At 39.9% G+C, this 72,089-nt stretch overlaps 1 protein-coding gene across 1 annotated transcript; it reads left to right on the plus strand.

The window, feature by feature from the left end:
* The first annotated feature begins 18,725 nt into the window (after positions 1-18,725).
* Positions 18,726-54,803, plus strand: C2H6orf132 (chromosome 2 C6orf132 homolog). Its single transcript, XM_075196235.1, has 5 exons — positions 18,726-19,037; positions 32,133-32,236; positions 38,513-38,585; positions 41,622-44,961; positions 53,761-54,803. The coding sequence occupies exons 1-5, from the start codon at positions 18,902-18,904 to the stop codon at positions 53,852-53,854; spliced, it is 3,747 nt and encodes a 1,248-aa protein (XP_075052336.1). The 5' UTR covers positions 18,726-18,901; the 3' UTR covers positions 53,855-54,803.
* Positions 54,804-72,089: the final 17,286 nt, after the last annotated feature.

Consider the following 72,089-nt stretch of genomic DNA (forward strand, 5'->3'; position numbering starts at 1 on the left):
TTCTGTTTCTATAGGCAATGTCACAGGAGCACAGGTATTAATTACATTGGGGAGTGGCCTATATATGTTTAGGGGGAGTGGCAACATATTTGGGAGTGCAAACAGTGGAGCCTGTTTATATGAAAAGTGTAAGGAATATATGCAAGGACATAATTCTGTCTTACCTCCATAGGCAGTGCACTAGTAATGACACTCAAACCCATGCCCCTGGTGCTGGAAAAGGACACTGCAGACAAAGAAAGTTTATTGCGGTGCACCATACCTAGGGATTAAATGGAATACTGCTATAATACAGTTAATAACATTAAGAATTCATACTCATTGGCTACAGTGGTAGGACTGTTCTGCTTTTCAGAGCAGAGCAGAGTGTGGGGCTACAGGCAGAATCGCACCATGTACACAGCAGCGGAAATACCTGGTGGAACTGTTCTGCTTTTCCATGCAGAGCAGAGTGTTGGGCTAAAGGCAGAACTGCAACATGCACACAGTGGCAGATCTACCGTGGGTGCAGAGGGTGCATCCACTATGGAGCCCAGAGATGAGGGAGGCCTGCCAATGCTGGCTCCTCCCTCTTTTGAGGCCCCCACAGTGAAGTAGTTCCACCACTGTGTACATGGTAAAATTCTGCCCATGGCCCCACACTCTGCCCTGAAAAGCAGAAGAGGGGGTACAGATGGCTGCAATGGCACAGCCCAATCCATACCCAATTGCATTAATTGCTGTAAATGCTTTCCTATATGTACCATTTTGAGAATGTATCAAGCATCAATTATTGATTCCATTCTATATGTCCATGAATATGTTGGATAACGAATCTATCCTTTTGGAATGTTGGTCTTTTATAAATAAAGAAATTGTCAAATGAAATATATGTAGTTTGTTAATATAGTAGTTTTTCCAGCTGTTGAAAAGCACACACTGTATAACCTGTAGTGCCAGCCTTGTATGTTCCATTGCAAGAATCCCTCATTCCATTCTTATGTGTCACCGATCATCTCCTCCCCATGACAGTCACTTGCATAGTAACTAAATCTCTGCAATCACAATCCACCAGCACATTGCAATGTATAATATGTGACATGCTAAGATGAATGGAAGCTGTGTGTCTTTATTTAACCTTATTATAAATGTGTTCATCTCCTATTATTTGTGCCCAACAATAGGATGTCTGTCTTATGAGCACACACAACAATGTGAGGTGTGCATAATACTCTCTGGGGCAATTGCACAATGACTGTGTGTAAACTCACAGCTATAGTCAGCATAATAAAAAGGCTTCTTGAAAATTGACAAACAACCACTGAAAAATAATACACACCTTATACGCAACATGAGGTCTGCAGTGCTGTACCGAGGGAAGACAACAAGACAGTACATGGTATAACAGTACAGTACAATACAGTAAAGAAATAACACTACAACTCTCAACACAGCTACTGGGGTGCAAGGGGTATATTCTGCGCAGGCTGAAACCTGTGCCCATTAACGTGGGTGCACCTAACAGGTTTAGAGCCACTGAAAGAGGTGCAAAGACAATGGAGGAGTGGATACAATGGGCAGAGAGCCCAAGGACGAGGAGCACAGTGTAGTTGGTGAGCAAAAATTTTAAGTAATGAGAACAGGAGAAAAGAAGGTCCTGCTCACTAGAGCTTACAATCTAATGGGAAAGGGGCAGACAAACAGTTGACACATGGGGGTGAGCCAATGCAAGGGGATCTGAGGGCAAGAAGCAAGGGTGAGAGAGATAGAGGATGAAAGAGCATGAGGTGTACTACATGGTGAAATGGTTAAGTGGAGGACTGGTAAGCTTTGCTAAATAGGTGGGTTTTCAATGACCATTTGAAGCTATATAGGCTAGGGAATAGTTTGATAGAATGAGGGAGATTGTTTCATTGGTGCGGGGAAGCATGGGTGACATTTTGGATAATGGAGTGAAATGTGTTTACCAGTGGGGAGGAAAGGCGGTGGTCATTGGCCAACTGGATAGGGCAGGAGCGTGCATGTATGGAGATGGGGTTGGCGATATAGGGTGCATTGGAGTTGGAAAGGGCCTTGTACGTGAGGTTTCAGCCTGCACTGAATATACCCCTTGCACCCCAGTAGCTGTGTTGAGAGTTGTAGTGTTATTTGTTTACTGTATTGTACTGAAGAGGATTCTGCAGGGGAAAAGGAGCAAGTATATGGTTTGTCAGAGAAGGAGGCATATGTGGAGTACCTAGAGAGGAAGATAAGTCTATTTGCAGCATTAAGTATAGATCAAAGTGGAGCAAGATGGCAGCAGGGGAGGCCAGTAAGGAGAAGGTTGCAGTAGTTGAAATGAGAAATGATCAATGAGTGGATAAAGGTTTTGGTGGCATCCTGGTAGAGGGAAGGTCTGATACGGGTGATGTTGCAGAGCTAAAAGCCACAGGATTGGGCAAGAAAATGAATGTGAGAGGTGAAGGAGAGTGAGAAGTCAAGACTTACACCCAGGTAGTGGACTTGGGAAACAGAAGAGAAAGTGGTGATGATAGAGAGGTTGGGAGGGAAGGAGACTCTTGATGGAGAGTAGACAATGAGTTCAGTTTTTCTGAAAGTGTAAGGACATGCAGGAGGAAATGGTGGAGAGGCAACTGGACACCCGAGAGAAGAGGTAAGGGGAGCGATCAGGAGATGAAAGGTAGAGTTGAGTGTCGTCTGCATAGAGGGGAACTGATGAGTTCACCCAGGGAGGAGGTGTACAGAGAAAAAAAAAAAGAGGGGAAAGCACAATACTCTGTGGGACTCCTATGGGAAGAGAAGGAACAAGTGTGCACCTTTACTGCTTTTATACATACATCTGATTTGGAATAAGGGAGATATCTCCAAAATAACACAAAGCACTATTTACTATCACATTAGAGTTATAATTTTTCTCCTAAACTACAGTGTGTGTGACCTCCATTGTACTTTCAGGTGTCACAGGTATATTTCAATTTCTTTATTATATTGATTGATCTGTGCATATTTGTGCTTCCATTATAAATTGTGTGTAGAATAATAAGTGTCACACTGGTAGTTTTAGCTAAGTACCAATTACAGCCTCCACCGATGTGGTGGTAACTTTCTAATTATTTAGATTAGTATTTCTTAAACCTGGTCCTCTGGACACTTAACAGTGCATGTTTTCCATATATCCGTGCTTTAGCACAGGTGTATTCATTACTGACTGACACATGGTAACAGACCCACAGGTGGTATAATTATTTCTATTGTCACCTGGAAAACATGCAGTGTTAAGGGTCCTGCTTTTAGAAGCCTCAATATCCTTTCCCTCAAAACAATGTCTCATTCTGCACATAGACCATGTGACTATTTTGCATTTCATAATAATATAATAGTAATTTCTATCTTGCCTGCCTACTAAGTAGTTCTATAACAAGATTCCACTGTTGTGTTAATAAAAAAGTTAATTTTATTATTGGATGTAGTTCTGTCTATAATTGACTGTAGTTTTAAAAATAAGGATCATCCTCCTTGTCTAGTATATCTTTCTATCTTGTGCAAACAACCAAAAAGTGAGTATATAATGATACTGGCATCCTATAATCATGCACATCCCTAAAAGCATGAACCTACTATTTAATACTACCAGCAAACAAGGCTTTAAGATTTTATGAGCACGTGATGTGTGTGGCAACTGTAAGCTTGGATACATTAAGAGGGTTAAACAAAGACAAATACAGAGAAGCATACACTTATAAACCTCGCCTGTCTCTTTAAATGACCACTAACTCTAACATGCAAGTTCCTATATGAGAAGAGTCACTTATAATTTTCACAAATATAAACTTTAACAGTAACTGTAAGATTAAAGATCTTTTAGATATGGCTTCGATATTTAGGGAAGAATTTGTCTATGCATATCAGACTTCATGTATGTAATTATATTTAAATACACACAATGGAATCTATTTTTTAATGACAAATAGCATAACAACATCTCCTTATTGCATTTGAATGCTATGTCTGAACTGTAACTCTTTATAGAAACATTCATGGCCTTTGAGCTATTTCACCTGTGCAGTTACCATATGGTCTTGGGGCATAATTGCAAAGCTATTAAAATACCCAAGCTTATCAAGGTCATCCTCTCCTCAATTATCCCATTAATAGATCCATGGGTAAGGAAATGAAACCTAATTAATGGTATGCAGTGAACCTCATGCTTTTCTTTGCCTTCACTGAGACTCTGACAGTTGTGCATTCTACCATGTAACACTTTTAAAATGGGTTATGTGACACAAGTGAATGTTGCCCTGTCACTGGATGGACCGCCTATGGCACTCTGGCTGTTGTTGCTGGGAACCGGTTGGGCTTACTTTGCCACTGTTCCCTTTCGTTATCCCAAATGCACCTTCTAACTGCAGTAGGAGGGACTTACAAATGCTGCCACCACTGGAGTCCTTACCGACATCCAGTACCGGGTTTCTTCTGGGTAACTGACACTGCTAATGTACCCCGTTACTGGTGTACCTGGGCTGGTACTCCTGGCCTCTTCCTATGGATCAGGGTTGCTGTGGATGGATCCCCCCATGCCTATCACACTGGCCAGAACTGCAGGGTAGCGGGCAGAGCGGTGGTACCAGAAAACTGGATCCAAATCTCAGAAGAGCTAGGAACGGATTAGAGTAATACCTCTGATGATATCACCAATCGGTGATGAAACGTGTCAGGTCACGTGACCAGCTGATTTGGATTATTTTGAATTAGACATAGAGCAGTGTGCTGGCATTGTATCACACAGAGTGTGTATGCTCTCGGACATCGTCATTTGTATTGCAGTGTTTGCGGGATCTAGCAGACATCTCTCCGGAACTTCAATTCCCCTGTCTACCTATTTCTGGGGCTGTTTGCCATCTGGACTTTTTTTTTGGGTTCCCGAAGTGTGGCCACAACTGTCGGGTGGAGCGGGATTGACATCGTGGATTCGTCTGGATACGGTAAAACACTCTGCATATTTGCTCAAAACCGGACGAAGTGTAATAAGTTCCACATATAAAGATTTACCTGCTACCAACATCAGGTGGAGCGGGACTGACATTGTGGATTCGTCTGGATACGGTAAAATACTCTGCATATTTGCTTAAAACCGGACGAAGTGTAACAAGTTCCACATACAAAGATTCATCTGCTAATATTATCGGGACCCCTGATACCTTTAGCTCGAGCAATACTGCCGGGTGTACCTAGAGTCCCGTTGGATTCAACACACATACCAACAGCACTGATTGTCACTCACCGGACTGTGAGTGCCATTTCTCCTGTGTTCAGGAACCGTGGCTGTCCGCCATCCTGAGGGTCTGCGCATGTGCAGCCCTTATGAAACCTTCAGTACCTGTTGCTTTTAATTAATTGGATGATCAGGCAACCCACCCTATTTAAACCACCTGTGATCATTACCTAGTTGCCTGATCTTGGCGTCTCATTCCCCATGAGCCTCTGAAGGTGTTCCGGTGTTTCCTCGTGTATTCAGCTCCAGCTGATTCCTGTCTACTACGATTGTGGTTTCCAGACCACTTCAACTCTCCTGTGTTCATCGTGTATGCACTTAGCTGATTCCTATCTGCTACTGCTGTCGGATCTCAGACCGTCTCAACTCTCCTGTGTTCATCGTGTCTGCACTCAGCTGATTCCTATCTGCTACTGCTGCCGGATTCCAGACCGCCTCAACTCTCCTGTGTTCAGCATGTCTGCTCTCCGCTGCCTCCGTTACTACTGCCGGGTTCCAGACTGTCTCAACTCTCCTGTGTTCATCGTGTCAGCTCTCCACTGATTCCTATCTGCTACTGCTGCCGGATTCCAGACCGTCTCTACTCTCCTGTGTTCAGCGTGTCTCCCCTCCGCTGCCTTCACTACTACTGCTGGATTCCAGACCGCCTCTACTCTCCTGTGTTCAGCGTGTCTCCCCTCCGCTGCCTCCACTACTACTGCCGGATACCAGACAGCCTCAACTCTCCCGTGTTCACCATGTTTCCAGTTTTACTTACTACTGCTTCCTGAGTATTGCTCCTTTGATTACCGGTTACCTTTCGTGCGCTGCACCAACCTGATTACCGCTTCCATCCTCCAGTGGTCTCTCCTCCTGCCGGCGTTCAGCCGTTCAGGTATCCCTGCACTTCTCCTTGACAGCCTGCTCTCCTGAACCGCGGTATGCATACTTTCCATTGACTTTGCTATTGTATTGCATATCCGACTGGACTGTGTTGTGTTCATCTCCGGAGTCTTCCATCTACTGAAGCTATTGTTACTATTGACTTTGTTTCCTATTACCTGGATTTCTATAGTGACTTTGTATACTTCAAGCAGCGCTTGTCAGTTATTATTGTATTGTGGTTATCATCGTGGGATCAAGTTCAGTGTGCCCCCCGTGTATCCTCTGTATTCCATTCATCTCCTCGTGCCCCTCCTCACATATATATAGCAGTGGTACAACTTGCTGAACGCAGACCACTGACTCCTGTTTCCCATTGGCACCAGTTTCAAGTATCCTCTCAAATAAGCAGTGGTACAACTTGCTGTACGCAGACCACTGACTTTCACTACCTCCTCTCTACTCCTGGACATTCCTCCTCACTATAGCAGTGGTACAACTTGCTGTACGCAGACCACTGACTCTCCTCAGGTTTACTTGTCCATCTGGTTCCCCGTGTTCATACATCTAAGTCATTACCAGTTGCTGCTAGTCATAGACTTTCCTTGAGCATTCTCTCACCATCTGCTGATTCTCCTGTTCCGTTGTCACCCTGCTACCAGATGACCATAGTACCAGCTATATTACTCTGGTAAGAACATCATCTGGTGATATCCTGGGCAAAGACTCCTAGTGCCCGTGACACTGATCTTGTTATGTCTCTCATATTTTTGATCACCTTCTATAGACACTAACCATTTTTAATTATTTTATTCTTTTTTTACGGAGCTCCGTGTTTTATTATTATCAGCTCATGTATTGAGCATTTTTCAGATATTTGAGACACATTAGTCTCCCAAGGAGATGTTTATTGGCCATATTCATTCATTAAACTCCATGTGAGATGATCATCAAGCTCCTACTCCATTAATTGATATGTGTATTAGTTGATAATCACTGTGATCAGCTGGTCATTCATTCATCCAGTATGTTTTATATTTGCTGTGTTAATGTCTAATAAATTGTTTCTTTATATTTATATACATGATTCTACGTTATCATTAGAGGTAACTCTGATCCTCACTCAGCACTGTTAATTGTTTTTTGTACTTTAGGAACGGATTAGAGTTGGGTCTCATCTGTAGGTCACAGGAATAGAGAAGTTTTCAAACAGATCTTTGAAACAAGTGATGTTTATTTGCTCACACTGGTCGAAGGTACCAGTGAGCAGGTCAGATGAAACAAGAAGAACAATTTCCAATACAAAACCTTGCTTTCTTATACAGTTTTGGACACAGCCTCACAGGGTACGCCAGCCCCCTGAGGTCTGAGCTATTTTAAGTAGAAGGATGCAATATGTTTACCCAAACATGGATTTACATGCAATGCAAAGCTAATAATATTTACACTTCTCTGTGATATCCTAAAACTTGCTGTGATTTCCTGCATCTTGTTTTAACAGCAAGTCTAATTAAACCTTTCTGTGTCTTAAGGTGTTGGGCCCTCACACATCAAAAGGTCTAATTAACATGAGATTAACATGGGTCTTTTCTTCAGATAGTTGCAGAATACTCATTTCCTGTCACACGCCGGCCCCGTGGACGGGCACCGGCGTTGTTACCTCTCTCCTATAAGCGGTGATCACGGTATCCTGATTACATCCCTGGATCATATGATAAGGAGCTTTGATGACATATTGATTTATCACATGACATCAGAGCTGCACATCAGCAATTCTCTCAGAGGGATTCATAGCATGGACTTGCTGCTACTCAGAGATCATTCCATTTATCATAATATCTGCCAGGTGTAGTCAACAACACATGTAATATGTGCACCACTTTACTAGCTAAAGGCACACAGCACAGTTATGAAAATGTTTATTTCTTGCATGGGGTAATGAAAAATGATTGGTTGCCATCCATGCAAGCAGTGACATCATGATTAGCCCATACTTTCTGTAAGTGAAGCACATTAAACATATGTGGAAAACACACAACATCAGGCATAGTATCTATGCACAAATACTAACAATTGCAATTGAATAGAGAATTAATTAAGTATATACAGAAAATGCTACATAGCTCGAGACTGTATGGACTCCAAAAATGATGAGATAATTTCACCCTAGTTATATCTTATTTTCTATAACTGAAAAAATGAATACGTATTATAATATCTCCATATAATAATATGTCAGTTTTATAAAGTATGCACATCCCAGACATGCCCTCTTTACATTCGTAGAAACAGAACAGGGGAAAGAATGGGCGGATTACTGTAAGCCATGTACAAGACCACAGATACGACTGTCAGGAGTTGTAAATGTTGCGGTTGCTTTACCCCAAAACCCAAGGTCAATGCTAATGCTGATGTAAATTGTATATTTTTAGTTTTATATTTTAATATATTGTCATGGCACATGAGAATGTATAATGGTAAAACTAAATAATACACAACCACAATACTGTGCTCGGAAGTTGTGCAATTACAAGGATATATGAGTGGACTTTAGATATATCAGAAGTCACCTGGAAACATGACTTCATAAGACAATTATGACATATGCCCTTTATGTAATGTGTGAAGTCCATAAGAGATTATATTGCACTTGCTCACATTATTACAAAGGCAAGTAGTAGCGGTTGATTCATCTAGGAAATATTTTACTGATCAATCATTTATGACTAATTGCTCCATAGCACTTGGCATAAGAAATAATTAGGTTTCGGTATAGAATGAACATGTCATATTTATAGATCTTCTTGCTTATATTGACATAAAATGGAGTATGGCAATGACACATTATAATTATGAATTTTCTGTATGCCCAGACAAGATTTAATTTGTTTTGCTTAAGCATGAATTTTTGGAATATATACATTTTCTCATGTATATTTGGCATTGACATACAATTCAAAATCAATTGAGTGTAAGGTCACAATCACAAAAAATGCATTATTTTAAAACCCTTGACAAACAAGACTGCATCAGCAACTAATGCTGAATAACTTGTGGTGGCTATAAATGTAAATAAACAAAGCAATGCACTTAGTAAAAGTTGTAGAACAAGTACAAATCAATAAACTAAAGACATAAGGGGTTAAATGTATCAAGGTTCAAATTTTCAAGGGGTTTGAAAAGTTGAGATGTTGCCTATAGCAACCAATCAGATTCTAGATATCATTTTGTAGAATAATCATTAGAATGTGATTGGTTGCTATAAGCAACATCTCCACTTTTCAAACCCGCCGGAAACTCGTAGCTTGATACATTTACCTCCAGAATGTGTAGAACCCCTTTAAGTGCTTTTTCATTGTGCAATAATATCTTTGCATTAAAGGCATCACAGGGCTGAGTCTCTTACCATTGCACTAGTATGTGAATGGAAACCTATTAGAGGAGTGAAATCTGTAGAAATTGAGGTGCCATATATGTTTCCATTCTGACAGTTATTGGATGGAGCCTGTGGTGTGAGGCAGTCTTGGAGGGGAGATGGAGCCTCAGACTGCTGATTTTGTCACTCTAACTCTTAGGGGTGTATTTACTAAACTGCGGGTTTGAAAAAGTGGAGATGTTGCCTATAGCAACCAATCAGATTCTAGTTATCATTTATTTAGTGCATACTACAAAATGACAGCTAGAATCTGATTGGTTGCTATAGGCAACATCTCCACTTTTTCAAGCCCGCAGTTTAGTAAATATACCCCTTAGACTGTAAGCTCCAATGGGGCAGGGACTAATGCAAATGAGTTCTCTGCACAAAGCTGCGGAATTAGTGGCGCTATATAAGTAACTGATGATGATGATAATCCTTCAGAACATAAAGTGAATATTATTGACTACTGCCACACATGATAGAGACTGTTGTTTACTGCTAAAGTAGTTCTTGTCATATGATAAGGAGCTTTGATGACATATTGAGTTATCACATGACATCAGACCTGCACATCAGCAATTCTACCAGAAGGATTCATAGCACGGACTTGCTGCTACTCAGAGATCATTCCATTTATCATAATATCTGCCAGGTGTAGTCAACAACGCATGTTATAGGAGCACAACTATTACTAGCTAAAGACACACAGCACAGTTATGCAAATGTTTATTTCTTGTATAGGGTAATGAAAAATGATTGGTTGCCATCCATGCAAGCAGTGACATCATGATTAGCCCATACTTTCTGTAAGTGAAGCACATTAAGCATATGTGGAAAACTCACAACATCAGGCATAGTATCTATGCACAAATACTAACAATTGCAATTGAATAGAGAATTAATTAAGTATATACAGAAAATGCTACATAGCTCGATACTGCATGGACTACAAAGATGATGAGATAATTTCTCCCTAGTTATATCTTATTTTTTATAACTGAGCTTTATATATTTTACGAAAAAAGAAATAACAAAAGAGAGAGAGAAAGAAATACAATGATACCTGAGGGCTATGTCAAAGATCATCGGTATCACCTTATGGCCCTGCTGAATCTGAAAGTTAAAAAAATTACGTAACACCGCGAGAATGATTTGCAATCAGAAATGTGGTAACATTACTCAGTGGGTTTTGATAGGTATATGTAAACACTACCATGAACATAAAGTTTAGCAACATGTCAATGGGAACCTTGCACAGGTGGTGAAACTGGAAAAGCTGGTTGCTTTAGGTTTTCTGAATCTTGCAGGGTTAGGACTTAATCGTCTTCATCAGTGCATTCACAGAAGATGTATGATGGGGATAAAAGACATTTAGATTAAGCCTGTGTGACACAAGAGTAGTTATGGATGGTATGTGAACAAAAAGAATGCTATTACATCAGTCACTGTGTATATGTCCTTTTACCTGAAATATGCCATTGTATGTACTAGGTTGATACAGTCATTTCTGGCACAAATAGGGCAAGACTTGAGAAACTTCAGAATGACATAAGAGTTAAAAAAAATAACTCAACACGAATGGTAAAATTTAATTTAGGGTGGAATTCAATATATAATGAATTATACACTTTTCCTTAAGCTGGGTACATACCTATGCAATCATACTTCAGATATAACGTCTCTAGCGACTTCACCAACGATTAAAATTGAGCATGGCAATTCATGCATACACACTTACACAATGTTAGGAACTCCCAAGTCAGCACAGTGAAACTCTGGAACTACTCTGAAGGCCAGGTGTACGCTGGAGCCCCTAGTGGTGGGGACAGACTGGGCTGCGGGCTGACGAGGGTCGAGTAACGTATACTGACTTAAGGAGTTCCCAGAAGTGGAGTGATTGGTGGACAGTAGTATAAGAAGAATCCTAGGTCAAAAGGTCACAGGCACAGATGCAATATCCAAGGGCAAGCAAAGGGTCAAACTCACAGGCAGAGAAGCAAAATCCGAATTCCAGGCAAAAGGTCAAGGTCAGAAGAGAAGGGTCACAGGTCCAATAACAAGCAGGGGTCAAAACACGGGTAGTCAAATCCAAGGTAGCAGGAACCAAAACGGATAGCACAAGCAGGCAGCAGGACTGAGGACAGAACGCTATAACCGGCAGTGAGGCTGCAGACCTCACTGCCTTAAATACCAGTAGTGGCCAATCAGAGCCTAGCTCTGAAATCACATGGGCAGGCTCAATCCTGCCATATTAATCAGCCCACAGGCTTGTGGGCGCATCTGCGCATGCGCCCGGCTGTCCCCAGCTGCCGGGACGCAGCGCTACTACTGCTGGTGTCCGACCGTTGCCTTGGCAACGGTCGGGTGGTTTCCGGAAGTGACGTCCCGGTCGCCATAGCGACGGCCGGGACGCCTGCAAGAGAAAGGTAAGAGTTGTGGCGGTGCCCGCGGCCGCCGCGACTGCTGACACACAATTTACCTTCAGATCTGTGATCTTCATCTCTCATAACCATATGCAGAAAAGACATTGTTCCATGGTTGACCATGATTTTTAGTAAGTTTAAAAAACCAAATAAACAGACGTGATGTGCTTTGGTATGATAAAATATGATCGTGGGAGCATACACACTCTTGCAATATCTTACCAAATGGAAGTGAATTGTGTGATTTGCCTGATAATTGCATCAGCGTATACTCAGCTTTACCTTTGATGCTGCAGTCTTCCTATCTGGGGACCCCACAACTGAGGCCTGCACTCTTCTCTCCTACTAAGGTATGTCTATTTCAGATAGGCTGAGCAAGTGTCTATGCTCCTCCCATCACATGAATTTCTACCTACACTCCTACCTGCCCCCTCCGCTCTGCCTGTGACCGCCGCCTCACTACTTCTCTGATCAACTCCTCTCACTCTCGTCTTCAGGACTTTGCCTGGGCTACTCCCCTGCTGTGGAACGATCTTCCACGTTCCATCAGGTTAGCATATACTCTCAAAGGCTTCAAGCGTGCCTTTAAAACTAATTTCTTTATTCAAGTCTATCCAGTGTCGGACTGGGACATGAAGGGCCCACCGGGGGAAATGCAGCGGTAGGGGCCCACTACAATGGGGTGTGGCCAACTGTAAGAGGGGTTGTGGTCAGTCATTAAAGGGGATGGGGTCAGGCCATGGAGGACAACGTATAGCACCTTAGTATGGTCCATAAAGAAAAAGAGGACATTTGCAGTGAGGAGCCGCGAAGGAAAAGACAGAAGAGAAGAAAGAAGTCAATAGGAAAGTAAGTGAAGGGGAGCAAATGCAGCATGGAGGGCACTGTGTGAAACAGGGGAGACAGGGAAAGGGGAGGGATGAATTGAATACAATCAATCATCATCAGCTATTTGTGTGCTGTCCATTCTTTGTGGTTAGTGTTCTCTCCCCTCATAGTGTACACAGAAAACAAATGCTATACTACAGTACTAGAGATCAACCATTCATCATATGAAAACCACAATATAAGGGTATAGACTAAAAATTAATATATCCATGAAGCACTATGGAGACCACAAAATTATTAGCATAAAAATATATGCACATTTAAAATATTACATAAATCTAATTACACTCTAGACACTGGCAAATAAAAACAGGACTCTAAAAAATGATCTACCCACAAAATGTACACTCAATAATAATCCAATGCCACTACAAAGGACAAAAGCAAAACATTAATATTAAAGCATATAGCAGATGCAATCCTATAAGGACCTAACTGTCTGAATGTGTTTTATTCTGATTAAGATATGCTTCTATAGGGAATAGAGTCCCACAATTGATTGAAAACAAACATGGAACATGATATAAACAGTGAATTTGGTTACTAGTTTATTAGGAATCCATTCATTGGTCAGCTGCAATAGGATCCTTTTATAGAGGCACTGAAGACGTATATTGCAATGAAGCCATTCTAATTTATCTCCCTCCCTCCGAGGTCACACAGTGGAGAGCTCTAGAGAAGTTTGCACGATTTATTACTTACTGATTACACGGACTCACACTGCAGTTAGGATGGCAACTTTATGACTACAGGACGCCTGCAACTACAGCAGAAGGAGTAATCTGAGATCTGTGTCACTGTGAAGCATTTCTGCCTCTCTCTGTCTCAGGAGCAGGAAGTGTTCTCACGTGCTGGCTGTAGGCAGGGATTAGTTTGACAGTCTCCGTTTCATATGTAGACTGACCGCAACTCGGTAATTCTCTGCTCTGCCTCACCAACAAAGAGGGCGGGGTTATCAGGCAACAGGGCCTCCCGGGGGATACCCCGGCTCCCCGGCAGGCCAGTCCGACACTGAGTCTATCAGTCCTCCTTGGGCAGCTTCATTGCAATTGTTTGGAACTGACCCATTTACAAATCAGTGTGTACATTTCAAATCTCTTTCTCCAACGCAGTGGAGAGCAACATGGTTTTGTCAAGGTGTAAAATTGTGCCCTTTAGTTGGCATTACTACTAACTAGAAATGAGGCCCTAAGAGGGCAATTACTCAAATATTTCAATCCCAAACATGTCAATGAGACTGCCCTTACAAAAGTGAACAATGATCTACTTATAACAAAGTCTAAGGGCTAGATTTACTAAATGGCGGGTTTGAAAAAGTGGAGATGTTGCCTATAGCAACCAATCAGATTCTAGCTGTCATTTATTTAGTGCATTCTACAAAATGACAGCTAGAATCTGATTGGTTGCCATAGGCAACATCTCCACTTTTTCAAACCCGCAGTTTAGTAAATATACCCCTAAGGGTCACTTCTCCATACTTATCCTCTCTGCTGCTTTTAACATTGTGGATCACCATCTCCCCCTGCATAATATTCACCCATGGCCTTTGTAAACAGTTCTTTCCTGGTTCACTTCCTATCTTATCCCTCCAGTTCCACTATCTGTTGGGGTAACTCAAGGCTCTGTTCTCAGCCCTCTGCTGTTTTCATTATATACCTTTTCTCTTTGGGAGCTCATTTGTCTCAAGTTCTACCTCTGCTCTGACTACCCCCAAACCTATCCTTCCTCATCTGACCTCAACCTTTCTTTACATCTTTATTACCAACTATCTCCCTGTTATCTTCCCATGGAAGTCACATTGTAACCAAAAGTTCTATGTCCAAAATAGAGATTATCATCTTCCCTCTCCCCAGAGTCACTAACTTCTGTCAAATCTCCCTCCCTGTCAACAACATCACAATTTCCTTAGTCTCCTAAGCCCACTGCCTCAGTGTCACACTTCTTTATTCCTCAAACCCATCTCTGAAATACTGCTAGAATATGCCCTTTTCTTAGCCAATTTGCAGCCAAAATTCTTATCCATTATCTCATAATTTCCTGACTTGACCATTATTGCGACCTCCTCCTATCTGGCATTGCCTTCACCCACCTAGTCCTGCTTCAATCTATCCTAAATGCTGTGGAAAGACTGATCTTCCTCTTTCGCCACTACACAGATCCACTACACAGATTACTTATTCTCAAATACAAAACTCTCAACACCACCTCTTAATATATCTCAAAATACTGTCCCTCACACCCTTTTAGATCTACCTCTGGCCTGCTCCTTGTATAGTCTTTGATAGCCTCCTCTCATTCCGGCTTACACTACTTCTCTTATGCCACTACCTCTTATGGAATTCTTTATCCTGCTCAATCCAATTCTCCCCCAGCTTTCCAATTTTAAAAGCTCCCTGAAATCCCACCTCTTTGGTTGAGCATGCCCTATTCCCACCTATACTACTCACACTTGTACACTCTCACAACTGTACCAATCTCCACGGTTTCCTTCCACACTCCAAAAACATACTTGTAGGTTAATTGGCTGCTATTAAATTGCCCTTAGTCTTTCTCAGTCTGTGTGTGTATGTTAGGGAATTTAGACTGTAAGCTCCAATGGGGCAGGGACCAATGTGAGTTCTCTGTACAGCGCTGTGGAAGTAGTGGAGCTATATAAACAAATAGATGATGATGATGAATTATACCTTTATTCACCTGCTTGTGGGGTGACCTTTGCCCAAACTGACCCATATACCCTAGGATAGAAGAGACTGAGCTACAGATGCCCATGTAAGTGTCAGGGAGTATCACACATCCATGCAAACAGAGGTTACAAGGACAAATACTGCCAATTTAATCCAACACTCACGGGAAGAGAATATGTACTCAGCAGCTGTTCAGTGCTGAAAACATGTTCCTCCTTACACGTCCAGGGCCAGGTCTTCAGTATAGAAAAATCCTGTGTTTTATGCAGATGAAGTGTCTTTGTGCCAGTTTAGGATACAGTACAAGTGGCCCATTGTGTGCAGTGCTGCATGAATCTGTGCGGTTTCCTCTATCAAGCAAATTCATCTTGGTGACATTAAACTAACCCTCAAGTCCCGGGAGTCATGAATGTTAGTTAACATGAATGTGGTCACACACCTACAAAAAAAGTCCACAAATTGTTATTAAAATGCCCAAAATAACTGCACCCCCTTAATGTAACACACAGTGCAGGTATTGAGCAGGGGGGTGGAGTCACATCGGGATTGATCCCCTTGCTCAACCTCCCCCCCTCTCACCTACTTTATGGCAGTGCTTGTGATATAAATGATGAAGCCCCAGGGTGTGTATGAGGAAGAGGGCATGTTGGTAAAATATTTTCCTAGGTGGTAGTGCAGCTTTAAGACCTATTTAATAATATAATTATATCATTTTCCAGCACAAGAGCCCCCAGAATGTGAAATATTTTTCAGTGATTAGCTCTATGCAAGCCCATCATGCTAGAGAATACATGCAGACAACAATATATAGCCCTGTGTTACCATCGTATTACATCTGTTGTTATGAAGTGCTTCATGAATAGGACATAAATTATTTTAATTTTCAGCAAATTTAAAGTAATTATTTTGTTGTTCAGCACTGAGGAATATGTTAGCATTTTATAAATAAATTATACAAATAATATTTTATGACAGGTGTGACCAAATGGGCTTACTCTGACACCCGGTCTTTCTCTTTCTTCAGTTTATTTGTGGTTTTACCACTTGTCTTACGCTGCTTTACATTATTAACCTCCCATCGCTGACTACTCCTATGGGTGGTACTTGCCCACCGGACACTCACCGACTGTGTGTGCCAACTGCATACTAGCGGTGAGAGAGTAGTCGCTGCCAGGACCTGGCTGTTCCACTGGCACCTGGACCTGCTTATCTTTGGGTGGTGTTTATAGCTTCTGCAGAACCTCTTTGTTTGTGACTGGCTGGTTCCTCAGACTGCTGGGTAGCATTTGCTACTGATTAATCCATAAGTACAATGTGGTACACCCTTACAATGGGTTCTATTGCTCCTTTTTATACAGTTTTCTACACAGATGCCAGCAGAGACTACTGTTGGTTTAGCACTGGAAATCCATTAATACCTTTTACTCTGCAACACTGAAAATGAGCTCTTCCTGTGCTTTGGCAGCCAATGTCAAAATGTGGGGGACCCAGCAACACCAGGCATTATAACACATTCATGTTATTGATAAATGTTATTGAATAAATCTGTTTATCCCAATACAAGGCAGGGGAAAGGGATCCCTGTCTTCAGCTGATCCCTGTCTTCAGCTTGCAATATATGCGGATGGCATAGAGCTTATTGCAGTGATTTCTGCTCACATTGTGCAAGATCACAAATTTGACAAGACCAATTTGGTACTAGATCTGAATGGCCGTGTCTTTTCCATTGTCACTGGGGCCTGTTTGTTAGTTTGTTTAGCAGTCAGTTTCTGATGGCATTTGTAAAGAGTGAATGGCAACCTGATGCACCTCGTGGGCTTCATGGGATGTCTCGAACATTATCCTTAATTTCAGTAACAAGTAAAAACAATACATTTAATCAAAGAAAAAGACACCTATCTACAATAACATATCAGCAGACATTTTAAACAAGCTATAACAAGCAGATCTGACAATAAAGCAGGAATAAGCTGGGGGCACAGGTTAAGACTCGGAGGGCCCCATGTAGCTCTAGGGCTTCTGTTGCCCATCTCAGATGTAGAGAGATCCAAAATATTAATCATACTAAGTTATCAATTCTAACCAGTTTTTTTAAGCAGAGAGCAATATTATTATAAATACCTGTTACCATAGTTATGACATTGGGCTGCCAGCTGGACATCACTGCCTTTAATAAAATAGAATTAATGAGGCTAGCATAATAAAAGGAATATTATAAGTGGCTGAACTACCATCACTGCTAGACACGCACAAGAGAAAAGAAGTGGCATCTTCTGAGCATTCGTGGGTTCAGCACTTGTGCAGTGAAGACCCAATCAGTGGAGTGGGGAGCAGAGCGGGGGGGGAAGAAGCAGTGGTATTGCTGGGCACTCTCCTAAATTTTGTTATGGTGCCTGGGTATGCCTAGTAACTGTAAAACTGGGTGCTGCAAATAAAGAACACACTTGGATATTTACTAACAAACTATATGTGTGCAGTAGCCATTAGCAACCAATACATTTGCTTATATTGTCAGGGGATAACTAGAACAAAATTTTGTAAGGGCCCATGTACCTGTGAAAAACTCACATATACACGTAGGGTTTTGACAGGGAAGGTGGGTCCCTCTCAGCTTTGAGACCCATAGCAAATGCAACCCCTGCACCTATGGTAGCTACACCCTTGACTACAGTAATTGTTGAAGGGTTACCAGGGATACTGTATATTGAATGGTTGCCAGGGATACTGTATATTTGCACTGTCAGTAAATGATCTTTACTACCTTCATCTATGTGTGTTACAACACCTTGATGTGTAGGGGACACACACATACATACATACATGTTTCTTACAAAGTTGCAAACTGAATTCTTAAAGATTATTGTAAGCACAACAAATTCAAACACTTTATATTTCATTCAAGAAATACCTTTGGTTCATTCACCTATCTTTCTAATTTAAGTAGGTTTATAAAAATCATGTGCACACACATATACAATGACATCACATAGTAAAGAGAAATATAGAACTTATCAGTGGCAGTCGTATTTGTCACTGTGAGATATGAATTAATGTTTAACTTCAGTAGTACCAGAGTGGTTAAATTTGGGTTGTCCTACAGCATTAGAAGGTGGTGCTAGGTGAGAGCAGGAATGTGACTAGTGCTGTTTTTGAAGAGAGGGTGGGGTCAGGTGTAGGCAAATGCAATGAGCCAACTGGAACAAGCTATTTACCTGCTGCAAAGGTTGTTCTGAGGTTTCAGTTCTTACTGCGTGCGATCCACAGGGACTGATTTCTCTTGTTTCCGCAAGATGTGTGGATTGATTTGAAAACATGCCTTGCTAGAGACTATTATTATTTTATTACATCAAGGATTTTTTTAGGCTATCTGTGCAGAATGAAGAAAAACGGCTCCAAACAGGGGACTCTTAATAAGCTTTTTGGAAGGAAAAACAATAACAATTCACTGTTTGCTGATAATCCACCATGGATACTGCCTAAGGGAACCAAGAAACCTTCTGTTGACTACCATGGTTAGTGACTGGGTCTCTGGTGGGGGGGATACGTTAGGTGATTCAGTTGTATATAGTTTTATAAAAGGACATGTCCGTGTTTGGAAATATATAACAAATATTTTTCATTTAAAGCTACTTTGTTTCTATTTAACCCGTTGCTGCACCGTGCAGGTGATACCGTGAGACACAACTGGTGAATTACATTTCTAATCACTCACGTCACACCTAATCTTCAATTAATCTGTTGCCGCTGTCAATGCTCACTATGGAGCAGTGTAAATCTGGTCATTAGCACGGATTTCAACTGCTAGTGAAATAAGTCAAATCCTTTAATAGGTGTTGTAGAAGAACATTATGACGCTCTGTTACACTATTGTATATTATAAGGGAACTTCAGGAGAAAAAAAAAATGTATCTTTATAGGGTCAATATTGGGTTTAAATACATTCCTTCTACACGGGACACCTATACAAAAGGAAGGGCTAATAAAATTAAAATGTATTTATTGTTAGGATTATTCTGTTTTTATTTCCTTATCTAATATACTGGTTTGCTTTTCAGTGTGTATTTGTAATATATAGTGTGTGTGTGTGTATGTATGTGTGTGTGTATATATATATATATATATATATATATATATATATATATATATATATATATATATATATATTGCATGCCATTCTTACCTGCTGTAAATCTGTTTTGATTTTAAAAGATGGATTAAGTCTAAAATCTGAGCAAACAATATTTTTTTTTTCCCATGGGGTGGATATGATATTAGAATAAATACTCAACTGTGGCCTATTGTGAAATGCTCAAAAATAAAAGAGCTCTCTCCATATGCAGCTGATATCTGACTGGGTTGATTGTTATAAGTACAACTGACAGGAAATTGTCAAACAAATGCTTTTGCATTAATGGTGCATATGTTTCTAGATGATGTGATCTTGAATAAAAATTTGAGGGTCGAACAGCACGCTGATGTGGGGATTATAGGTACCTTGAATGTGCCCTTTCTTACAATAATGTGCAAAATATGGAAAAAAATGTGTTCAATACACTCCTAGCTATGGTTAAATTATTAGTCCTGGTTCCATTTTGCAGGACAGTATAAACAGAGACTATACAACTGTGTGTGTGTATATGTATGATATATATATATGCATGCTATCCACTGACAGGTGTTTGGGTTCCACTGCTTATTTTTTCCTGCAGTTCCTGAAACTATACAAAGCAAAAAAGTATGTGTACATTGCATTTACATATAAAAAAAACCAAAATATATATATAATATATATGATTCTTGTACAATATTGAACATAAGATAAAGTATTGTTATCTCCTATTAGGTGAAATTAGAAAGGCTTTACTTTAAAGAGCATATGCTATGAAATGTGATGTAAACCATGTTCTGGTTTCCATGGGTAACGTACAATATTTTGACGGTATTCTTATGTATGTTTGTTTTTGCGATCATAGAATGTAAGGATAATGCAATATTCTGTTTCATTCTCATCTCTCCACTTCCCACTATATCGTTTTCCTGTGCACTCTGGAACTCTAGATCTGTCTGCAACAAAGGCACATTTGTCCATGACCTGTCTCCAATAGCTCAGCCTCTCTGCCATTTCTGAAATTTGGTTCTCAAACCTTATTGACACTACCTAATCTAAACTCCTCTAGCCTATTTCTTCCTTTGGTCTCTTCCAGTGGATGGCATCACCCACCACGTTCCAACTCAATCTTCTCCAATTTGGCCTTCCTGTGCTCTGACCACAAACTATTTGTCTCCTCCAGCCAAATCTCTGCTCATACAGTGACCCCTAAATGTTCTTGGCACAATCATCATCTCAAATTCTCTTGTACCACTCTTCCCTTCTCTGCTGTTGCTACCCTTCCCGCCCTGATGCCGCAGTCATTTTCTCACCGCTCACTGCGGTTATGGATGAGGCAGCTCTGGCAACTTCAAATCATCTCCTGCTTTCCAAACCCTAACACTGACTCTCCAAATATACTCGCTACCTGCAACACAAGTTTATTCTGTATTCCTACCACACTACCTTCTGTCTCACCAAATAAAACTACTTTAAGTCCCTAATATTTACACTGCCAACCCCCATTGTCTTAGCCACCTTCAACTTGCTTCTCTCACCATATCCAGTACCCCACACCTATCTTCTCCTCCAGTCCCCTGCCTACCAAGAGTTCTTTCTTTCCTGTTACTGAGGATGAAGTGTTCGCACTCTTATCTTCATTGTTCCCTCAAGTTGTCCTTTTGACCCCATTCCCTCCCAGCTTTTCACCCCCTTCCCCATTGCTTGCCTGCACCTAATCCTGAAACCTGTCTTCAAACATACTCCTCTCTACTACCATCTTTTGAACCTACCCTCCTCAGCATTGCCCTGTCCTTCTAGATTGTAAACTCTCCTGAGCAGGGCCCTTTCTACACTCTGTCTCCTGTTGGCACATTCTTCGTCAACCTTGTATATTCTTGCACTATTTAGATGTACTTATTTTTTGTATTTGTTATACCAACTGTCCACTGCAGAGTTTTGGGCACCTTCCACTTCCAAATAAATGATGATACCCATGACTCGCCTACCTTTATAATGCTGAATATGTATGAAATACACAGCCATGTATTCCTGCAGCAAAATAATATTAAATGTGTGATTGCACAGTACGGACTGCAGGAATGTAGCATATATCTGATTTGTGCAGTACATGAATTTCATATTTGTTTGAATTGAACAACCTGGCGTCCTATCTGTGACGCATATACTTCACCTTTGACGTCTAGGACATGTTCAGACAGTCACAAGTTTGTAGATTATTTTTCCATATGGTGTCCTGAGAAAGCAATCTTAGCGAAAGTATAAAAATTGAACATTGCTAATGTTCACATGTAAAAACATGAGTTAATCATTCACTTTGTTTATATATGTTTTGATCTAAGGAAGTCTGGTGTTTACATGATCTCCTCCCAGTTTTGACGTCACTCTTTTCTGGTGTTGCTAACACTATAGATCAGTGTTGGCTAACCTGTGACACTCCAGGTGTTGTGAAACTACAAGTCCCAGCATACCCTTCCACCAATAAGCTGCTATATATTGACAAAGCATACTGGGACTTGTAGTTTCACAACACCTGAAGTGTCACAGGTTAGCCAACACTGCTATAGATTAATGGATGCTTGCTGGGTCTGTTTGTGTTTCATTGACTATGAGTTCCTAATAGACGCAGTGCTTCCTTTGGCACAAGCTAAAATAAACCCTGACTGTCTATGGTTCCTCTATTTTGTCCTTGGATGCACAACCATAAAATCTTCTGATTTTAAAGGGATAAAGAATGTGGTTTCCATCTAATAAACGCTCCATGACTCTCAATAGGTTCCGTATAACCAATTATTAGAATATTGTAACTTTTGATGTATTACATTTGTAACTGTAACACTTTTTAAATAATACTATATTATTTGGTTGATTTTAATTTTCAGAATGACATACCTAGTTTGGTAAATATTCTGAAATACTAAAGAATGTGTTATAATTTGTTATTGCTAGATTAGCTAGGTCAAGCAAAATGGATATATTTTTTTAAACATGCATCCATTACTGCAGGTTACAAGAGAAACACATTCATTTTAATCCATCTATATACATCCAATATATTTATAAGGTTTTGAGTTATCAAAATGAACAAAATTTAGTTACATGTGGTAATCATGTTTTATGAATTCTACCAACCTCTATGTATCCTCAGTTGGCAAATATTGTTTGTCATACAAAGCGGCTCCCTCTATTGTGTGGCAATAATTCAAATCTAATGGGTGTATTTACTAGTAAATATACCTCGAAGGGTTAATTGTCAAGAATGTGAGAGTGGTCGAGCAGCTCTGCTAGTGGCTTGCTAAGGACTCTTGTAGTGAATAAGTCATAGCTAGGAAAGAAAAAGGCCCTCTAAGGGGTGTTGTTATGACCTATTACATACTATTCACGCATATGGTATATTTTTAACATTGGTGGGCGGCAGTCGGATTCATTCTGTATCGCTGCAGTATGCAGCAATACAAAATGTCCTGCGTCTTGAATTTATCAAGCCCCATAGGATAGAACGGCTGATACCATCAAGTTCAGAATTTTGGAGCTTGATAAATAGGACCTAATCGCAGTCCCCAAAGACTCCTATGGGGATTGGATTTCTGTTTGATGAGGCTGGGACAGCAGCAGACATCCTCTAATAGCTTCATTAACAGACAATCCCTCGAACTGTTCAGGGATTTTAAACTTCTTCCCCTAAGTTTGGCTAAATGTTGAATTATTTAGGCAGCAAAAGTTTGTTTGTTTTTTCACTTCTATTTTGTTTTTTGTTTTTTAGTAATTTTTAAAGGAAACTATGCCTATATAGGGGCCCCTTCTTCCTCCATGTTTGCCTCAGAATAGTCCTATTGTATGGTGGGGTTGTTTGGCCAGAGGAGTTCTCAAGGGGGAGCATGGATGCGTTGCATACGGTAATGCAATTCATTAAGGGGCATGTTGTGCTGCACACACCTTTCCTCCCTGTACCAAAATCATCTCCTTGTTTTGAGGTAGTGGGGGGTCAGTTCTGCTCCAAAAATGGAATACTGGGGCTTGATGTGCATTAGAGTACAGCCCATAGTTCCATACTTTCCAATATCTGAAAATAATTTGTAGGGCACTTTCCAGTTCAGCAGCAACTACTAAGAAACACTCTATGCAACGTTTTTTGTTTTTTTTTATGAAATGGGATTAATACGTTGTCTTTAAATTTGATTATATATATATATATATGTATGAGACAAATCTTTACAGCCTGTACAATTAGAGACAGTAAGCAATGTAAACCCAGCAACTGTTATAGTAAGAAGGGTGGAATTGAGGGCAGTTTAAATAATATAACAATATTTACTGAAATATGTATAATACACTCAGGATACACTTGACAAGTTTCCGCAATTCTATGAGCAGCTCAATGCCCTTTATAGTGATCTACTCCAGATGGTAGCCCTTTGTTTTCCTGCTATATAAAATGTATTTATAACAGGTAAGAAGTGTTGCTGCATGATCCAGTTTCATTTTGCTTTCATTAGCTGTCTTAATTCCCTTTCGTGTTTGTTGTGGCTTGGCATCCCAGTGACTCACTCGCACAGCCACATTTACATGTGCAGCTAGATGGAAAACATTCTGTACAATATCATCCCAGGCTTAGCTACAACATGGCTTGTCTTCCAGCTTCTGTGACAGGCACATGCTTTAGCATTTAAAGAGACTGTTCATCTCTTTACTTCCGTGTTAATGAAAAACGGGTTTATGTTCTTCTATCCCATCTCCATTTGTTTTACTAGAAACAAATAACATATATTTTTAGAAGTGCATGGGAATAAGAACTTGTCAAAGAATTTTTTTTGGGGAAGAAAATCCCCTGGAATTAGGGTGTACTTCCAAAACCCACCAGATACAGTTGACCCTAAATAGCAGACCCAATCATTTCCAGGGGTAAAAATTCATGAGGCGACTGCCATACTCTTGTGAGCAGGGCCATCTTAACAACATTATGGGCCCCCGGGCAAAGCAGTGCACCGGGGCCCCTAGATATAGATATATTGATGTATACAGATACAGATATAGATATATAGAGATAGATGTACTTTCTCAGTGACCCTTGCAGGTTTTTTTCTTTTGCAGGATTATTTATTCTTATTAAGAGCCGTGTCTATGGGGCCCCCTTGCCCGTGGGGCCCCCGGGCAGCTGCCCATCGTGCCCAATGGAAAAGATGGCCCTGCTTGTGAGGTGTGTGGCTCCTTGAAGAGTGTGTTAAGAGAGTTTGTGGAACCAGAGTGTTCTATGTCTGCTTTTGAAAGATATATGTTCGAGTCTATTCCTTCAACTCTCACAATTTCTAGTGATGCTGAGTCAACCTCACTGTCATTGTCATTAGTTTGGTTTATTGTGATTGATGCCCAAGTAAATGCTGCTGATACTTCCTTCCACAACACAGAGAGATCAGAGATCTGGGAGTTTTAAGACTGAGTGCATGGTCAACCTGTACCGCATGAGTAAGGAGTGTGGGTATTCACTCAGAAAAGCACCTGGAGAGTTTGAGACTGCACTTGCACGAGTGTGCTCAAGAACACAGTGAAGTGTGCAGGTATCTGCAGGCATGTGATGTGTGTTGATATGACCATGGCAATCTACAGGCAGAGGACTGGGCATAATAGTGACATTCCCACTGTGTGAGAATTTCAGCTCTTGTGCCAAGTGAAACTGTCTATATAATTAAGTGAATTGTGCTGGAGAGTAACGTTGGAAGATGTAAATAAAGATCTAATTATTTTATGTCTATCAAAAGAGATGACTTGCACCCATTTATTTAAATATGACTAACAGTATAACACTTATTACACCTGCATGAGGTGAGAGCGACTGGGATACAGCTGGTTTATTAACCAGAAGGTACTTCGGCAAACCGGGAATACATAAACCATGCTTATAACTAGAGATGCTCAGGCCCGATTCCCCGAGAACGAACACACCCGAACTTAGCAGATCCGAGTACCGAGCCGGCTCAGTACTTTTTCGCGCCCCCTTGGAATTGAAAACGAGGCAAAACATCATTGTTACGTCATCGGATCTCGCAAGTTTTAGATTCTATAAGTACCGCCCTCCACGGCGATCCAGCGCCATTTCACAGAGGGACACAGAAGGGGTAGCACAGTTCTTGGCAGGCTCTAGTGCAGTTGGGCAGCGTCATAGGTAGAAAAGAAAGAGGAGGGGTAGCAGTGTTCATCAAAGTCTCCAGTGACATTCAGGAGAGATGCATTGCTGAAATAGAATAATAGTTCTGGCAGGCATGGTCTTCTAAATCTGCAGTCTATGTTTGAAAGTTTATGAAAATAATATTGTGACCTGCGTGGTGGTCAAAATTGACTGCAAATTACTTGAAATTAGTGTTCTTGAGGTTAATAATAATGGGGGGGGGGGGGGGGAGAAAAAAAAATGTGATTTTTAGCAACAAAAAAAAAAAGGGATTTTAGAGAAAAATCAGGAACCAAAACGCCCAAGGATGCTTTTGCCAAAACACGAAGTTAATCCAGATCCAAAACCAGATCACGGGGGTCAGTGAACATCTCTACTTATAACTTGTAGACCTTGCTAAGTGTTTACTATTAGATGTAATCTGTTTTGTGTGTAATTATTATACAGAATAAACCAAAAAAGAGAGAAACCTTTGATATGGAATTTGCTTTGATTTGTTATGCAATATATTTGGCATTATTGTATTCCATGATTAGCCTTTGGAGTTTCTAGCGCTGGAATTCATTTTTGTGTGTGGTGTAACTATTATACAGAAACAAAAGCAATCTCATGACGCTAGATGGAAAAAAAGTGTTTAATGCACATTTTATTTTTTATGTACAATGTAGCATTGGGTGTGAAAGTGCCAATTTAATGGCTTATATCCACACTGTCTAGTGCACCCGTGCATCCTAATTTTCTTAATTGATGATATCTAAATTTTGAATGTATAATGTTGTTTGTTTTCTAGAAGTCACCTTTGAACTAGTGACAATGGAATAGTTTTGTTTTCTTTTGTCACCTGGCTAAAAGGAAACAATGTAGTGGGCAAATTGAGAGATATTAGCCTGTGAGTTTTCAAATCGGTACTGAAAAGTTACATCCAATGGACAGTGCGTTCGGACAACAATCTGACACATTGGTAGACCACTTTCATGGTCTGAATGTATTTTCAACTAGTCTTGATCCACATCTTCATGATTCCAGAATAGCAGTTGTTTTGGGACCATAGACACAACAATTAGGTCCAGTTTGGTCTAAAATGGATTGAATTACAGTAAAAACTGTAAGTTGTACATGGCTTATTCAGATGACCATTTTTGTCAGAATTGGCTCAATCTATTTTCCAAATAGACCACGACATTCGCAAACGGATATAAAAATTAGAGGCAATGGGATAATCTAGACTTTAATAAAGTACATATGACTAAACTGGCAAGCAGATATCATGTACATAATCAATCTTTTTTTTGTTTTGTTTTTTTAATTGGTTCTCCTAATACAAGAATTAAAAAGCTGCCAGTGGATCCTAATTTTTAGGATCTTGCATTGTTCGATAGTGCATAGCCGCACTAACACCATAACATCCTGTTTAGCAGTTGGCTTTGACTGTCTAATTTGCAGCGGACAGATGAAACTAATTAATAATTGGTTGCTATGGCTCTAAAGCACATTTGTACATTTTGTCAATTAATATCCTTCAGTGTTAGGTTTTGATGACTTCTCTATGTTTTTAATGCTGATAAACTACACAATACACTACCTCAGTTCTTGTGTTTTTATTTTGTTTTGTTTTAGTTTGTCTTGCTTTTTCCAGATGTATGCATTTAATTCTAACCGCTAAGTCTCACTGGTTACTATATTCAAATGTTGAAAACCCTGGTCTGCACAGTATGGCAAAACTTGTAGGTATACATTGTAGGTGTATCTATCTACACCCATTATGAGGCATTTTCTCTGAGGCGTGGACCTAAAGAGGTTTTATATGAAACCTCAAAACTAGTGAATCTCTTGGTAGCAGCCACACCTTTATTCATAAACGTCTGTGCGGCCTGTGTTTTCCTGCACGTTACACTTAGCTGTCTAAATGAGGTGTGTGTGCTTTGCATTAAATATGTCTTGTAATAGGAAGCATAAAGCACAACTAGGTGAATGTATGTGAGGTTTGTTTTTTCTGTTCCTCTTCAAGTCATGTGCTTTAGGAGAAATAATGGTTTATTGGATTGTATCTATCATAACACATGTATCCCTTGCTTTTCTGTCATTTAACCATTCTGTGGTATGACACTTCTGGGTTTGGAATGTGCTCACACCACATTCCTTCAAGTAAACCATCCCCTCCAGTGTGACCAGTCACCATTGTGTTTTGCAAAGCCAGCCAGTATGTGTCTCAGAAATGTATGGGTAGTATGTAGAAATCTGGGAGGACTAGTCTATTAAAGGGGAATGTGTGTGTATGTACGTGTATGTACGTGTGTGTGTGTGTGTGTGTACGTACGTGTGTGTGTGTGTGTGCGGATAGATATCACGTTGTTGTTTTCATTATGAGGGATTTTAAGAACAATAGAGGCATATAATTCACCATAACAGAGTCCTTATTAGAATTACTAATCATACACTCTAGAATACAGGAGAAGCTGATTCCCAAGGGTACCCTCCTCCTTCAGGCAAGGGGCCAGAACAGGTGTTTGATCCAGGTGATTCTAACTTTCCCCCTAACATTGCTGTGCAAGAGAGCACTGGTCAATACTTAGACTGTTCAGCCACACACCTGAACTCCCTCTAATTATTGGTGTATGATTCATCTGATAACACTGACTCCTCCTTATTACTGAGGGGCTGTCTAGAACAGTGGGAGGCTTCTTGCTGGGATACCCTTGGGGCTGCATGTATTATAAAATATCATGGATCAAATTTGCAATAAAAAAAAAAAAAAGTATTGGCTGCCCTAAGCTCAAATTGTCAATCTATTACAAGGCCTCAGCTAACAATATCTGTTCAAGTATTCGCTCAGGTACCTCGCCACATTCTATTTCGGTTATAGATATAGACACACTGCAGACTGGTGATTTTGCATCATGGTGAAAAGTAATTGGCGTCATGCAAGTACCTTTTTGGTCGACTATAACTGAGTGATGTAGGATGACTGGAACCACCTGTGGGGTGGTAGTGTAGTGGTGGGATAACAGCATTTAAGTGTCCACTCCAGTGCCTGGTAAGAATACCACTATCTCAGAATAAAACTTCTACCTCACCTTAGTGTCTAAAACCTTACCTTGTGGGCTTAAACACTTTGATATGTGTTCCATCATTTTAGGCTAGTGACAGCCACAGAGTGACTAGCACAAGCCAGCTTGAGGACTGAAAAACTGTCTCTAAGACTAAGTTGTAGTAAGAGATTCATTCAAGTGAGTCTGAGTTCTGAGCCAAATTGCAGTCTATCACGTTGTGAGTAATGGAGAGTTCCATGGGGCTATCACGCAAGGTGCTGTTGGCCTTGTGTTGGATGTGCTCTAAAAGGTACCCTCTGAGAACTGCATGTGTAAGAAATATCCACCCATGAGCATTGAATGAGAGGGAAAATGCAGAATGACTAAGGGAGTAGAGATGCCCTGTAGTGAGGAGAGATCAGGAAAGTAGAGAAACCCTGATAGCACTGAGACTAAAGAGAGAGACGACAACAATCTCCGTCATAGTGTTTGCTCTGGGGACAAGTTCAAGATGTAATACTTCTGTGATATATGCAGAAAGAAAATATATAATAAAAGTAATTATTTCATCAGAGAGTGTGGCACCCATTCGTCAACTATAGTTCTTCTGAGCTAAGATACCAGTGTCCGCTTCACACCTATATTTCTTCTTTATCATCTATTTATATAGCGCCACTGATTCCGCAGCGCTGTACAGAGATCTCATTCACATCAGTCCCTGCCCCATTGGAGCTTATAGTCTAAATTCCCTAACATACACACACTCACCCAGACACAGACAGACAAATATGGAGATAGACATACAGACTAGGGTCAATTTTTGATAGCAGCCAATTAACCTATTGGTATGTTTTTGGAGTGTGAGAGGAAACCGGAGCACCCGGAGGAAACCCACGCAGACACGGAGAGAACATACAAACTCCACACAGATAAGGCCATGGTCGGGAATCAAACTCATGACACCAGTGCTGTGAGGCAGAAGTGCTAATCACTAGGCCACTGTGCTGTGTTTGTTATCAAACCTGCATGTGCTGGGACACGTATCATAGTAAATACCCACTAGTTTCTGGGAAGATGAGGACAAAGTTAGCCTAGGTCAGGGTTTCCCAAATCCAGTCCTCAGGGATCCCCAACAGTGTTTTCCATATCTCCTTGTTGGATCACAGGTGTATTTTTGTTTTTCTTTACTGACTGACACATTGTAAAAGATCCACAGGAGTTAGTAATTATGTGACTTGTGACCTGGAAAACCTGTACTGTTGGGACTCCCTGAGGTCTAGATTTGGGAATCTGCCAAAGGTAGATGCTTGAGAATGTGCACCTACACCACTGCACAGATGGTTAAAATGTATAAAACTATGAAGTATGTTTGTAAGGACAATTTCATTCCTTTTAGTGATAAATGGCAATAGAACACCATCTGAATTCAATAACTGAACAGTTCAACATACTTTAGTTTACTAATCTGCGCAGAGCATTATTCACATGGAGAATGCAAATCATTTGTTCAGATGTATGCAGCTCTTGGCCTCTGTTTATTATTGCACCTCCTCTCCTTCCAGAGTGTATACATGTTTCATTCATAGCATTTGTATAATTTTGATCACTAATAGACTTTGGTATATATGGTTGTTTTCCAGCATATGGTTTTGTTATTTACAGGCTATACAAAGCATACAAATAATTCCATCTACTGTGTGTCTGTTAGTGCGACAGTTTACAAGCATACTCTGTATGCAGTTATCAATCTGTTCCTATTATGCCAGTACTTCATATTAGACAGCAGTCACAGGGGGCAAGGGAACGGCTATTGCTGTGATTGACATGCTTGTTGGGCTGACCTTTTGTACACATGACAGGAGAATTTTAGCTTTCTAGCAATATATAGCAAAAAAAAAAAAAAAAAAAGGTATTAATGTTTTAATGGAGGTGAATACAGTGTAATTCTACTTTTGATATTTTAACACAATGCTCTGTGGATATTTATGAAAACTCTTCTACAGATAACTGTAGAAAGTAAGGTTTTGACCACAGCAATCAGTCAGATTCTACCATTTTTCTAGTACAAGGTTAAAAAATTAAAGCAAGCATCTGAGTGGTTGCTATGTGGCAATACCATATTTTCATAGTTACCTTCACAAATGGCTTTTAATAAATACTAAGGGGTAAATTTATCAAACTGCGGGTTTGAAAAAGTGCAGCTGTTGCCTATAGCAACCAATCAGATTCTAGTTATTTTAGTACATTCTACAAAATGACAGCTAGAATCTTATTGGTTGCTATAGGCAACATCTCCTCTTTGTCAAACCCACAGCTTAATAAATTTACCCCAAATGTTGAACTTTTATTTTAAATTTTCTTTCATACACAAATATTTTTCCAAGGTTGTCTGGTATGGTTTATATCTTTATGTACCTTTTTTTTTTTTTTTTTTTTTTTTTTTTTCAATTCATGTAAGAATTCATAGATTATAAAGAGCCATATATTATTCAAATACTTTTGTGTGAGATGTAAATCTTTCCTACTGTAAAACCATTGACAGTAATGTCACAATAGCTTGTGTGGAGTAGGATGGTTTGTAATGTTAGATAATCTTCTACGAATAAACTGTGACCATACATTAGGGTAGTGGCATTAATGGAGAAATAGTGTTCTATCCTTGTGAATGGGTATTCCAAAAGGTATAATGATCGTGAGTTGTTCCATTTTACAGAGACCATATCACTCAATTTTGGCACTAGACCATTAGCAGTGTGTGTTTTATGCCTCTGTAGGTTGAAGATGTTGCCCACAAGCCTGTACAAGGAAATGGGGTTAAGAAAAGAGCAGAGTTAAATATCAATAAACTATGAGCGCAAGTAGAGTATGATTATGGAGAGCGAACACCTGATGGATGTGTCTGTAGAATTCCCTAATGCAGTACATATAATTAGTGCCTAAGTCCAAAAAGGGTCATATGTTGGTCATCCCTGTCCTGGAGCATAAACATTCTTACACACTCAAAAATGTCACCTCTAAAGGCACATTGTTACGGATGTTCCGGTTTATTTTTAGCTACTGCTTTTATTTGCATACCTCTTTTGCTTTTTTATTTTTTTATTTTTTTTATTTTTGCTATTTATTTATATATATTTCTCAATATATGCCAAGTCCTCCATCAAAAGCTCCCTGCTTTTGATGGAGGACTTGGCATATAATGAGGAACAGAGGAGTATGTCTGTCTATTTAGTGTGTCATATGCATTTAGATGTTGGTTTCTATGTTTTTTTTTATATTGTTAATATATCATTTTACTTTCTGTTTCTAGATGATGTGCTGGGTTCATATTCATTCCTTGATGACTCTGGAACTGCAACTCTGAAAGCTCGCCCTGGTCCTCGTGTTAGACCTGTGCTTCAGTTTTCCACTAGTGTAAGTATGCCGCAGCGGCACAACGTTTCTTTCATGCTGTATCAAATTACTGGGGGGAGATAACCACACTGTCAGGCGTGGCATACACACTGCTTTTATTTCAATGCTAATAATGATCACACTGGAGACTTTGGCACTTCTATTTTGCTACATGTTTCAGTTAATGTAGTGCAGCTGGAGTAACAAAGGTAGCAAATGTTTGGTATTCAATTCTACGTGCTTTGATGAAGGCAAATTAATCTATCTTCACTGTCGGACACTGTAACGGGGAGACCACAAATGTCTTGTTCCTTGCTTTAATAAAAATCGGTCCCTGTCTGGTAGGCACAGTTCTCGTATGGAGGTTGCAATAAATGTCCCACTCCCAGAGGCTACCAGTCTCGCGCTGAAAACAGCTGGAGTTCCTCTAAATCTCCTGTGCTATGGAGGCCGTCAAACTTGCCAAGAGTTAGTGCTAAAGAAAAACCTACACATTTTTCAAGTGTAGCCCTTTATACACAAGGGTGGCGTGGTATAGCTGATTCTGCATGTACCACTGATCCTGTGGTTTTTTTCATTTTTTTTTTTTTTTTCATTAGCGCAGGCTATTTTGGGTTGAAGTGTAAAAACCCTCGTAAGTTTAATAAAAAGGTTTGATAATTGAGGTGACTTGATCTGTAGTACAGCAATAAAGATACTGCTGTACAATGAATCCTCACATTGAATTCACACTTCTTAATACACAACTCCAACATTTTACCTGGCTGCTGGTTGTGGGTATCTTTCAGAACTGGCTCTCTCTCATTTTTTTGAATCTTCCCTGTCCAGTAAGGCAGCACTCTTTACAGGTACCTGGGCTCTTGACTTGGTTTCATTGCAGAGACCACACAAACAGTATATCCAACAGTGTTGCATACTGGGCACACCAAATACATGTTGTTATGGCCTCTCCACAGCTTCATACTGTGCTTACTGAATGCCAGAGACTCCCTATGAGATTAGCTTGTCTCCCAAATACAGCTCACTCACCTACAGAATCACTGTAGGTTGGTGCTCGAATGGGATGGTGTCGTTTTTGTGAATAGAACTCCTGGTAGCTAACTTGAGTGGTCAGTAAACCTCTCCTAAAGGGAGGACTTCTTTTCCCCAGCTATCTAAATCCTCCTCCAATCCTGCCATGGATCACATGACACATCCCAGGAATGGCACTGTCTATTAGACTAATCACTGGGATCCATGTCATCGAGTATCGCTAAACCAAGAATCTGCCAAATCCCTCATTGACCATTTTATTAAATCCAAACTGAATTTTCTTTTCTTGATCTGTCCTTGTGCGAGTGGGAACACGCCACAAAATATGCTCATAAAAGATGCAAACAGACGCAAAATGACTAGAACAGCAAGGAATCAGGGCTCTTCATCACCAATCACAAGCAACCAGCATGGGAAAACAGTTGTGTTAAGATAGTGGTAAACGGCAGTCCTGCAGAATCTCAAATTTGCTAGCAAAGTCAGTTTGTAGTGTGTCCCATCACCCATTTGGACTATGAAGAAATATTTTTATTTCATAAAGTGGTGAACAAGGGTATTGGAGAGTCAATTAAAACTGATTTTGAAATTTTTTTTTTTTTTTTCTTACGTTTAAGAACCACTACCATTTTTACTGGGACAACTAGGGCCCAATTTTAATTCTTATCTCTGACACCACAGTCCAATGGGGCTATAGAAACATCTTCCAAGGGGAGGTAGTATGGTAGAGGGAATCTTGCATACAAAACTTAAGAGCTGAAGTTCCACCAGCAGGATGACTAATATTTTACAGAACCGTTTAGATAACACTCTTCTCTGTGTCTGTGCATATAGATTGACTAGCACAACATCCGTGTCCATGGTAACTGTCATGTATGAGACTATACAGCCAACATTTATAAACGGAGTATAATGTTTCATGTGGCGTATACCATTTGTTTTCTAGCTTATTGCAGTTACATGGTTATCTACCAGTTAGGCTGTTACTGAATATAAAACTTTTACTTCAATAGGCTTAGACAGGAAGTCTTGCATGCCAAGGAAAATAAATTATGAATCACAACCTTATGCTGAGTCTTTCGTTCTGATAACTTCCTGAACTTTTATCATTTATCTTTTTAGCAATTTAAGTAAGTAACCAGTAAGTGGCAACATATTATTGTTAACCTGATATGCATGAGCCTTACCCAAGACATTTGTATTGCTACTAACCGCTGCTGTGGATGTTCTTCATGTACTCCTGACAATTTTTTAAGGGGAAGTAATTCGAAAATATGATACCAAAATACACAACTTGATTCTCCTAAAGCTTACAATAACGCAGTTCAATGAAAGTTTCAGGAGTTGGTCAGAATGGAAGATATTTTTCAGCAAAAGTTGTGGTACTGTTTGAGCATATCTCTCAGTATTCAACATTTGGAAATCAGGACATGCAAGACCAGTGTTGGCTAACCTGTGACACTCCAGATGTTGTGAAACTTCAAGTCCCAGCATGCTTTGCCAACATATAGCACCTTATTGCTGGAAGGGCATGCCGGGACTTGTAGTTTCACAACACCTGGAGTGTCACAGGTTAGCCCGGCGGTTCCCAAACTGTGCGCCGCGACTCCCAGGGGTGCAGCGGCGCTGTCATTGGGGTGCCGCGGGCCAGCCATATAAGAAAAAAAAAAAGAACACAGTAACTTACCAATCTGCCGGGCGCCGGGACCCAGTAGACTCCTCTCTCCTGCAGCAGCTGTTACTGACGTCGATATTCAGTGACAGCTGCTGCGGGAGAGAGGAGGCTGCTAGGTCCCGGCGCCCGGCGGATTGGTAAGTTACTGTGTTCTTTCTTTCTTTTGGTTTTTTTTTATATGGCTGGCCCGCGGCAAAGGAGGCAGAGGAGGGTGACAGCGGGGCAGAGGAGGGTGACAGCGGGGCAGAGGAGGGTGACAGCAGGGGCAGTGGAGGGGGACACAGCGTGAGAGGGGCAGAGGAGGGGGACACAGCGAGAGAGAGGGCAGAGGAGGGGGACACAGCGAGAGAGAGGGCAGAGGAGGGGGACACAGCGAGAGAGAGGGCAGAGGAGGAGGACAGCGAGAGAGAGGGCAGAGGAGGGGGACAGCGTGACAGAGGGCAGTGTGTCTGGATGCAGAGGGGGCATTTTTGCATACAACTAAGTATTTCTGTCCTGACCTAAATACTTATTACAATTTTTTGACCCAACTACTTCTAAAACAGGACTGCTCAATAATTATATTGGAGGGGTGCCTTGAAAAAATTTGGAGACTCTAAGGGTGCCGCGAACTGCAAAAGTTTGGGAACCATTGGGTTAGCCAACACTGTGCTAGACCATTCTCCTATAAACCAGAACCTCACCTAAATCTGGGTTGATAGTGAGTATTTATGAATTAGAGATCCTCCTATGTACAGTAGCCTTCCTGGCATTAATCCAATGAAAGACAAAGCATCTATTAGCCACATTTTGCAGAAACTGTCTAGAACGGTGAACGTTAGTTTGCACTCTGCCACACAGCAAATATACGTAGGATGTGAAACCTTTGCAGTTTTCTCAAGGTATGGGGACTTTTCAGTTATATATTTGTACCTCCTTTTTAAATAGCGCAATTTAGGGTATAGTCATTAGCGTAGTAATGAAAATTTTCATTGGGGGGGGTCAAAAGGTCAAGGACTACTATAGGACTTGGAGCCCCTTTATCTCACGATTGGTATCCTGTTTTATGACAGTTGTAACAGTGACTGTAGATATACAAAGACTCCCAATCCTATGTTCTTTTTTGTCTGTTCTTCAGGAGTTGACCAAAAATGTAATTATACATTAATAAATATTATTAATGACCAATTAGTACAATGGCTGGTAGAAAAATAAATAAATTCAATTGTTCATTTTAATTTTTTTTTTACATTTTTCATCGTCATTAACCTAGTTTTTATTCAGATTTAGTTGATGGCCTAATCTCATTTGTTTGGGAGCATTTTTAAATCTATAGTCACTGCCTCACTGGTTTTGGTATTTGCTATAAATTTAAATTGCTATTTCTCATGTCTGTTACTGGAACCACCGCATGAAATTCAGGGTAAAAGTAAAGTGAATAGTCATTTTATAAATACAGGTTAGATGTTCATGAACGCAACACTTAGATTTTTTTTAAATAAACAACGAGAACTTTGAAGGCCGAAGGGGAGAAGAGTTCCATGAGAACAGCAGTTGAACATGGGTCAGTCGGTCCTAAGATCTGTATTAAATCTATACTAAGTCAATCTATATTAAAGAACATTTGATAGTTATACTAAGACAATATATAATACCATGACTTCAGAAAGTAGCATGAAGGCTTTTGTGTAGAAGTTCATGGGGGGGGGGCAAAATAGTCTTTGCCCACCCAACAGAAATCATGGGGGGGCGCGCAACTGCCAACTAGCAGTTGCCCCCTGGTTCTTACACCCCTGTATATAATGGTCTTTTAATGTGTTCTATATTGAGTCTTGAGGGGAGAGTTGAGAAAAGGAGTAGTGAGTATTGACAAACCAAGTTGCATTACAGCACAGAATACAAAGGTTGGGTTAACACATTTTCCGGTGTAAATATTTGCAGATGCTTGTGTAGTACAGAGGAATTTAAAGACACTGTTTATTTAACCCCTTCCCTGACTTAAAAAAGTTCAGGTTTGTTATAACTTGTGCATATGGACGTCTAGGGCATAAGAGGTGAGTGTTAAATCTACATCATGTTGAGAAATAATAAATATTACACACCTTGGTGCTTGACATAACTTTGTGGCTAAATCATGTATTGCTGACTCTTTGATCCGTACATGATAACATGGGTTTACTAATCTAAGATTATACAAGACACACACAACTGTTGGGAACATGGTTTAAAACTACCACAAGGGTTATTGTATACATTTATTTCATACTTGCCAACTTTATAATGTTGGTATCCGGGAGCCTGAGGGGGAGGTGGGTGTGATGGGTGGCGGGCCTCCAAAATGGGGCCAAATGCCGCGATTCACCGGGAATCGCGGCGTTTGGGACCTAATTCTGCCCACTTCACTAGAAAGTGACCACTTCCTAGGGAAGTGGGCAGATTCGGGAGATTGCCACACTCTCTCGGGATTCCGTGAGACTCTCGCAAAATGCGGGAGTCTCCTGGACATTCCGGGAGAGTTGGCAAGTATGATTTATTTAATGAATTCTTTTCTTTTCACATGGTAGTAATAATATAGGCATGTTCATGACTGGCTACAAAACACTTAAAATAGCCAAAGATTGACAAACAAGCATTCTGTTTTCATGTGCCTAGACAGTTGCTTGCAACTCTGCAGGCTTTGGGTACAAATGATCACAACTTGTTATATATAGGCTATAAAAAAAACTACCAAACTCTACATTAGCACAGTATAAATTAATCATTAACTGAATGGCAAACAGTACTTTCTTGATATACCTGTTTTTGTCATTATTAGTCATAAATGGCTCTGCATTCTTTTAGTGGGAAGGAAGCAGCTTTTCTGAAGAAATCCTGAGTCTATATGTGGACACTATTTGCATAAATACATGATCTGTATGCTTGCCTCGCAAAATGGTCATTGTGCAACATAAATATGTAAAACATATCAACATGCCTGGGATATTGAAAATGATATATTTTAGGATGTTTAGCCCACTACACATTATACATGCTGAGCATAATGTGATATGCAGTTGAACTGGAGAAACTGCATGTTTCCCATCGCTGATACTTGCAAACAATTTACCAGGGTATAAATAAGGAGTTACCATACCTCCCAAGATAACGCATCAGCAAGGGAACTTCTGCAGACTTCATTATGTAGGGTGTGTGCCTTGAAGTTGCACCTGCACACATAGTCTGTCCATTGCACGTTAAGGTGCTCGCTTACGGAGTGTTCTCATTTGAAAATAAATGTGTGTTTTTCTCATAAAATGCGTGTTTTGTTTTTTTTTCCGTTTTTTTATACAAGGTTATTGAGTGGAAATAACATCTGTTTTTCTGTAAAGACCTCATCTTGCTCCATAAGCTTAATAAACACTTTGATCAAAAACTAGACACTTGCACAACACTACCAAAAAGGATTTGCCCTTTTCCTCTTCCATTTTCATTCCTTAAATAACCAGCTGTATGTACAGTAGCATTAAACCTGTATATAGTGTGAGGTGGGTGGTAGTCCAATGTCAACTGTGAAATAATGAATCTGTTATCCTTTTCCCTTTTGATTATAAAAAAAGTTTCATTCTTATTTGCAGAACACCGACACACAGGGACTAGCAGTACCAACCCCTTCTGTTCCATCAGGTTTTATGGACAATGCCTCAATAGGTAAGTTCAGTTTTACTTGTTTGTTGTAGAAAGATTGTGCTTGCTGCAGAACAGTTACCTATAGGCAGGAGAGTTTAGTCATTTAAAAGGACTCTTCATGCATTATTCATAAATGCTTATATAGAAGTTGGCACACAGTCATATGTTTAATGTTTTTTATTTATTAATAATAATAATAATAATAATAATAATAATAATATTATTCAACAAAATCTGCAGTATATTTAAAGGAAACCTATAGGAACACCACATATTGACAAAAAAGAGACCGAAACCTTTTGTATTGATGACCTGCCCTCTACAGACCTTACAATGTAATAATAATCATCTTTATCTAGTGCCACAAAATTATTGCAGTACAGATTAGACAATAAGGCAGTACAAGGTATAACAGTACAAAGCAATAAGCGGGTAACACTAAAACAGCTACAGAAAGGCGGGAAGGGGAAGCAGGGTATATTCAGCACAAACTGAGAACCTGACCACAAAAGTGGGCTGAGCAGACATGTTTTGAGCCACTGAAAGAGGAGCAAAGATATGCAGGAGTGGAGTCGAGAGGCTGAAAGCCCATGGAGGTGGTGGGCAATATAGCTGGAACAGAAGTGCTAGGTAGTGAGACAGAAGGTAGGAAAGCCCTTCTCGTAAGGGCTTGCAACCTAAAGGGACGGCAAACAGACAGTAGACACAAAAGGTACTAGGGGAACTTGGACAAGTGGAAAGAGCGTGAGAGATGGAGGATGAGGTTGAGTAGATGGCTGATGGGCTTTTAAGAATACATTGGTTTTCAGTGCCCTTTTGAAGTTTCACAGACTAGGGGTAGACTGATAGAACGAGGAAGATCATTTCAGTGGAGGGGGCAGCTCGGCAGAAATCTTGGATTCAGGAGTGAGATGTGATGATCAGAGGGAAGGAAAGGTGACAGTAATTGGCTGGTTGCAGAGGACAGGAGACTATTTCATATGCTATATAAAGAGGGTTGGTAAGCAAGGACTCCATTGACGTATTGCGGTTTTGAGAAATATCTCTAAAATGTAGATTCTGCAAGTCAGTTGACTAGTTTGTGCTACAAAAATATTTTCATTTACAGAAAGATTGTGGCATTGGTAGAGTCTTGTAAACATAAATTGTAAGAGGTTATTAGAGGCCAGAAAAGACAAACCTCACTGGAGAATATGAGGACAGTATGGAAAATAACTAGAGTTGAGGGAGACAAGTAAGGTCTGTCTCTGCTAGAGCCTAGTGGTTCAGAATTTTGATTTAGCATTCATTTCCAAGGAAATTAGCGCCATAGTAGTGATTTGTAGGTAAAGCCCACAGAATGGCAATATAAGCACCATGAGGTTGCAAAAGTGGTGGGGGATGGTTGGGGAATTATTATGGGTGTCCAAGATATGGAGTGCTCTTTAGATTTTGACAATATGGGCCTGATTCCTCAAGGGAAGTAAAGCAAGAAAATTAGTAACTTCGAACCTTGACAAAACCATGTTGTAGTTCAAGGGGTGCAAATGAGTTTATTATTTTGCACATAAGGAAAATACTGGCTGTTCATGTAGGATGCAAATACTTGATAACTTTATTTTTACACTGACATTAAAAGTTGATCTAGGACATGGTCTACCCCAATTATAAATCTGTCCTCACATTGTAAAATTACCTCCCTCTCCAATACATCATGATTTTGCTAAGGTCCAAAGTTACTTTTTTTTTTTTCCCCACTTTTCTTAATGAATCAGGCCTTATGTGATTCATATACATTGGGCCTGAGTCATTAAGGAAAGCAAAGCACAAAAAAAGTAGTAACTTTGCACCTTAGCAAAACCATGTTGCATTGGAGGGGGAGATTAATTTATAGTTGGGGTAGGGCATGTCCTAGATTGCTTTTTTACATTGATATTTAAAGTTAATTAATTATTTGTGTGCTACATGAAAAAGCAGCTAGTATTTAACTCATGCAAAATAATAAACTATTTGTAACATGGTTTGTCCAGGATCAAATGTACTCCTATTTTTTTGCCTTACTTTCCTTAATGACTTGGGCCTATTGGGTTCATGGAAAACCACATGATATATTATTTAACCTGGTTAAGCACCTAAATGTCAGCTACTGCTGTCTCGTACACGAGTACTTGTCAGGAAGTCTGAGAAACACAGAACAAATGCTACCTTATCCTTTTTATGAAAACCTTCTTCCAAATAATCATGATGTTTCTCACTTACAATTACATATAGTTAAATACATCTAAATAGATGAAAATGTTGCTTAAAAAGTACAAACGTAAAATGGCTTCATAATTGACAAATCCAGGCAGTTATATGATTTGGGGAAAATAAGGATAATCAGACTATCATGTCAGATTGGTTTTAATGTGATTTGTGGTTGGTATTGAATACTAACTGGAGATGGAGCAGATATTGTGTCGAGTGACTTTATGATGATACATAGAGGGACCTATTATTTTGCTATGGGATCCTGTTATTTCTAGTTACATCTCTGATATCTATCCTTTAATTTCATTATGTTCTCAATTACTTACTTCTGTCAATAACTCTTACACACAATGTTGCCTACTGTAGCATACCAAAGCAATGGCTATGTTGTAGCTCCTAAAAACATAACCAAGGTCCTAAACTGTGTTTTAACAAAATTGCATAGTAATGGTAGAGTTAAACAAAAGCTTTAAGTTCTGTGAAGCACTATAAACTGTTTCTTGATCCATAAGAACACATTACTTAAATTCTAAAATCATTAAAATCTCAAATAAAATAAGATGTCAATTGTAAGTTAAATAATATCTTTTATTGCTCATGTATATCTAACTATATTTGACATTTGATAAACAATTTATTATTCTCACTTTGCTACAGCAGGCAATCATTTATCAAATTCTTCGAACAAGGGAATAGTTTTTTGAGGAGAAGTGAAACAAATCTAAAATAATACACCACCTAGTAGTAAATTGCCTTGATGTTCCAACTATTGAACGTCTGGATAGTTTCTTGAAAAGTATTTCATTTTAAGTGTTTATTTGGTTGCAGGTAATGGACCAAAGTTGAATGGAAACTATAGAATGTATAGTTCTGTTGGAGATTTGCGATTTCATGATGGCTATGAAGATGATGATGAGATCCCTGCACCGCCATCTATGCCGCCACCACCTCCTCCTACCATGAATCCTCCTGCTCCACCCCAAGAAAGTCCTCCATCATCAGCAATTTCATCTCCAGCATCTCCAAGTCCACCAGACTTTATACCACCCACACCAAATATTTCGGCATCCGTAGCACCTAATTTTGTCACTCTAGCAAATCCGTCTACTTTACCAACAGCTGGTGAACAGCATCGTACAAATGTTTCCAAATGGAAATCTGAAACCGTTCTTAATGCAGTGTCAAAAGACATGCCCATGACTTTACCGAACAGATTTTCCTTAAATCCTGCTGCATCCCATAATTATGGGCAGACCAACTTTGATGTGGATCACCAATCCACTTTACCAAAGTCCTTCAAGATTCCGCCTCCGGCTCCAACCAGAACATCATCAATGCTACTGCAGGAAAATCAGAACATCGGCTATGTCAAAGAGCCTCCAAAGTCACCACTGCCATCTAGCTTTAATCCAAGTTTGCAAGCCAAACTTCTCTCTGCATCCGGTCAGAGCCAAACATCTATTAATGACACCTTGAACAAAAGAAAGTCAATGCTTATAATGGAAGATCTCCAAGATTTGTTACAAAACTCTGATCAGAAAGTAGAAAAAAATTCTAACATGACAGATTCAGTTGGTTTCAGGCCTTCTGCTTTGAAGGCAACCACTGATATACAGAATAAAGAGCGTTCATTAAGTGGTAATGGGGTGAAATCAGAACCTGGGTTTAGTGATAATTACCAAACACAGCCCAACAAAATTAATCAAATGAAAAGTGAGTTTGCATCAATGGTTTTTGGAAAAAATAGGGATGAACCAAAGCATCCCCAGAGTAGTGCTGATTTGAATAAAATAACACTTGAAAAAGATAGTTACACACCTGAAGGGTATAAGAGCTCAAAACCTACTGTAAAAGTCATCTCCCTTAAACCAATATTGGGGGATATTTCATTATCGAATACAAATGTACAGTCCAAACATTACTCCCTAACAAGAAAGGAAATGGATACACTCCCTAAAGAGTTGGCAAAAATGGAGAATGAAGTAAAATTAGGACGGAAAGGGAATTCAGGAGACTTTTTTCATGAATCTCCTCCTACACCACCCCCTATGGCCCCTCCACCACCACCACCAATGATGGTTACACCAACTAAACCATCAATGTTACCTGTCACAACTACATCACCTATGGTTCCAAATATTACACCACCAAGGACTTCACCTACCATGAATCCTGTAGTCCCACCACCTGCTCCTCTTGTGACTTCTATACCAACAGTACCTCAGGCTTCACCACTGCTTCCTCCAAAAGCAAAGACTTTTCCTGTTGCTCCTGCACCTCCATTACTTGCCCCCCCTCCACCACCAATGGCACCACCAGCACCTCCACCTTTACCAATCCCAGTCAGTTCATCTAGACAAGAATCACAGTTGCCTTTGCTCAAGGCTTTGCAAGAAAAACAGCAGACCCTAAAACAGGTCCCAAAAAAGTCTATAGAAGTTAGACCTGCTCAGACAGCTTCCAGCTATAGTGATAAGAAACTCAGAGTTGGCAAAATAAAGGGTGAGTTAGAAGCTCTGTTCTCACCAAAGAAAGATAACAGAGTAGAGGTTACACATATTCGCCCAGGTTTGGAAGTAAATAAAAAGAATATTAATGGAAATGTTGCTCAGTCTAGAGGTGGAGAAAACACTTTGGTGAACTCTTTGATGCTGAAAGTACCTCTCCTGCCTGCTAAATTTGAGAAAGATGTTGATGCAGACTCTTCTGAATGGCTTCCAAAAAGTAACAAAACTGATATTCGGATTCCTGAACCAGACTATCTGCCAATAAGCCCCACTCATAAAATTGAGAAGCCAACCTATTCAAATGTGCATAATGAAATTGCTAAGCCAACTGTTCAGCCTTCTGTACCATTACCAGTACCGGCTTCCCCTCCAAAAGTAACAGATGCAGCAGATATGTTGATCAACACCATTCCAACTTACAAACCACATCATGAAAGGAAGGCATCAGCTGGAAGCTGGACCTTGGATACATTAGTTGAGCCAAACACAGATGCAGATAGCAGAATAAAACTGGGTGTTTCAAAGACTGAAGAAATCACATCTCCAATACCCTCAGTGAAGTCACAATCTTCCATATCGCAAAGCGAACGTGCAATTAAAAACATTGACAAAGGGGAAAGCAATTCTCCAATGGCTTTGCTCATGGCTGCAAAGAAACGAGCAGAGAAGGGAAGTCACTCTGTGGCTTTAGAATCTGGTAGTCTGCCAAAAGTTTCTGTTACAAGTGGGCTTGTAGCAAGTTCATTGAACTCTCAGTATTATGAGGGGAAATCTAACACTTTTGTTGTTGTGCCCAAGAAAGACAATGGAGGTCAACTTAATCAAATTGAAGCCAACAGTTTTAGTTCTAATCAAAGCAGTGATTCAGATGGCAAATCAAGATGGAAAGAAGGAGAGCTCCAGTCACCTAGATTAAGTGTTTTGGATTTTAATTCTAAAATGTTGGATTATGAGAACTCTAGTGTCAATAACACAACTGGTCTACAGGTTTCTACTGCAGATAGAATAGGAGAATATTGGAAGCCGAAATCTCCTATCATTGATGCACCTACCTTTAATATTTCCTGTATCCCATCACCTATGCCAACTTCAGTGACAAATCAGAACTTTGAATATGGAATAATACCACCGCCAATAGAATTCACGAACAGTCCAGCAGCACCAGATTCCAACTTTTCCAACATGCAACAGCAGGAAAAATCATATATTCATGATAACCGTACAAGTCTTAAGTCTGAATTAGTATCAAATTATGACTGGAATAATACATCTAATCAGCCTTTGGTTTTACACACAGCCACTAGCAACAGTGACTTTAGCAGATACCCAAGTGATAATTACAGCACAGGATTCAACAGAGAGTCACAAAAAGGTTCTCTAATTAAGAAAAGACTGTACATGCCTGAACCTGAACCAGAGACTTCAAGGAACTATGGAAAACATATAGGCTCTCTAAGGTCTTCAGCTTTGCCAAAGTCTTACCTGCATAATCAGTCTGGCTCCGGTATGTATCCAGATGCACGGCATTTCAGCCTTACGTCAAGATACCCGTCACAAGGGAGAAGAGTGTCTGCTGAGAACCTTAACAGAATGGCACCCTCTATGACTGAGATGAAATATAAACCTCCAAATCCTGATCTGGTTGGGAAACCACCGAACAAGTGAGTTTGTGTTTTTTATTAAATAATACCGGTCTACATATGTTTTTCTATTATAAAATAGGTGGAACAGGCGCATGAACTACTTTGTATATTCCAGCTCCTTTCACTTATTTCAAGCTTTCTAGAAGATAGATATAGTATGTATATGTGTGTATGTATATATGTATATGTATATGTATATGTGTGTGTATATATATATATATATATATATATATATATATATGTGTATATGTGTGTGTGTGTGTGTGTGTGTGTGTATAGATATAGATATAGAGAGAGATTATGTATGGAGTTAGGAGTCAGCATCTTTTGTAATACACAGGGCCACCCATTGGTGGGAACCCATGTTGAGACCTGTGATCTCAGGGGTTAGAAAACTTTTGATAAAAGGGGCTGTTTATTGTTTACCTTACCCTCCCCAATAATAAATACAATTATTGCATACTGATATTTGTAATAGTTGTGCCTTCCTAACTTTAAATTGTTACCCTTTTTATTTGTTGCCAGAACAGACCTGTGTCTAGTCACTCCATAGTTCACCTGGCTGCTGCCACAAAAAGGTTATCCTTGTTAATAGAAATGCTAGAATCGGCAGCTTATGATTTCTTGTACTGGTTGATCAAGTTCACAGAAATTTCTCGAATTTTACTTATATGTTAAAATCTATCTAGATTGGAAAAAGTCAAACCGGTTCAATTTTGATTAAGTCAGTTCACACATGGCCGATTTAGCTCCGACACATGCAAGCTTAAATTGATACATAGTATTGTTTTTAAATTGTGAAATTCAAACGCTGAGATTGCAGTTTGGAAGAATAATTGAAAATATTATTTAAAAAAAAAAAGAAATTAAAGTGTTTTTAAATAATTTTAAAAAAGTTTTTTTTGTTTTTTTTTTTTAACATGAATGGCAAACCATGAATATGATCAAATGTGAGCCTCAAACTTTGAACAATTTTTTTTTAGGGTATATTGGTGGTTGGTATTGACCATGTTCCTGGTACATCGAACCTGTAAAATTTGATAAAATTTCAAACCAGCTAGAGATTTTTGATTATTTTGTTAATTTTAAAATGTTACATGAGTTTAACAGCAAGTCAGTTAAACCTACAGCAAGTAAACTGTAGAATACATAATTGGGGTTTAACCAGGGCCAGCCCTACCAACATTGCATGTTCTCTGTGACTATTAGTGGCTCAGACTAGTGTACTAGCTCTGTAAACAGTACCGTAGCATTGCCTGTCTGGTGTTATGTTTTCCCTTTTATTTATATAACATATTTTATAACACACTGACCGCTACAATGCACATTTTGGTTTCTGTCCTAATTAGTGCCATTAGCTATTTATGTGTAGAAATGCACCGTCCGATTGCATTGTGATTTCACTTGGTGTAGCTTTCAACCATACACTGACTAGCGCACAGCTTTTTCAGTGCTTGTCAACACTGGCACAAAATTTGAACATTTGCTGTACTGATAATTAGTAAATCTATCCACACTCTAAAAAGTAATTTTCCGTTGTGAAGCCACAATATGCAAAATGTTTTTTTATAGACTCGGCAAATGTATTCATAGTGATGACTTGTAAGAAGAGAAGTGACAAACTTCCTTTTAAGCCAGAGTGGTAGTTTTGGAAAGGTGTGTCCAACATGTTAAGTTATGAACTGGCTACCACATGTTGGCAGTTTATATGATGATGAACCTTGTGAATCTCTCTGCTCCCATTTATCAAATCATGACAGTAAACTTGTTTTAGTCACATCTTTGTGAGCTTTGAGGACAATATGTCAGGTCTTTGCATAGTCGAAAACATGCATCTGAAGTTGCAATGCATACCTACCTCCCAACATATGATTTGGGACAAAGTGCACATGCCACCGAGAAAAGCATGTAAGCCATGTCACGTCACGTGCCATGGGGGTGTGTCCAGTGCTTTAGAAGCACTGAGCAGCCATTCCACCCCTTTAAAAACACCCCTACAATGCCATATGCAGCTGCCACTGGTACGCCGGAATTGAAGTTTAATCAGTCAGTGGGACATATCTCCCAACTGTCCCCGAATCAGGACAAAGTCCTGATACTTGGGACAGTGGTACAGTCTCCTCAAATTGTGGCTGTCCCACCTAAATTGGGACAGTTGAGAGGTATGCACATAGGGATTATGAGGATGAATATTTACTTAAATGTGCTCATCGGTTGGCAGATGAGGATGAAAATATACCACCAAGCGATAACCCAAAATATGATAAGGGCAAAGAAGACTAAATTTTTCAGAAAACTCAACATCGCAAAATACAAAAAAATAAGCAATACCAGTGTCAGTGGAAATCAAGCAAATAAATATTGTGCTGTTGCATCCTCATTTAATCTATAAGGAGTAGCAAACATCTGTCATTTGTACACAACACAAAATAAGTGTACTAATGACCATCTCAGAAAATGAAACTACATAGGACAGTACATTTTCAGAATGTGCCTACAAAGTTGTCATCCTATGATGATGAAGGAACAGGCATGCAACTTGTTGCCTAGATTCAGCAAGCACATATGCCCCCCCATCTGTTATCTGGGTATTTACCCAATATTTGGTTTGAATTTTGTTAACTTGTTATGTTTACCGTTTTATGGATTAGGCAAATAACTAATAATGTTATAATGGAAGAGGCTGTGATTTTGCTCTTTGCATGGTGGATTGTTATGAGTGTAAATGCTGCTTCTAAGAGTAGGAGAGTATTATAGTACAACTGGTTTAGCCTGGGACGACCTCTTTGGTGTCTGATGGGTGAACTGATGTTTGCTATGTGTAGCAGGTTAAACTTGCGGATTTGATGCTGCGTTTGTAGTTGATGATCTAGCATAGCGGTTGACACTGCCAGTTAGTATCTGCATATCACCCTGGCCACGAGTAGCCTGTGAATAGCGATCCAAGGGTGAGTGAGCCCCTGGACACCATTGCTCTTTCAGGACCTCCTCAGTTGGTGGAGATAACTGTGTAGGAGTGAAGGGGAGGGCATCTTGTTCCACAGTTGTCCAATGAGTCACTGAATGACTCAATTTCAGATCCAGGTCAATTCATAAGATGCGCTGCGGCCGACGGCAAATAGGTTAATCGTGTCCACGGCTGACGCTAGCATTAAGAGGCATTGTTGACTACTATTTCTGGCTTGAGTGGTGCCCCCCAGAGCACGACGCCCTAGGCAGCTGCCTAAGATTACCTAATAGAAGCGCCAGCCCTGGTAGGCACAGATGTGATATGCAGCCATCTGCAACTGCTGTGAACTGTTGAGGATATTACATGGTGGTAGAAATGTAAGTGTGCATGCTGGTGCTTTCAGCATCTATTTTCGGAAAATGTTTTTCAGTATTTGGCTCCATTAAGTAGTGGATAGGTCTCTCTAATGCTCGGCTGGTACTGCAGTTGCCCACCTGTATAGATTGTGGTGGAGGGGACAAAGGATGGTTGTTGTCAAGGTTATGGGTTTTTTACGCAGATGTTTTTGGTTTAGATCTGTGGACAATACATTGACATAAACATGGAATTAAAACCAAAATGGAGAAATATGTCAAAGTTTTACTTATTAAAACTGCTGTGGCTATACCATCGAGATCTAACTGTGATCATTTTTATATTGAAAAATGTATTGGACATCAGCCCAAAAAATCTTTGACTGGGGTGAAGCGAGATTTGTGAAGGAAAGAAAAAAATCATGGCTGTGATTGTGTACTTGTTCAAGTCTGTGTACTGGATGCACATCAATCTGCCTTCTGTGGTAACTGCTATGCAGCGTTGTTTTTTTTGTTTGTTTATTTCTTCAGCGTTGTCTCCTGATAGTAACATAGTTGACATAGTTGATGAGGTTAAAAAAGACACCAGTCCATCAAGTTCAACCTATTTTGGATCTCCTGCGATCCTGCACTTATATTTGAAATAGATCCAGAGTAAGCAACCGCCAATCTGTTTCAATTGTGAAAATCCCCCCAGACCCAATATTGCAGTCCTATTTTTACCCTATATCCACTACTATCCTACATTTTAATTAACGGTTGTATCCCTGGAAATACTCTTTAAAAATGTATCTAACCCTTTCTTAAACATATCTATTGAATCTGCCATCACAGCCTACCCTGGCAATGAATTCCATATCTTGACTGCCCTTACTGTAAAGAGCCCCTTCCTTTGCTTGGTGCGAAATTTCCTCTCCTCTAAACTTAGGCTGTGACCGCGTTTCCTGTGTATGGTCCTTGGGCATCCCCACCATCATCATGGGTGACTTCAACATCCCCATTAATAACCCACCTTCCAAAGCTGCTTCCAAACTACTCTCTCTAACATCCTCACTTGACCTCTCCCAGTGGATTGAATCATCTACTCATAAGGATGGCCACTGCCTTGATCTTGTTTTCTCTAGACTATGCTCAGTTTCTAACTTTATTAATACACCCTTCCCCCTCTCGGATCATCACCTTATCAGCTACACTCTCACCCCCACTGCTCTAACCTCTCTACTGTCTAACTCAACCAAGCCTCCTCATACTCGTAGAAATCTGAATTCTATTAATCTTCAACAGTTTTCCACCTCTCTCCAACACCTTCTCTCCCCTATCTCTACATTCTCATCCCCTGAGATGGCAGTACCTCATTTTCACCTAACCTTAGCAACGGCCCTTGATCAAGTGGCTCCAGCGACACTTCATACTACACGTCGACTTCGATGTCAACCGTGGCACACCAAAGCAACACGAAATCTTCAAAAACTGTCCCGTAAAGCAGAACGTCACTGGCGTAAATCTCGAAGCTCTAATGACTTCTTCACATATACTTCTGTCTACCACTCCTATCGAAATGCTCTGGACACTGCAAAACAAACATACTTTCAATCTCTTATCTATGCTCAGGCTTCTAACCCCAAACGCCTTTTCAATACATTTAATCATCTTCTCAATCCTCCCACCCCGAACCCTCCATCTACTATCAGTGCTCAGTGGATCTTGCTACCTACTTCAAGGACAAGATTGATAAGATCAGACTAGAAATGGTATCCTCTTCCTCAACAAGCCATCAGCTCATTTCCTTCCCACTACCCTCTGACACCCTCTCTTCATTTGACCCCACAAATGAAGAGGAAATTTCTACGCTCTTCTTATCTTCCTACTCTACCTCCTGTCCTCTTGATCCTATTCCCTCGCAAATTGGTAGATCCCTGTCTTCTGTGCTCATTTCACCTCTAACTCAAATCTGTAATCTCTCACTCTCTACTGGCATCTTTCCATCACTATACAAGCATGCAGTGATTACTCCTATTCTAAAAAAACAAAACTCCGACCCAAACTCTCTCTCAAATTACCATCCCATCTCTCAGCTCCCTTGCCCCTCCAAGCTTCTAGAGAGACTTGCCTACACTCGCCTCACACGCTTTCTTTCCGCAAACAACCTGTTGGATCCTCTTCAGTCAGGCTTTCGTTCTCAACACTCCACAGAGACTGCGCTGACCAAGGTTGTTAATGATCTGATCACTGCTAAGACTGAACGCCATTACTCTCTCCTAATTCTCCTTGATCTCTCGGCTGCATTTGACACAGTTGACCACTCTCTTCTCATACAAACGCTGCAATCCCTAGGTCTTCAAGACACAGTTCTATCCTGGTTCTCATCTTACCTCTCTAATCGCTCTTTCACTGTTAATTTCTCTGGAGCCACATCTGCTCCGCTTCCCCTATCAGTTGGAGTACCACAAGGCTCGGTGCTAGGTCCTCTGCTGTTCTCTATCTATACCGCTTCTCTTGGAAATCTAATAAGTTCCTTTGGCTTTCAGTATCATCTCTATGCGGATGATACCCAAATCTATCTATCCTCTCCTGATATCTCGACATCTGTGTTGTCCCGTGTAACTGACTGTCTTTCTGCCATTTCATCTTGGATGTCCTCTCGTCAACTCAAACTTAATCTTTCTAAAACAGAGTTAATAATATTCCCACCCGCCAACAAGAGCATACCTGACATTTCTATCTCTGTTGATAACATGACCATAAATCCCACCCCACAAGCTCGCTGCCTAGGTGTAATCCTTGATTCACGCCTATCCTTTGTTCCCCACATTGACTCTATATCTAAATCATGTTACATACATCTAAAGAACATTTCCAGAATCCGCACATATCTCACACAAGACACTGCTAAAACCTTAATTCATGCACTAATCATCTCCCGCATTGACTATTGCAATTCCCTCCTTACTGGTCTTCCCAAAAACAGACTCAAACCCCTAAAATCTATTTTACATGCTTCGGCAAGACTGATTTTTCTTGCAAATAGCTATTCCTCTGTTGAATCACTCTGTATGTCTCTACACTGGCTGCCTGTCTTCTACCGAATCCAATATAAAATACTTTTACTAACCTACAAGGCCATCAACAAGGCTGCACCAACATACATCTCCTCTCTTGTCTCAAAATATCTCCCAACTCGGCAACTCCGTTCTGCAAAAGATCTGCGTCTCTCATCCACCCTCATTACATCCTCCCATTCCCGGTTACAGGACTTTTTTCGGGCTGCACCCACTCTATGGAACTCTCTCCCTCGCACAATAAGACTCTCCTCTGGTCTACAAACTTTCAAGCGTTCTCTGAAAACCTACCTATTCAGACAAGCGTATAATATTCCTCAACCACCATCTTAACCTCACTACCTTTAGCCTGTTACACAATTTCACACAAGACAACTACCCCCGGACCAACATTATTGTGTGACAGGATCATTTAGCTTATGAGTCACCCTACCTTTGCAGTCTGGCTGGGCCAAGATGCAAAATGTATACTTAACCTCATGTGTCAATCTCCCATTGTCCCATAGATTGTAAGCTTGCGAGCAGGGCCTTCTCACCTCTTTGTCTGTTTTACCCAGTTTGTTTATTAGTTTATTACGTTTGTCCCCAATTGTAAAGCGCTACGGAATATGTTGGCGCTATATAAATAACTGATGATGATGATGGGGTAAAAAGTTCCCAGAAAAGTTCTCTGTATTGACCCCTAATGTATTTGTACATAGTAATCATATCTCCTCTTAGACGCCTCTTTTCTAAAGTAAACATGCTTAAACTGGCTAACTTTTCCTCATAACTTAATGACTCCATACCCTTTTATCAATTTTGTCGCCCTTCTCTGAACCCTTTCTAGTTCCAAATTATATTTTTTATAGAGAGGTGCCCAGAACTGTACTGCATATTCAAGATGAGGTCTTACCAACGATTTATACAGTGGCAAAATTACACTGTCTTCCCTTGCATCTATGCCCCTTTTTTTGCATGCCAATACTTTATTTTCCCTTGCAGCTGCTGCTTGACATTGAGCACTATTGTTAAGTTTGTCTACGAGCACTCCCAAATTCTTTCCATTATAGATTCTCCTAAATTCCATTTAATTTATAGATTGCGTTCTTGTTTTTGATCCCTAAATGCATAACCTTACATTTATCTCTGTTAAACCTCATATTCCATTTGGCCGCCCAATCCTCCAGTTTATTTAAGTCCCTCTGTAGAGAAGCTACAACTTGCTCTGATTTTATTACCTTACAGAGTTTAGTGTCATCTGCAAAAATAGAAACTTTACTCTCTAAACCAGAGGTGGGCAAACCACCCCTCAAGGGCCATCAACAGTTCATGTTTTTAGGATTTCTTTAATCATGCACAGCTGAGTTAATCTATGTGGCTGGGTCAGTAACTATCCCATCTGTTTCTACAGACAGAAATCCTAAAAACATGTAGAAACAGCTGGGATAATTACTGACCCAGCCAAATAGATTAACTCAGCTGTGCATGATTAAAGAAATCCTAAAAACATGGAACTGTTGATGGCCCTTGAGGACTGGTTTGCCTACCTCTACTCTAAACCATCACCAAGGTCATAAATAAATATATTAAAAAGGTGTGGCCTCGGCACAGAACATTGAGGTACTCCACTTAAGACTTTTGACCAATTAGAAAATGTTCCATTTATCACAACTCTGTTCCCTATTCTCTAACCAGTTTTCAACCCAAGTACCAATGTTGTTTCCTAGACCTAGTTCCCTTATTTTGTAAACCAACTTCTTGTGTGGCACTGTATCAAAGGCCTTTGCAAAATCTAAGTAGACCACATCTACTGTGACACCTGGTCTAAATTCCCACTAACTTCCTCATAGAAACTAATTTGATTAGTTTGACATGACCTATCCCTCACAAATCCATGTTGATTTCCGCTAATAATCTTCTTGCGCACCAAGTAATCCTGAATACTATCCCTTAATATACCTTCCAGGTCTAGAATTCCCTGGTTGTGATCTCGTCCCCTCTTTAAACCACAGCACCACATCTGCTATTCGCCAATCCCTTGGTACTGAGCCTGATGAGATTGAATCTATGAAAATTAAGAATAGTGGTCTAGCTATTTCTGAGTTTAGCTCCATAAGGACCCTTGGGTGTATGCCATCTGGACCTGGAGCTTTATTTATCTTAATATTCTTCTGTCGCCTTTGGACTTCTTCCTCTGACAACCAAATATTAATTAATGGTATGGTTTCATTTCAATTTTTATGAATTATTCCTACCATTTGTTCCTCTCTAGTAAATACTGAAGAAAAGAAAGTGTTTAATACCTCTGCTCTTTCCTTAGTATCATTAGTATCATTTATCAAAACAGAGCTGGCTCCAGCTCTCTTGTTTGCATTCACCAAGAAATGTGTTAGTCTAATTTTTTTTATATTTCTTAAATAGTGATCTAGATCTTGCTTTCCTAACTGGTCCTTTTTTGCTTAATTTTTCACAGACCTCAAAGTACCTACCAGCAAGGCATGACGTTCACTGTCAGACCGGGATCAAGGCAGCCAATTTCTCACACGTATCAAGGAGGCTATCTCTGAGAGTTCTATATTCGAAATTCCCAAGTTCTGCTATCTTGTCTACAAAATAACCAAAGGTCTCTTGGGGAAAAAAAAGTTTTTAATTTGACACGGTGACTCAAACTTGGTTTGACAATAATAAGGTTGTTCCTTAATAGATCAGTTTACCAGAATCCTTTGTACAATGATTATTGTTATTTGCAATATCTGCTGATGTGTTCCACAGTAAAAAATGTATCTGAGTGACATGAAATTGGCTTGTAAAAAAAAAAAATATATATATATATTTTAAAAAAGCTTTATTGTTGCTAGTTTTACACTACACACCCATGCAAAATTTCTACATGCAATGCTTCAATGTAATATTCTAATTTTTAGCCAATCGATTATTTCTACCATTTACTTTGATATGGACATTGTATCATATTAAAGTAGAACAAATTTTGGGGAGAATAACAGAGCAACTCTAACAATACACAGTTGGGCGCTAGTTTCAGTTTAATATATTCTGTTTTATAAAGATCTAGGCAAATCTAAAATGTTTAATGTTTTACAGTAGTTTGTGTTTTTTTCATCTGTTCCATATATATCATCATTTATCTTTTGTTTTACCTGCTGTTGTTGTCATGTACTTATTGCTTGTTTTAAATATTTTTAGCTTGAAGTATATAAGCGATTTTTGTTTTATAAATATCTATTAAAATAAAATGGCGGCTCTGTAAAGATGATGTACATAATATTTTAAGGGCGATCCCTTTGAGGGTTTCCTAAACAAAGCACTTTTGTTTGTATATTCAATGTATATATGTGCATCAGGTGTCCTTTATATGTGTCTTTATTTTTAATATATATAGATTAAGAGACAATGTAACTATATGTCTGGTTCTGCCTTTTAAAGAGGATGTACAAAGCTTTTGCATGTTCTTCCTCAATTTTATTTTACAGCAATTAAAATATTTTATGCAAAATATTCCATAGTGGTTTTTTTTTGTTTTTTTTTTTTACAAAGAAAGAGATGAGTGTTTTATGTATGGTTTCTGTGTTAGCTTTTCTTTTAACCATTTTTTTTAAATGGATCAACACTGCACAGTTTACTCTGAAAAAGTGCACAGCTGACATGCATGGCGTGGCTAAAAATAAATAAATAATTTCAGCATAGCCAGGAGGAATACTTCCTTTGCACAGTGTGTGTGTGTATATGTATGTCTGCGTGTGTTGGATGCACATTGTGTTCATCTAATGCTACTGCAAAATCCATAGATAGAGAGAGATCTATATCTTTTGCAATAGCATTATATGAACACAATGTGCATCCAACACTCTCTTCAAATTCCTCCATATAGTCTAACACTCCAATGTAACTAATATGCCAATATAGTGCACCTCACACAGCAATACATGATGGTGTGTGTGTGTGTAATAAATATATATATATATATTAGTAAGATATAGATGGTAAAGGGCGGCGCCTTCAGGTGTATACAATGTATATAAACATATAAGCACAAATGTACACAAAATAGTCCAGAGGAGTTAGAACAGGACGGTGTCTGTATATGCACCGCAGGTAGCTAAAAATCACTGTAGTACAGGATAAAGATATTCTAAAGTTGATCGTGCAGAATAAATAGAAGTGGTGTGCGTACCAGATATATAAACTATATATATATATATATATATATATATATATATATATATATATATATATATATATATATATATATATATATATATATATATATATTTTCTCTCTGTGTGTGTCCCATCACTGCCTCTGGTAATTGTAAAACTGAGCTTTTCGAATCATGGATGCGGACCTAGGAAACAAGACGGCAGTGCAGTAGTCATGGCAGCTGGTATAAGAACAAGAACGACCCTTTCTAGTGAAATACATGTATTTCTTTAAACCAGATAGGAATTTTTGAGGTATAAGCAGTTGACCTCTATTGTGCTACTATTTTAGCACAAAAGAAAATATAATGGTGCTTGCTGAAGTATCATACTATGTTTCACACCAGGTAACGTTTCTGGTTCTTTTATGTTGTAATCCTATTTAATGATTACTGAGTCTTGGTTTGATACATTTAGTGTATCTATGTATTTAGTATGAAGGGTGTTTTTATACTGGCCTATTTATTGTAAGATATTTTGTATAGAATTGCAAGTTGTCTCAACCCACTCATAACATGTCTATTGTTTCAGGAAATCCTCCTAAATGCATCATCATATCCTCATTCATAGAATATATGAAAATAAATGACATCTCTATCTCGCAATATACATCTGTTCACAGCTGATGACTACTTTGGGTGTGATTCCTTATTTGAAACACATAATCCAAAAACTACATGTACTAACATGACTCTTTGCTATAGCTAATACATTGCACAGATCTTCTACAACAATGGAGACTTCGTGCTTCCAGCGAATCTCATTTTTTGATTACTTTTGAGAGATTACTTTAGCTGTAAAATATGGCGAGCCACCTCAAATTCCATTGTATTTCATAGGTGAAAAGGAATTTCTCAATAGATTTTAATTATAGTGGAACTGCCATCATAAGCCCATTTGGGAAACTACACTAGAGATGAATAAAGTTGCAAATTGTACAAGAATTGAATTTCATGGTAGATAAAGTGGTTTCACAGTGTTGTAAAATCTTCTAGATACACACTTCAATTGAGTTTTTGCTTCTGAATTCAGTGGAATGGCCATTTTGCACTGTGCCTATGAACAGAATTGGATGGCGACAATAATGGTCAGTGGATTCTGCTGTGTGGTTCACTTTGTGCCTGTGATGTCGTTTACATGTAAATTCAGATGACAAATATTAGTTTAGCACACAAAAAAGCTGCCTCAACTGTGTTGGTGATGGGTTCCCTTTTTTAATTTCATATTTTTTTTGTTAAATGTAAGAATATTTTCTTGTTGCCAATAAATATCAAATCTATCTCTTTTTTTTTTTTTATTTATTTAACTTTTTTTTTTTTTCTTCAAACTGTATTAAAAGCACATTACAGAAAGAGAATAAAGGAGACCCAATGGTAAAGTACAAAATCTGAAACGGAACACATATCAAAGTAACAATCTTTCAACCTATAGATTGGGGAGTGTTACAGGATATACAAGCAGAGGTGTAGGTGAGGAGGAGGAATCTATGAGTAGATATGGGGTTTTAAGTTGTGTGTGTGTATGAAAGGATCATGGGTTAAAGAGGTGGGGGGGGTACAATAGTGCCTTGATCAAGCATTACCAGGAACCAGTATGGAAGCACTGTGTCCATATCGCTTGGTATTTGGGTAGAGTATTGTTTAGGGCAGCAGTAATGTACTCCGTGGAGGACATGTACCTTAAACGATTGAGCAGCTCAGCCCTGGGGGAGGGGGACGACAGCTGTTTACAGGATTGAGCGATAAGCAGTTGAGGCCTGACATATGTGTGCAAGTAAGCGATTGGTGGGCTTGCTGAGACTAGGGATTGTTTGAGTAGGATCATTAGGGGTTCCCTGGGGACCTGCACTTCACTGGCCTTCTGTATGACATCTAGGGTAAGGTCCCAGATGTCACAGCTCATAAATGTTGTAGCAATTCTCTTGAATACCAGTGTTAATGGAGACCTTGGCCATTCGGGTGCGGATGACGGACCAATTCTCGCTGTCTAGGGTGATCTCTAGATCACGTACCCACACCTGCTTGTGAGGAGCAAGAGGTTGGTCAGAAGGGGTTTTAATGAGTGAGTAATCCGTCTATAACAAAGTTTTTTTGTTCCCTTTTTTTTTTTTTTTTTTTAAATGCCTCTTCCTAAAATGTCACCATGTCTTTCAGTTCCTTGCCCTCCACTCAGAAGCCCTGCTGGAGGAACGTACTTGCAGCCAGGGCCGCCGAGGGGGGAAGGGGGGGTGGGTACTAATTGCACGGACCCGGGCATGTCAGGGGCCCCCGGCCCGGGCCCTTGCACCAACGTTTTTTGTTTTTGTTTTTTTCAAAACTACATTTTTTTTTTTTATTTTTTTTTTGCGCCGGGGGGGGCCTCGGTCGTTGGTGGGGGGAGCAGGGTAGTTAAAAAAAACAAAAACCATACTCACGTGATTGCGGCGCCGGCGTCCCTTCTCTCTGCTGCTCTGTGCTCCATTCAGACTGAATGCCGGGTGTGACGTCATCATGTCACGCCCAGCATTCAGTCAGTCTGGAGCAATGGAGCACAGAGGAGCAGAGAAGACCAAGAAAGAAGAGAGAAGAAAAGGTAAGTGAAGGGAGGAAAACAGAGGGGTTAAAAAAAAAACGAGGGGGGGCACAGAGGGGTTAAAAAATGAGGGGGGGTACTGTCATGTTCTACACCAAGCACTAATAGGGTTCATTGTCTTTTTTCAAAACAATATATTCTTTATAAAAGTTCAATTAAACTGGTCATGGATGGGTGAGAAATTACTATGCAAACACGTTTCCTATTGAATGTCTGTACAGAAATTGTGTGCTTTTCTACAATATATTTTTATAATATTGTTTAGGACTTTTGTGTCGCTATGTATGATGCAGACATATATTTAAATATAATATTTTCAATACAGGTAGTGGTTGCTGATAACACTGATTTAGGCACAGGTTAGATAAAGTAAAAATATGTAAAATAGATAAAATAAGACACAAAGTTAATTTACCTTAGCATTAAAATGCATTTAGGTACAAAATGAAACCATAGCAATCAATTGGACATTTTTTTTCTAATTCTCTAACTTTCACTGCACAGATAAAAGTTAAATGCTGACTGGTTTCTGCCGTTCAATGCACAGTTTGTACCTAAGTGCAAAGTAAGAAAATGTGCCTTAAAGTCTCCAATTAAATTTATGCTGCCTCAAATAACCCAAGAATACCCATTGTTATAAAAACTATGTCATAATCAAATTTAGAAAACATGGCATGATAGGGGTTGTAGTGCTCCAAAGGCCACCAACCAAGCAGCATGACAGAGGGGTTAAAAAATGAGGGGGGGCATGACAGAGGGGTTAAAAAATGGGTGGGGGCAGCATGGCACAGAGGGGTTAAGAAACGAGGGGGGGCATGGCACAGAGGGGTTAAAAAACGAGGGGGCAGCATGGCACAGAGGGGTTAAAAAACAAGGGGGCAGCATGGCACAAAGGGGTTAAAAAATGGGGGGGAGGCATGGCACAGTGGGATTGAAAAAAAAGGGGGGGGAGCAGCATAGTATAGTGTGATGAAGGGGGCAAAAGCAGCATGGAGGGCGCAGTGTGATCATAAGGCATGGAGATGATGAAGGGGCACATTATTGTAATGTTGGAGCTGGAGGAAGGCCTAATTATTAATCGTGGGTGGTATTGATTTAACGCCAGGGTTGTTTGGAATTATCTAAATGTAGCCATTTTTTCCAAATAGGGCCCCCAGCATTCCAGGATCCAGACAAGCCGCAACTAAAGAAACCTGCAGCCACGGGTGGTGAAAGTGAGAAGAACAGGTAGGAGAGAGCAGGACAGTATGTGAAATGTTGTGATTCTAGTAGGGACAATGGCAATTTTTGGTGAGTGTTGTGCCCAATGTAAGGTGCAGGCCAAGACTGAACTCTTTGTGTACACACTGCATTCTTTCTATACTACACTGTGGTGGTAGATGTCCTGAAAGTCAGGAGTGCTTGGACATATGTGACGCTCCAGCGAATTGAGAGCCTAGTGATTTTGATTTTAGCCACGCCCCAATGGCGCATTTGCCATGCACCAAAAGCATGACCACACCTACGTATTTTTTTTTTTTTTTTAGCATACTCTACTATAAGGGGGGCCCCAATGAATTTGTTGTACTGGGGCCCTGAATTCCTCTAGGCAGCCCTGCTTGCAGCCACCCAAATTTTTGCAAATTCAGGTCCATAGACCATAGTGGGGTGAGAAATCAGTGCAGCAGTACACCTCTCTTAAATAAAAGCTTATCGAGTATGTCTAATTGCAGTTCATTAGTTAACTTCAGCTCTTTGGATATAGCTTGTAAAAAACTATTTGAGAAATATGTTGACTGCTATTTCTTATCACTTTATGTGGAGAATTGATACTGTTTACAGCGGGTAGGTGGTACAGTGAATATTGCCATTTCTCCATCACAGGATGGAAGTACACTACGAGACCTAAAGATCACTAGCTCAGAGATGGAGCAAAGTTAAACAAGAACACTGTGTCAATGTGGACAGAACTGTAAGTAATTAATAGATGCAAGTTGCCTATACGAGTCCAGTGCAGATGCTATGCAGTGCTTATGATGGGTACTTTTAGGTTCCTGGGTGCTCTGATTCTTGCAGTTTTTGGTGTACTGGTAAGGACACATTTCTTTATGGCAATAGGTGAAGAGTACACTTGCCTGGTTGCTTGTTTTTATCGACAAGCCCGGGCTTCTAAATGCATTAAGAATCTGAAATTTATCCCATGCAGTATATGAGTCTATGTGCAGCTCACATAACAATTTAAAGATATGGGAACGTGCTTTTGACAAAAAGGAGATTCAATATGACTGAAAATATAGTTTCACACTGCCAATTGCTCCAAGCTAAGTTATGAAATTCAATGTGCTAGAGAAGAGGCTGTGCAGGCCCCGAAGATCATAGCGTGTCTGACATAACACTCTTGTGTAAACGGAAAATAGCATTCTTGTCTGTGTATTTGTGAACCAGCAAAACAGGTTTATGCTATGCTTGTCAATATCTTCTTTCCTGTCGGATTTTTGTTAAATGTATTTCTTAAAATAAGCTAATTTTTATGAGAAAGTATGATTGGTATTTAAACTTTAAAATAAATGTAGGAGACACAGAAACTGCTGCACAGGAAATAACATACTGTGACGTATATCGATTAGTCAAATTTGTTTTTTTTGTGTAGCTTACAAAATTATTATTTATATGGCACCAACCATATTATGCAGCACTGTTCATTTACGTTAGTCCCTGCCCCATTGGAGCTTACATTCTAAATTCCCTAACCAACACACACCCTTACAAATACCCACACTAGTGTCCAGTTTATCAGAAACCCATTAACATGGAGGAAGTACTGGCCTGACATGACTCTGGGATGGGCATTTTAAAGACAATGAGATGGGGGTCAACCCGGCTGTGCTTTGGGACTCGTTCAAGGTCTTTATGAGGGGTACTTTTATAAGGGAGATAGCAAGTATTAAAAAACTTAACAAGCAAAAAGCGGAAGAGCTGGAGCAGAGAAGCCAAGACCATAGGGTCCATAGGGCCTAAGTTAGGTCTCGTGCTGGTGAGGATAGACTGAACTGGCTTCAAGCACAGTTTGATTGGACTGAATTTCTATATGACAAGCACACTCAAAGGCTTCTATTCTCCAGACATAATCAATATTTCCAAGCTGACTTGATAGAGAGCTACTTGGTTTGTCTAGTAAGAGATGAAATGTCCAATAGGTCAATCCTAGCTATCATAGACAAATATAATGTTAAACAATATACAGGGGCCAAAGTTGCGGGAGTGTTCTATGAATACTATAGAAATCTATATTGCACGCAAGCTCGATATATGCCTACTCAACTTATAACCTACCTTAACAATGTGAGATTCCCAAGGCTATCCCAAAAAGCGATTGACCTCTTGGATTCCCCATTTACTGAGGAGGAAATTGCGGCAGCCATCTCTTCATTTCCCAACCATAAAGCTCCCGGCATTGATGGCATACCGATAGAAGTATGCAATCAATACAAAGAATTCCTTGTCCCTAGGCTGTTAGAGACCTATAATCAATTGCTGGAGTATGGTTCACTTCCCCCCTCTATGTCTGAAGCCATAGTCATCCTTATATTGAAACCTGATAAAGATTCTTTGTATCCAGGTTCATATCTCCCTGATTACCACAGATGCCAAAATTCTGGCCAAAATGCTATCTATGTGGCTTAATGGGTTCATTCATGAGATTGTCCATCCAGATCAGATGGGGTTTATGCCTGGCATATCTTCGCTTAATAATGTTAGAAGACTATTTACGCAGATTCATAGGACCCGGTCGACTGGGTAGAGGGCAATGGTCGTGTCCTTGGATACGGCCAAGGCCTTTTACTCGGTTGAGTGGGATTATCTCTGGCGTGTGCTGGAGCAGTTTGGCTTAAGACCCAGGCTTATTAGTCTTGTTAGGCTACTATGTTTTGCACCAGCTGCAAGAATGAGTGTTAATGAATTCACAACAGCCGTTCACCTTTTAGAGGTGGTTGAGGACTTTGGTTTATATTCAGGACTCAAGATCAACTGGGACAAATCTGTTGTTTTTCCAATGGGGTGCAACCTCTGCCAGGTGCTGAGTACTGTAAGTCACTTCTGTGGAGCAACAGGTTTAAATATTTAGGTATCTGGATTACAGTCCATGTATCAAAATATGTTGCTCTAAATATTGACCCAGTAACAAAATATGTAAAGACCAAAAGCCATACATGGTGTAAGCCTTTCACGGTCAATGGTAGGATCAACCTAATAAAAATGGTGATCTAACTGAAGTAATTCTACCCCCTCCAGCACTCCCCGGTGTATCTACCATTGAAGGTTTTCCAAAACATTAATAAACATCTCATATCCCTGACCTGGAGTGGTAAGAGAGCCGGGGTGTGCTTTAAAACATTATGTAGAACCAAAAATTCAGGAAGACTGGCTCTGCATAATCTTAGAATTTATTATCTTGCTTCTCAGCTTACACATTTGGTCTCCTGGTTAGGTGATACACAGAACATCACTCTTGGACACTTCTTGGGTGAGCAGATTAACTTCTCCCTTGGAGCTTTGCAGGTTTTATCTAAACACAGACCTAGTGAAGTGGCCCCTATAATACGACAGGCATCAATGATTTGGGCAATATCACATGCTCTTATGGGAGGTAAAAGGTTAAACCCCGACACTCCCTTATGGTTCAATATTTGTTTCAGGAAACTGGTTGGGTTGGAGGGTTGCGGGAATTAAAGAAGGACCATGAATAGAAACGTGAGAGTGCCAATGGTGCTAAGGGAGGGAAATTACATTAGAAAAAAAAATCCTACACACAGCTTACAAAGTAATTTTGTAGCCGGAATAATATTCATGAAAATTTGAGCATCCATTTATTAGGAATAAGTATCTCAGGAATATTACTCATACAGTGCCTTTTGATGCCTCTATTTCGTGTAGGTGACAGACAGGGGCAGATTGGACATATGCCTTACCGGTAATTTTCCAGTAGGCTGGTAGCAAATGAGTCCGCTGTAGGCAGCCTGATTTTATTTTTTTCTTCCCCCAGCGGCCAGCGCAGGCACCGCCTGTGGATCTTTCATTCCTTCTACAACCCCATATTTGTCCTCCCCCAGTCCCTGTACAAGCTGGGTGCCCCATGGGACGTGCGCCACATGACAGGTGCCATCCCATGTGTGCGCATGATGCAGAGAGAGGAGACTCCAATACAGCATCGCTCAAACAAGGGGAGGAGGAGGGGGGGCTGCTACACCACTATAATATATGAGAGAAGGGGAGCTGCTATACCACTATACTATGTGAGGGAAGGGGGGGCTGCTATACCACTATACTATGTGAGGAAAAGGGGGGGGGGCTGCTATACTACTATGCTTTGTGAGGGAAGGGGAAGGGGGGCTGCTATACCAGTATATGATGTGAGGGAAGGGGGGCTGCTATACCACTATACAATGTGAGGGAAGGGGGGGCTGCTATACCACTATACTATGTGAGGGAAGGGGGGGGACTGCTATACTACTATTCTATGTGAGGGAAGGGATGCTGCTATACCACTATACTATGTGAGAGGAGCGGCTGCTATACCACTATACTTTGTGATGGAAGGGGGGGCTGCTATACCACTATACTATGTGAGGGAAAGGGGGGCTGCTATACTACTATGCTATGTGAGTGAAGGGGTAGGGGGGCTGCTATACCAGTATATGATGTGAGGGAAGGGGGGCTGCTATACCACTATACTTTGTAAGGGAAAGGGGGGCTGCTATACCACTATACTTTGTGAGGTTGTGAGGGAAGGGGGGGGCTGCTATACCACTATACTATGTGAGGGAAGGGGAGGAGGCTGCTCTACCACTATACTATGTGTGGGAAGGGGAGGGAGGCTGCTATACCACTATACTATGTGAGGGAAGGGGAGGAGGCTGCTCTACCACTATACTATGTGTAGGAAGGGGAGGGAGGCTGATATACCACTATACTATGCGGGAGGAGTGGGCTGCTATACCACTATACTATGTGAGGGAAGGGGGGGTTGCTATACCACTATACTTTGTGAGGGAAGGGGGGCCTGCTATACCACCATACTATGTGAGGGAAGAGGGAGGAGGCTGCTAAATCACTACACTATGTGATGGGAGGGGTTGTGCTATACTACTATACTATGTGAGGGAAGAGGGTGCTGCTGTACTACTATACTATATGAGGGAAGGTGGTGTTGGTATACTGCTATACAATGTGAGGGAAGGGGGGGCTGCTATACCACTATACTTTGTGAAGGAAGAGGGAGGAGGCTGCTAAACCACTACACTATGTGATGGGAGGGGGATGCTATACTACTATACTATGTGAAGGAAGAGGGTGCTGCTGTACTACTATACTATATGAGGGAATGTTGTGTTGGTATACTGCTATACAATGTGAGAAAAGAGGGGACTGCTATGTTACTATAATGTGTGAGGAAAGTGAGTGGGGGTCTTAATATATTGTGGGTGTGAGGTAGGCTATTTAATTGGTGGACTGTGGGTCAGAGCTAATTATTTAATAGTGGGTGCTATTTAAGGTGATGTGACAAGATCTTTCAATGCCGAGGTGGTTCGGGGCTATTTATTAAATGTGAATATGAATTATTTAATGTGAGGTATGGTTGTGGGAATGAGTTAATTTAATAAATATAAATGCTATTAATTTATTGTTAGGGCTGTTTGGTAGGGAGGAAGATAGTTTTTTTTTTTTATATGGGACTTACTATTAATATAATGTTGGTGCTATTAATTTAATTTAATACTGGGGCTGGTTGGAGTTTTCTACATTTCATGTACTGATTTTTATTCCCACATAGGGCCCCCAACCTTCCAGGATCCAGATAAGCAGCAACTGATCTAAAGAAACCATCAGCCACAGGGAGTTAAAGTCACAAAAACATGTAGGAGAGAGCAGGACAGTCTGCCAACTGTCCTGAATATGGTGAGGCAGTGCCGAATTTGGGTGACTGCAAGGACAGTTGGGAGGTATGTCCCGCTTCGCACTGTACTGCTCTTGAAGGCAGAACTGCGAGCACTTAACAGTAGTGCTAACAGTTGTGCCTGTGTATTTGTCTAAAAGGTTTCTAAAATGATAACCCTTATGTCTTAAGTGCCCCGGGCCCCCCAGAGCCTTAATCCAATTCTGATGATAGTTTAGTAGTTCTTGCATTGATTTCAATGCCTGCCTTCTACACTGCACTGGACCCATTCTCAGATAAATTTGTTGAACATATGACCAGCCCCCATTGCACTGACAATATCACTAATCCTGCCTCCTTTGCACTTACTATATCACCATCAAACCCTTGAAATAGTTCGCCCCTTCACTTATGCCATTATCAGCCCCCACTGTACTGACTACATTGTCAACCCTCCCTGCACTGTTATTATTTCATGCAAAACCAATCACTGGGCACATTTAAGGCTCATACATAATTGTTGCAAAATAGGTGTTTTGTTGCAGATGCTAGAAGCATTTCACTTGTGTATATATGTGTGTATATATATATATATATATATATATTATATATATATATTATAGAGAGAGATTTGCATCTCACAACGTCAGGGAAAGATGCAACACTGCGTGAGGTGCTCATATGCTGCTCTGATAGACTGATCAAATATGATTATGCCAACATGTTTCATAATAGTTAAATTTATTAACCAAAGTCATATTTTTCTATGAAGGGAATATTGGAAGGATTTGTTAGTAGGCAACTAAAGTTGGAGGCAGAAACCAGTCGCAGATAAATCATTTATGTATTTTTATAACAAATGACTGGCAGCTTTTGCCCTGCATTGCTTTAGAAATTACCCCCTCCATCTAAAGCATCACATCTAGGTTTTCCTAAATGTTACTACAACCAAATTCCAGTACTTCTAAATCCTTCCTACTTTTCTGTTGGCCCCACCCACATAAGCCATTTCAAGAATTATTGCAGAGTCTTTTTAAGTTCACAATCTGCCCCTGTTGACAGTCCACTTCCCTAAGTGGTACTAATGTCAATAAGAACAAGGATAAATGTTATTTGCTAACATTTCTAAGAATCTTAGTTTCTGTCTTGATTTTTTTTTGCATCTGGAGGCTTTCAAGCTTGTCTCAGACAAGTGAAGACATTTTCTTGCTCACAATAACCTATTTTATCTATTTATAAATGTACATTTCTTTTTATCCATGCAATTGCAATACTAAGTCGATTTTAGGGCTTCAGGGGCCTTAAGGGGAGGATTACTGTTGCCTAGCACATTTCTGTGGTTTAGAAGGAGGAAACTGCTTCTAGTCACCTCTGCTACTGTTTTAATTAACTTTGGCTTCAACAAAATGGCCTCATGGTTGTTCTTATTTTTGTCCATAGTGTTTCTGTAAAATGTAGTAAAAGTAAGTCAATTGTGATGATCTGCAGTTTCTTGTCTGCCGAGAGTCATGCAACTGTAACACTTATTGAAGATTAAAAACAGTGTGGCGGAATAGCTTGCATGTTTGATATTCTGACTGATCCATGGATCAAACGCTTTTCACCTGAACAGAATAAGGATGCTAGCAGCAGTATCAATTATGTTGATGCCTGTGCGATATTCAGAGTAGGTTCCTCATATTGTATTACCTCTAAAACACCTCATGTACAAATTCTTATAAAACACTCATCAACTGTTCATCTGAAGAGTCTTAGGAGGTAAATCTTGAGTTTTCAAATTTGTTTCCTGTCATGTCTGTCTTTAATTCTTTTACATAACACACAGTGTCCCTTGCAGCCCTTACAAGGACACATCCAATAGACTTCAAGTTAATCATCTTAACTCCTGGGTAAGAAGATAACATTAAAGTGTTTCTCTGCCAAACAGGCACTAATACTTTTACACATTTATAGATTGTATAGATAAGTCATGTGAGCATAGAGCAAAGATCAAATTTGTTATCTTGCAGAAAACATGACATCTGTTTTAAAGCAGTAAAGTTCTTCTCAATAACTTTAACACTTTACTTAACTAATACTGTTCCCTTAACTACCATCAAATATATATTAAATTATGCAATATACAGTTTTTCATAGGCACAAATGTATGATGAAACTTGGCTAACCAATTAAAAATTGATATTTGGGCAAAGCAGAAAAAAAGCAACTATTCTCGTGACTACTATAGATATGTAAGTAAAGCAGTCCTCCGTGGCTGGATCATTTTTAATTGATCGATGCTATGGCTTTGTACCTTTCTCTATAGCGCTTATTGAATAAACTAGTTTAAAGCACACAAATGTGCTCAAACCCTTATCAACCATTTATATTTTCTAAACAGTGCTGTTATTGAATAAATTCCAATGAATCACTTACATGAAGGTATGTATAGGGGAGAAAGATAGTAGTAAAGTGTATTATAAGCACCTACTACATATTGGTATATATTGGCTCATAGTCATAGATTTTACATCCACCCATGGTATGTTGCCCTGCAGTGCAAATCATGCACACAGTGTCAACCCTCTCACCATACTCTGCCCTAGAACTTCATATTTAATATATTACTGCAGCTAGCTGTGCTGAAATAATTGATTGACATAAAATTGTATTCAGCACAGATAACTGCAAAAGTAATTAAGTTTCTTGCATGGAAATATTTTTCATTTTCTGCACCCTAAACTAAAGGTTAACTCCTTAGTCAGCGGAGTAGAGACATGAAAAAAAATCACCTCGTAAGTATATAATTTTGCTCCTCCTTCCCTTTATTGTGGTGGGGGAACACACACAAGATATCATGCAGAATGTGGTAAAAATGTGTCTGATAATTATGATAGTGCTTTATGTGTGGCATCTTTGAAAAAGTTCACTCTCTCTAGGACAAAAGGCGTTGGTAACTTTGGAGATCCCAGAGTCAGTCTAGGCAAAGACACCAGTCACGTGATCCCTAGTGCCAAATTCCTCATTATAAGCAAGCTGCATTTGGAGTGGATCGTTTCGGAACTATACAGAGAACGCCGAAAGGTTTGAAGTAAACTAACTAAATTAGTGAACCAGCCACTTACTATATAATAATTACTCTGTGACTCTTATCTTTTGGTGTTTATACCACAGGTACATTTAACTGTCAACTTATTGATTCTGATTCTGAAGTGTATTACATAAGTGTCTACCTGTTGGTGATTTCCTGCCTGCTACAAGCTGTCGCTAATTGGAGCTCTCTTCAGAATATATATATATATGTCTATTAACACAGCTGAATATCAACGTGATCCTTATGGGGGATACGGATAGACACAGCAAAAGACAGCGTCTTTGTCACACGAAAGACATTAAAATTCAACTTTTAGCATACCAACTTCAGTCTCAACAAATGGTGCCAGCAGGGAATTGTCTCCATTTACTGGGAATGTTCTCATCCAATATTGGCATTCTTCCTTGGTGTCACGAGCCGCGGTGGTACGCCGCATCCTGGCGTGATCTAGCAGCCGGGCACATGCATTAGTTACAATACACTGTTATTATTCTTTGGGGTTATCTTTGTGGCTTAGAGTAGGAGGGTGTAGGGACATCCTCCAACTGCAGGGGGAGCTCTCGTATGATTGTCATTTCATCATCATCACCACCATTTATTTATATAGCGCCACTGATTCCGCAGCGCTGTACAGAGAACTCATTCACATCAATCCTTGCCCCATTGGAGCTTAGTCTAAATTCACACACACACGTAATTTTTTATTTTTTTTTATAGCAGCCAATTAACCTATTAGTATGTTTTTTGGAATGTGGGAGGAAACTGGAGCACCCTTAGGAAACCCACGCAAACATGGGGAGAACATATAAACTCCACACATGAACTCATGACACTAGCAGTGTGAGGCATAAGTGCTAACCACTTTGCCACCGTGCTGCTCATTTGTTCATTTATATATTTATACATGTTCCTGGTTTACGATATTACCTATGCTAGTTCTAAGCTAGTAATTAGCAGCCTCCTGAGGCTGATTGTCAGCCCTGTACTCCTCCTTTCTGATTTGCCCATCAAAGTATTTAAAGCAGGGAGGGCTTAGCCTCTCTGCCGGTTATAGCGTCTCAGTTCCTGTATAGCTACCTGCTTCTGTCTGTTTCTCTGATTGCTGGATTGATTACAGTGTATGACCCTTTGGCTTGTTTCCTGGATTTGTTTGCTTGCTTGCTTGTGGCCCTGACCTTGCCTGTGACCTGGATACCCTTGCTTGCTGCCGACCCAGACCTTTGCTTATACCTCATTACGCCTGTCTGCTCCTGTCCGTGAACCTCTGATTATTCCTGACCACCCGTACCTCCTGTCATCACCCCTCACACGGTTCTGCAGAGTTACTCATAAACTTGCACTACATTGAGTTTAAGACCTATGAGCATAACTAGTCTCTACAGGAAAGGTGGCTGCTTTAGGTGTAGACCTCTACCCCTACAGTTCTGCAAGTTTATGATATCTGCCACTAGCAGTAACACTTGGGCAAGGTGTCACATGCAGGATTGCAGTCCAACTTCTCTAGATCAAGTCATCAGACTTACAAATACTGCAAGGACATTCCTTGGATGGTTGCAGAATCAAACAAAAGATGTAATTGATTGTAATCACCAAAGAATTCAGCTGCAAATGTTGGTGCTCTCATCTTTTTACAGAATTGGTACAAGGATTATTGCACCAGAACGAAAAACAGCTGCAAGCAAACATTATGGAAATGAGGGCAATTTCATCAACTCTTAACAAACCTCTCAGTATCTCTTCCACCAATCAGATGGGTTGCTCTCATAAACCACCAAAATGGCACCAGAAGCAGGATGATGATGATTTTAGTTGCACCAGTCATGTCATGGACAGAATAACATTTGATATTCCCTTCTACACTGCAGATAGCAGGCAAAGACTATCTCAGTAAATCTGAAGTCCAACCAGGAGAATGGTCATACATGAAGACATTTATTAGTACAGATGTTTGGACTCCCTCAAATAGATCTGATGGCAACATCTTCAAATGCTAAGGTGAGTCAGTTCCATTTCTGTCACAGGGACACCAGAACAAAGGAATAGATGTTTTCTGAAATGCAACTAGGATATGTGATCCCTCCTTTTCCTTTCATTCCCCATACTCTACGGAAGATCAAGAAATCTGTAGAAGTCATAGTAGTGTTTCCATTTTGGATCAACTGCCCGTGGTTTGCAGTAGTTTGGGGAATGCTTCTGGAATCACCTTGCCCTCTACCATCTAGGTCAGGTCTTCTACATCAAAGACTGATTCCGCATCCCAACTTTAATGTAGTCCATATTGCTAAGAAGCAAGTGAGTCTCTGATACAATAAAGAAGAACGTTTATATACCCTTGTCAGGGCAATTTTTCTTTTTACCTCAAGCGTGGTCTAGAGTTTGTGCTTCAGCAGACTATTTATGGAAGGCAGAAGGCTGGTCCTCTCTTCATACCTTTACCACATCTCTTCTGGTTGTGACACCTTCTTCAGAAGCTCAGTTTGGAAAGAAAACCATTTCACTATTCAATAAAAAAATTCTATTGTAATTCTTTGCTCTATTACTATTGATTATACTTAACTCATCATCTTTTGTTATAGACTACGGCTGCCATGGAGTTATAAAGGAAATAGAAGAACTATTACTGTTAATTGCCCAAAAACTTTGGCAAGGTTGTAAACTGTGCAGAACAGTAACACAGAACTCGCTGGAATTATTGGGAAAGCATCAGATCATGCGTGAAATCAGCTAGATTGTCTCCTGCTTAAAACAGTGGCCTACCTAGACGAAATCTCTCAGATTAAATATGCTGGTCAACATTTTTGGTGGTGAAAAATCCCTTTAAAACTTATTGTGGCCATACATGGGCCTATTCTCTTACTCAACCAGACTCAAGAAACAGGATCACTGTTTAATTTGACCACATACATGAGGGGCCAAACAGGAGGAGATCCAGCTGTTATATCTTAGCAGCTGGATTACTTTTGGCTTCATTGTGCCCTATTAGTGCAATATGAAAATGACCACATGCAGGGGGCGAGTAGTCATCTTCTCCCAGTCTCAATTATGATTGTTAAATTTGATTAGGTTCATGATCTGGGGGTCACAATAATTTTTGGGACCTATAATCTTTGATATCAGACCAGTACCTGAATATTGACTCCAATATGACAGGGTGTGTTGTCAGACTAAAATAGGGGTTCAGGTACCTAATTATTGATTTTAAATGGGTATTATTATACTTTTTATAAAGCTCCAACATGGTGCACGATGATGTACATTCAGGGGATCACAATTCAAACTACGTTTAATATCATTAAATAAGAGATGTGGTGAACGATTGATACCGTAAGTCGAGGAATAACAATTGTAGCTGGTGGTGTGGAACGTGTGTTTCTCTACTATAAGGCAGAAACATTATCAGCAGCCAATAGTAAGACAGCCATTGGTGACTGGCATTTCTGTGCAGCTACCGGTGATGTGGTATGGTTGAAATAAGAAGAGAGTGTGGAAAGTGAACCAGTCACTGTGGAAATCTTAAAATAGCTGCTGGCAACGATGAATATCCTTTACCATTTATATTAACCAAACCTTCCTATTCTGGAGAATTCTGGATATCCTACAAACATAAGGAAACTTAAAGAACAAGTAGGACCTGCATCTCAAGAATTACAATTAATGTACAGAGGTCAATGTTAGAACAAAGCAAACACTTCAGAAACTGTTGTCCTTATCTTATTCACTTTATAACAGACCAAAAGTTAAGCAAATATTTGAGTTATATACTCATTCACCTTTTAAAAAAAAAAAAAAAAAAAAGCACATGCCCTTTGAAAGGTTGAAAGAGGAAGAAGCAAGTCTATTTTTTCATATGTAAAAAATAAACATAAATTGAAGTGCCTGAATGGTTATTTACAATTTGATAGCCAGATAGCAGCGGTCCAGGAAACAAACAAGAATTGGCATAAAGTGCTATTACCAAAGTGTATTCTTTAAAATATTAAATAATTGAAGTTTGTAATTCTAATAAAAACTAAAATGTACAAATTTAA

This window comes from Mixophyes fleayi, chromosome 2, assembly GCF_038048845.1.
Source record: "Mixophyes fleayi isolate aMixFle1 chromosome 2, aMixFle1.hap1, whole genome shotgun sequence".
Classification (NCBI taxonomy): domain Eukaryota; kingdom Metazoa; phylum Chordata; class Amphibia; order Anura; family Limnodynastidae; genus Mixophyes; species Mixophyes fleayi.

Bases quoted from the DNA above. Each gene is read 5' to 3' on its own strand.
- C2H6orf132 (XM_075196235.1), top strand. From the start codon at position 18,902: ATGAAGAAAAACGGCTCCAAACAGGGGACTCTTAATAAGCTTTTTGGA. The intron at 19,038-32,132 runs GTTAGTGACTGG...TTCTGTTTCTAG, and splicing joins ACCTTCTGTTGACTACCATG to ATGATGTGCTGGGTTCATAT. The intron at 38,586-41,621 runs GTAAGTTCAGTT...ATTTGGTTGCAG, and splicing joins TATGGACAATGCCTCAATAG to GTAATGGACCAAAGTTGAAT.